The sequence below is a fragment of the Kryptolebias marmoratus genome, linkage group LG20 (assembly GCF_001649575.2).
Source record: "Kryptolebias marmoratus isolate JLee-2015 linkage group LG20, ASM164957v2, whole genome shotgun sequence".
Taxonomy (NCBI): domain Eukaryota; kingdom Metazoa; phylum Chordata; class Actinopteri; order Cyprinodontiformes; family Rivulidae; genus Kryptolebias; species Kryptolebias marmoratus.
The window spans coordinates 6204015-6272214 of record NC_051449.1 but is presented as its reverse complement, the minus strand read 5'-3'; the positions used below and the strand labels follow the sequence as shown (position 1 = coordinate 6272214).

At 39.2% G+C, this 68200-nt stretch overlaps 8 protein-coding genes across 13 annotated transcripts; 3 read left to right on the top strand and 5 right to left on the bottom strand.

Moving 5' to 3' along the window:
• Nucleotides 1-659: 659 nt before the first annotated feature.
• Nucleotides 660-11369, bottom strand: ap1m1 (adaptor related protein complex 1 subunit mu 1). Its single transcript, XM_017410786.3, has 12 exons — nt 11171-11369; nt 9754-9910; nt 9442-9509; nt 9217-9347; nt 8658-8805; nt 8331-8457; nt 8023-8165; nt 7483-7554; nt 6998-7156; nt 6626-6751; nt 1770-1845; nt 660-1380 (listed from the first exon to the last, which is right to left on the bottom strand). The coding sequence occupies exons 1-12, from the start codon at nt 11210-11212 to the stop codon at nt 1358-1360; spliced, it is 1272 nt and encodes a 423-aa protein (XP_017266275.1). The 5' UTR covers nt 11213-11369; the 3' UTR covers nt 660-1357.
• Nucleotides 11370-16599: 5230 nt separating this feature from the next.
• tpm4b (tropomyosin 4b) lies at nt 16600-28710 on the top strand. Of its 4 annotated transcripts, none has more exons than XM_017411063.3 (9): nt 16600-16944; nt 19050-19175; nt 25941-26074; nt 26415-26532; nt 26625-26695; nt 26790-26865; nt 27009-27071; nt 27154-27223; nt 27404-27635. In XM_017411063.3, the coding sequence occupies exons 1-9, from the start codon at nt 16831-16833 to the stop codon at nt 27484-27486; spliced, it is 855 nt and encodes a 284-aa protein (XP_017266552.1). In that variant the 5' UTR covers nt 16600-16830; the 3' UTR covers nt 27487-27635. The 4 variants fall into 4 exon arrangements, with proteins under 4 accessions (XP_017266552.1, XP_017266551.1, XP_017266554.1 ...); XM_017411062.3 differs by lacking the exon at nt 27404-27635 and adding an exon at nt 28363-28710 and having other exon boundaries at nt 16610-16944; XM_017411065.3 differs by lacking the exons at nt 16600-16944; nt 19050-19175 and adding an exon at nt 22798-23098.
• Nucleotides 28711-30695: 1985 nt separating this feature from the next.
• rab8a (RAB8A, member RAS oncogene family) lies at nt 30696-35522 on the top strand. Its single transcript, XM_017411137.3, has 8 exons — nt 30696-30874; nt 31171-31231; nt 31839-31899; nt 32000-32077; nt 32190-32279; nt 32386-32451; nt 32973-33023; nt 33179-35522. Exons 1-8 carry the CDS (start codon nt 30751-30753, stop codon nt 33266-33268), a joined length of 621 nt encoding a protein of 206 aa, XP_017266626.1. The 5' UTR covers nt 30696-30750; the 3' UTR covers nt 33269-35522.
• On the bottom strand, nt 35046-40298 carry cib3 (calcium and integrin binding family member 3). Its single transcript, XM_017410906.3, has 6 exons — nt 39931-40298; nt 38142-38176; nt 37677-37788; nt 37091-37238; nt 36183-36378; nt 35046-36097 (listed from the first exon to the last, which is right to left on the bottom strand). The coding sequence occupies exons 1-6, from the start codon at nt 39979-39981 to the stop codon at nt 36076-36078; spliced, it is 564 nt and encodes a 187-aa protein (XP_017266395.1). The 5' UTR covers nt 39982-40298; the 3' UTR covers nt 35046-36075.
• A 1671-nt stretch (nt 40299-41969) lies between these two features.
• On the bottom strand, nt 41970-43666 carry LOC108232862 (anti-dorsalizing morphogenic protein). The gene is made up of 5 exons (XM_017410908.2): nt 43372-43666; nt 43126-43262; nt 42919-43041; nt 42651-42840; nt 41970-42394 (listed from the first exon to the last, which is right to left on the bottom strand). The coding sequence occupies exons 1-5, from the start codon at nt 43664-43666 to the stop codon at nt 41970-41972; spliced, it is 1170 nt and encodes a 389-aa protein (XP_017266397.1).
• A 729-nt stretch (nt 43667-44395) lies between these two features.
• im:7138239 (uncharacterized protein LOC497366 homolog) lies at nt 44396-50186 on the bottom strand. The gene is made up of 7 exons (XM_017410794.3): nt 50053-50186; nt 49601-49696; nt 48714-48853; nt 48149-48428; nt 46978-47159; nt 45810-45868; nt 44396-45403 (listed from the first exon to the last, which is right to left on the bottom strand). The coding sequence occupies exons 1-7, from the start codon at nt 50111-50113 to the stop codon at nt 45253-45255; spliced, it is 969 nt and encodes a 322-aa protein (XP_017266283.1). The 5' UTR covers nt 50114-50186; the 3' UTR covers nt 44396-45252.
• LOC108232771 (serine/threonine-protein kinase NIM1) lies at nt 48302-55729 on the top strand. Of its 3 annotated transcripts, none has more exons than XM_017410791.3 (5): nt 48302-48433; nt 52271-52384; nt 52487-52750; nt 53062-53330; nt 54027-55729. In XM_017410791.3, exons 2-5 carry the CDS (start codon nt 52315-52317, stop codon nt 54780-54782), a joined length of 1359 nt encoding a protein of 452 aa, XP_017266280.1. In that variant the 5' UTR covers nt 48302-48433; nt 52271-52314; the 3' UTR covers nt 54783-55729. The 3 variants fall into 3 exon arrangements, with proteins under 3 accessions (XP_017266280.1, XP_037828926.1, XP_037828927.1); XM_037972998.1 differs by having other exon boundaries at nt 48312-48433; nt 51372-52384; XM_037972999.1 differs by lacking the exon at nt 48302-48433 and adding an exon at nt 50186-51573.
• A 4848-nt stretch (nt 55730-60577) lies between these two features.
• On the bottom strand, nt 60578-62482 carry ccl25a (chemokine (C-C motif) ligand 25a). Its single transcript, XM_017410895.3, has 5 exons — nt 62408-62482; nt 61814-61899; nt 61513-61630; nt 61300-61432; nt 60578-61208 (listed from the first exon to the last, which is right to left on the bottom strand). The coding sequence occupies exons 2-5, from the start codon at nt 61875-61877 to the stop codon at nt 61191-61193; spliced, it is 333 nt and encodes a 110-aa protein (XP_017266384.1). The 5' UTR covers nt 61878-61899; nt 62408-62482; the 3' UTR covers nt 60578-61190.
• Between the last annotated feature and the right edge of the window lie 5718 nt (nt 62483-68200).

The following is a 68200-nucleotide window of genomic DNA, read 5'->3' as shown; positions in this document are numbered from 1 at the left end:
AGTTACTTGCTTTATCCGGAGGCTGATCTTGAACATTGAAACCTGGATAACATGCCGTTCTGTCTTTAGAAAGTGAATCACAGCTTGTTTCCAAACTTGGCACACCTGCCATGTGAGCGTTCCAACAAAACCAGGTGACTCTGTCTCCAAACAGAAGGAAAACAAAGAACCAACTTTAATGATAGAATCAAGTCCAACATGTACCAAGGACAAATCTTGTCTTTCTTGTTATTACGAACACGATCTCATAAAACATAAACACCTGCTCGGTGACTGACATGAATCAGAGTATTACGGTCCCCCCCTGCACACACACATTTTACAGGACAAACTTAAGGAATGACCTCATGCCGGACCTCTGCAGTCTGGCTTGGCTTTGAACAATAACTGGTTTGTGCTGGGTCTTCTTTCGAACTGCGAATGTTGACCGCAGTTTAAGTCACTTCCTCCCCAGCTCTCCTCGCTTGTTTACGGAAAGCCTGCATGTATTTCGATAATTCTTTCCACCGGGATGACGCGGAACGAGCCGTCCAGGGTTAACGCCAACCGCACACCTGAAAGAGGACTAGTTCCTCCTCTGGAATGCTTCCATTCAGCCAGCCTCAAACGTAACGATCACAGTGACGTCACAAAAAAAATGACGCGGGCGAACGACGGAATAGTTTTCTCTAAATAAACATTTAATGACTGAAAATAGCACGGTTACAGACAGAGAAAAGGAAAGCAGGTGTCGGGATGATTTCTGTGCAGCTTCAACTGTTGGATATTTTTATGCACAGCTGAACATTAAGGGAGTCAAACAACGACCAAGCAGGAAGGCAATGCTTTGGCATGTCTCGGTGGCATCGTATAGAGGTAATGATACAAAAAGAAAATGTTTTAATTTACAGTTATTGAACTAATAACACTGTATTTAATTCAGTCAACAAATATATACAGATAATCAGCAAATAGGAATCGTGGCAACTTCATACAAAAAATATACTGTAACTGAATGAGTGTTGCTGACCTGTGTGCATGTGATTACAGTAACTGAAATGTAACAAACTCCATCCAAACGATCTTCACCCACTGATAGATTGTGAACACCTCTGCAGTGTGAAAGTGGTTGTAAACGTTACTCCCGCTTTTCTCGGCTGCCATCATTTCAGGAGTCACACATTCCTTTTCTCGACTTACTGAAGCCTCCGTCTAACACTTGAATTGATCATGAATGGAGAGAGCTTTAACAAATACAGAACTAAACGACTAAAGTAAATACTGACAGTCCTCCGCTCTCCGGACTGCCACCTGCCATTCGCAGCGCATTAGCGGCTTGACTCCACCCCGACTTGATGTCCACCTGCCGAGGCGCTGCCTACTGGGTCCGGAGCTGGTAATCTGGGGAGGAAATTGACAAAACTTAATCAAATGGACAAAGAAAAAGAGGGAATCTGAGAGAAATCTAGTGGAGGCGGCTGATGCTTTCCGCTCAGATCAAATGAAATGTAAAGGAAATGAGATGAGGATATTTGGCAATTAGCTGCAACATTAGCCAAAAGAGCAGCATGTGCAACCTTGGTAATCTCAATATGATGATTGGAGGAAGCGCGGAAAAAGAAACTTCACTTTCTCACATTTCACAGGACATTGCCACACTGCCTCGTGTGTCCCGTTTTCTTAAAACTGCATCTGTTCAAGGTTAGTTCCCATCGGTTTGCACCGAGTTGCCCAACTGTTGCCTAATACCTGCACATATGGGCACAGCTGCGGCTGAACTCCTGACCTACCTCCATTCTGGGTGATGTAGCGCACCCACGGCAGGGCCTGATAGCCACTCTTCTCAATGATCTTCAGATAACGCACCTGCCAGGGCACAAATGAGGAAAAAAAAAAAAAAAGCTGTTACAAACACGTTTGAAGTAAACAGAAACAGCGTCGAGCTGCAAATCTAGAGTAAAATGCATCGCTGTGATCTGTGAGTCATTTGCAGACATGAACTCGTTTCAGATGGTAGAAAAAAAAAGCCTGAAAATAAAAATTTTTCACACATAATCTAGACTGCTGAAGCTGCTGAAGATGACTGCAGAGTATCACAGCATGTATCTTAGATGGGAAACGGGTTTAAGATAAACATACCTGCAGGAAATTTAAAGCAAAAGAATTCACATAACCTGCTTGTCTTTAGACTTTGGACAGAAAGAGACAGAGAGCACTCAGGAGAAAAGACAAAAGACAAAGCAGCTCAAGAAGCCATATTTAGGTACACTGAATGCTTGTATTTTCTATTTTTTGTTGAAGAAGAGACCGTTTCTGGTGAAGAATGCACAAAGGAAAAGCTAAAAGATTTATGAAAACATGAAACTTAGTACTTAGAGTATATATTGTTTCATTAATTCCAGTAGGACAACTGCTAAACTGATGCTAATCTGAACCTGCAGCATTGTTCAAAATACACATTTTGAGTGGAGTGCACCTTTAAGCTTGCGGTGAGCAGTAGGTTGTAGTAGTAGTGGTGTTACTGATGAGGAAGCAGTAGTATGAGTCACACCAAGAAGAAGGAAGCAGCTACAGAGCAGCTTTCAAGGGACACACTATGTTCATTTACATAACTGTAGGGTTTTTTTTCAAGTACTGGGAGCAAGAAGAAAAAAAGTGCACATCAGCATAATTAAGATACAACTTTCACAAGGCATTAACTGATATTTCAGCTGCCTGGTGTTACCACAGAGCTGAATGTCGAGAAGAAACTCTAAAAATATCCTGCCAGCATAATAAGTGAGAAACATGATTGCACAATTTTTTTTTTCCATTCAAGTGAGGAAATAAAACGCAAGAAACTTATTGATTTTGTAGTATTTGTAAATGATGAAATGTTACTTTAGTTTCCTTCTTGTGGTAGAACATGCATGTTAAACAACTTAAAAATTCTCGCAGGAGACTAATTTGTACGTGACGTTAAGATTCAGCAGGTAAAACTTGAAGGAATGCATATCGCCCGCCGCCTTTCATGCCTGAATTTAAGACTAAAATCACCTTAGTCTAAAAAAAAAAACAAAATGAGAGCCTTATAGCTTTCTTGGTCAGTCCTTTAAAATAACAATATGCACAATCTGATGCGATATTTTATGATCTGTTAGTACTTGTTGTGAATGAACGTCAGCTACCACACCAAATTTTAGCTTAATATCTGTAAAATTCACTGAGGTATAGCCACTTGTTGTAGTCTGCTGTCAATTAGCTGAGGCGGCCAACTTGATTTTAGTTGACTCCAAAAGTTAATCAGTTGTAGATGTATACCTGATAATTACTTTCTGAAAGTTTCATTTAAATCCTTTAAGTTATTCATGATATATTTTGATAACGGTACAGACACACAACATCATTATCCTTCCACATTTTCCTTCGGGTGATAAATATTTTCAGCAGGGAGAATAAAAAAAAATCTAAAAGTTGCAATTTTCTGTGTGAAAATGCCAACATAACCCCGAGACGTTCCCATCTGAAAGCGGGACAGACAGCGCTGGAATTTCTTGATCAGGAGGCGGCAGCGCCCTGGCAGGGGGCCTCTGCACCAGCTGCCTTGTTATTACCTTCCACTCCTCGGTGAGGTCACAGCGAGAGCGAGAGAGAGCGAGAGAGAGCGCCGTGGTCACCAAAGACATGACGACAAACACGCAGACGCGGGATCACCGAGTCTGCCGGCGCAGCACTTCTCCTCGCGCCCTGCAGCCAAACATGCAGTCGGCCTGACCGTGGGTACGCAGTCAGCAAAACGGCATGAAAGGACAGCCTCCCGCAAAATATCATTATGGCTTGTAAGATGAGAAGGGAAAAGGAGGATGTTTGTAGTATCTCCTTTGGTAAGTACAGACTGCATGTGTGGTCTGGATTTATCAGGCTGTGGACCAAAATCCAGCTGCCAGCTTGTTTGGCTTCTCTCACCTACAGGGGCAACATTTGAAAATAAAAACAACATCTTCTTGCCACTCAGCCAGCATGTGGGCTTACGCAGTTTTCTAGTTAAGTTTATACGGTGGCGTTACGTGCATCACACACACTTCACATGAGCACTTCCCTACACTTAGTGGTGGAGTTAGGAGCAACTTTCTCATGCTTTGATATTTACATGCGTCTAATTAAACTTCACAGCCTCTTCTCATACGTAGAGAGTGGCGTTGCTGGCTGCATTAGAGTCTGAGACCCAGTCTGCTGGTGCCCTATAATAAGGGAGAGGTCGCACGCTTGACACAAAACTGTGATGGGAACACGGCTCTGAGTTGGTGGGAGCACCGTCGCTCCCGACATGGGAAAAAATGCCCGTTGGTCACTTAAACCGAGTCCCAGTTAGCTATCACAGCATCCCACTCGTCTAAAATTATCTTTTTCCAAACATACTGAAAAGCAAAAACTATACGTGAAGTTCTCACCGATTCGCAGAGCAAAGTGTGAGAAGTTCCGTCTCGTTAAATAAAAAGTTCAACCTGCCTGAGTGGTCGCCAGCGCTCTGCTGAGGTACGTTAGGTCCTAGAAACAAGAAATATATCTCCCGGGTGTCGTGTGGTTTTTCGAAACAGACCTTTACAGGTGGCTTCCTTTCAGGAAGTCATAAAGTTAGCAGATGAAAAATACACTCTTGATATTAGTGTATTAACAGAGTTTCAGAGGTGATCATATACTGAATATGTGATGGCTTTGTGAACAGAAAGATGGAATTGAACTCGTAAATTTATTGGCTTTAAACTTGCTTTTTAGTACTCACTTAAACAAAATGTTTAAAGGCTTATTTAGGGGGGGAAACAGGCTTTCTTACATTTTTATTACAAAACAAATACTGTTTGCTAAAACAACCTTTTCTATTCATCTCCTAAAGGGTTTTTCAGTTCATGCATAAGGCTAAAGCAAACAACCTAAACAGAACTGTTCATTTCAGTAGATTTAGGCAAATAGAGGAAACAAACTGCCTTATTCTCATCACTGCAGCAAAAACATTACAAGGGTGTGTCCAGATTGAAGAGAACAGGAAACCCGCTTGTGTTTGAAGACAAGTTATCAAGGTTTGTTGAAAAACCACAAAAAGAGGATCAATCACCCAAACACAGATGAGCATGAGAGAACTGTCTTCTGCAGAGAACACAGCGGCCATTACAGTGTATGACTCTGCATTCTTCTGCAAATAAAATAAGATAAGATAATTCTGAATGAGTGTGTGTTGTTGATATGTTGTCTTTGCATCATTTCTATGCATACACAGGTTTTGAAAGAGTTTTGACTCTGTTATTATTAACATAACCTTTTATAGTTTTAGGGTTTTAAAAAGATGCCGCATTTCAACGTAGAAAAATGCTCATCACAGGAATATGCACCTCATCCTTTTCAAACAAGTTCATTCAAGTTTTGACAATGAATTAAAAGGACAAAAAGGGGCTATTTCTTTCAACTGCCAGTTCAAAAGCTTAAAAATTCCCAAACTAGACCCCTGTTTTCCATTATTGTCCATTTCAGCCACTTTGGTCTGAGCTTCTTGTTTCCGAGTGGGCCGCGTCACGTCTGTGAAAACTTAATAAAGTTTTACTGATGATGATGATAGGAAATGCTTGGAAGCAGGAAAATGTGTCCTCTTTAACTCTTTTAATGACTCATCCAGAGACACTATTAAAGTTGAGACATAAATATGCGCGTTAGCAGGAGATCAGGGTTTATGAAATCAACTGCAAGTTTATCTCGGAGCTTACTGTCAAAGATATATCAGTCCTCTCATACAGAGTTACTGAGAAGTCAGAAAAACAGGACAAGTTCGACCATTCAACAACAATAAAACCTGATCTCGAAAAATATACTGGCAAATAGCTACAAAATCATTTCTCTGGATGAGATAGATGTTGAACATGGAATGATAGGAAACACACAAAGAACACTCTTTTATTTCTGGCCGAAATCTGATATTTGAAATGAAGCTAACCTTGTTTCCACTCACCAGGACATGGGAAAACTTAATTTTGTGTTGCGGCGCTACACATATAATCACAGGACAACTGTGATTATACGGTAAACGTAACACGTGTGTGTCAGTCTGCGGTCAGCATAAGGGAAACATGAAATATAAACATTAGTTTCTCTCTCTTTCTGCTGCATGGAAATTACAATCAAACTCCAATTAATCTACCAACCTGGTACTAGGAGTGACATTTAATATCACTGTGATTAAGATAAAAACGGAGGGCCAAGTTCAAGTTGATGAGCAGTTTGCATTTTCTGGTTGTTGCAACAACAGAGTTTTACTACAGAGGGAGTTTATTGGTGCTCCCATACTGCCCCCTCTGGCCAGAAAGAAGACAAAACAGTGGAAAGGAAAGACGGATACAGATGTGGCAATAAAACTAACATACAGAATAATAATCAAATCCTAAAACCGTCTTCTTTGTGAAAGCTTTTAGGTGTACAGTGAACATCCATCTGTCCCAACCTCTCTTTGTCCTCTTTGTCAAGCACTTTGTAACTTAGTTAAGAAAAGTGCTCCACAATACGTTATTATGACTATGACTGACTGAGCAGATTTATTGAATGCATTTTTGAACCTTTGTGTTTTGGTTTGACAGCCTTTCAAAGATTAGTGCCTGACAGAGGTCATGAGGGTCAAACCTACCTGGATCCCCGAGGTGGTGAAATACGGGATCTCAAACTTGACACTGATTGGCGGCTTCCCCTCTTTGTCCTCAGCCTCTACGCTCGGGAGACCAAAGTGAGCTCGCATCAAATACTCCTTTCCTCCCTGTGCGACAAGTTGCAACACATTTTTTTTTATTTATGATACCAAAAAATTGAACTTACTGTGTTATAATTGATAAAACTAAAACCATCTAGTCATTCTTTGTCGTTGTGGAAAGAAAGACTGACAAGCTAAGTTACAAACTAAAGAGTGAACTGTTGCTAGAAACAAATTAAACGGAAACAATGAAATGAGTACAGTCATTTGTATTTTTCAGTGTGAAACTCTTGAGTCACGTTTTGTGCTCACAGGGAAAGACTTGATCGACCAGACGATCTCACTGTTCTCGGGCACCCACTTCACGCTGCCTACTGTGGTCTTGAATTTGGGTGAGTCAGCGTCCGTTGGCACAGGAATGTGAATCTCCACGTTGTTGGCTGTGGAGCGCCTCTTGAACTGGCTCTTTGCCTACGAAACCAAAACAGGGAGGGCAGGTTTAACACGATGTGCTACCTAAACCAGGCATTGAGCTGGGACTTGAATTGTTGTTTTACATAAGCACTGTAAAGTCAGGACTGTCACTCTTGACAGGAAGACACATTAGAAAATAAGTCTCAAAATCAAAGCAGTACACTTTGTTGTGCAGGTGAACACACTTTAAGCCAGTCTGAATTGTACTAGAGCCAAATCCTTTGTTGTTTTTGTTTTTTTCATGAACCCTGGAGTCAAAGTGCAACAACCGTTTAGCTACAAAGGACAGAGCAGCTAATCCACCAACTGAAAAAGTAACAAACCTTAATCATGTACTCGATCCGACTGTGAGAGTGCTTCTCAATAACAGACTCGATCCAGATCAAGGGCTTCACCTGTGAGACAAATAAGACATTAGGTGCAATAAAGTTTAAAGATTTTGTTCATTTGTATCATTTGTGAAGGGCCTGCTAGTTTAAACAGCGTGTCACAGTCACCACCTAGTGGGCGGCCCCCGCTACTACATCAAAAGTAACCAAAGAATCAAAGAAAATGAGATAAATGAGTTTTTTAACTGCTACCAAAAAGAAACAAAATAGTGTAATATTCATATTTGAATTCAGAGAAATTGATCTTGGTGTAAAATCTGTTTTGCTGAGAAAATCTAAAAGACAAAACTAAATTTGCAAACAATATCATCAAATGTTTTTATTCCAACTACATTTGCAGTCTGTCCTTAATAATTGTTACTTTGGGATCTGTCTAAAATAAAACACAAGGTAGTGGAGTATAAGGCTCATTCAGACCTCCTTGTTTGGATCCGTTTCTGCCGACTACCCTGGAGGTTCAGGCACGTTACTCACATGAGTGTTTAAGCGGTAAGACATCAGCTCAAACTCCCCGTCTGGAGGAATGAAGGAAATGGTGCGGTCGTTCTCGAAGCGAGACAGACGGACACATTGATGAAACTTGACGTCCTCCAGCTCAACTGATTTACTCTTCCCTCCTATAATGAAAACATTTGTTATAATTGATAATAATATACAGTATGAAACGATACAAGCATGTGCAACGCAATTTTGTTTTGCATACTCTGTGAATTGGTTTCTTAATCAACAAGCTAAAGTAAGTTACTGCTGGACGAGATTTAAACAAAAAAAAAACAACTTACGTCCAGTGTTTTCAAACAGAACCTTGTCATTTAGACCCAGACGCAACTCGGGCATCCCAGACAGGAAAACACGCATCTTAATGGAGCCAACAATCTCACTACGCAGGACATTCCCATTGGCACTAACCTGAAAGATAAGGAGATTCAAAAAAATCAGGGGGTCAGAAGGAGTCAGAGAAACCCACCCAAAGGAGGGGTTATCCATTTAAAACAAAAAAAACCCCAGATCTGACACTGTTGTGACACACACACACAAAGAGGAAACAGGCAGCCACTGTTACTGACATTCCTTGTGCAACAGAGGCCTTTTAAACAAGAAGCTCCTACCAGAAGGTTGACTGACTCAATGACATCCAGGAAGACCTCATTCTTCCTGTACTTGATGCCCTCTGACCTCCAGGAGACGGCATTGGTGACTGTGGCGGGGGGTCGTGGGGCACCAGTGTCGAGCTTGTGCCCCTCCTGGGTAATGTATCTAAGAGGGGAAAAATGCAAACACAAAGGTAAAACAGAGAAAAGTGGAAATGAACTGTCTGTGGCAGTGCGTCCCCAGAAGAAATCTAAGAACAAAGACTCCTGTGGTTACAAGGGAGGATTAACTGATTTATTCATTTACTGGACTTAAAGAACTCTCGGGGGGAAAGGGTATCCAAAGTTAGCCCACTACATATTTGCTTCATCCACAGTTCTTTAAACAGTCATTTACAGCTCATAATGTCAGACAATAAACTCAGTTTCCCTTGAAGACACAGAAATGACAAGAAAATATCAAAAAAACAACTTGAAGGACCAATGTTTACATTTAGTGGTAAATTTGCACATATGCATTTAACAAAATTCCCATCTGCCTTCATTATGTAGGTAAACTATAGTAAAAAAGACTTACTCTTGCAGAATCTTGCTGTCGGTGGTTTGAGGGTAACCAAAGTCCATCAGCTCATCCATCAGCTCGTATATGATGACAAAGTTATCTCTAATGCTTTCTTCCTCCAGCTCTTTGAAATACTCTGAAAACACCTGAAGCACACAAATATAGCTTCACAAACCTGTTAAGACAGTGTAAATATATGGTTTAGTAAGTGCTAAGCTTAGTAAGAGCTCCTGTTCCTACCTGGACAATTTTGTACAAGAAGGAGAAAACCAGTGAGACGCTGGCATTTTTCTTGGATGTTGCAACCACTGATGTGATTGGGGTTAAGAATTTTAGCTATAAGAGAGAGAGACTTATACAAAAATAAATCACTGAAACGTTTTGTGTTAATAGTGTGTTTGTCTGTAAGATTTTACATGGCTTGGCTTCATTTCATCAAAAACAATCAGCATTAGGCTACTACAACCGGAGGAGACTGTAAAATACCACATAGAAAAGAATAAAGAATAAGTCTGGGCTTTAATACAACGCTGTATTAATAAGTAAGGATACAGTAAAGATTATTGTGTTTGATCCACATAAAACGGACTCCCCCATGAGCCAGGATTGGAGAGAGTGTCCCCTCCTCCTCTTTGTCCATCAGAAGGGTCATGAAGTGCTCAATCTCGGACATGTCAACATCTCCTCGGTAGTTTCGGCACACCAGGACCTAAAAGGGAGCAGTTAGGAGCAGAAATCTGTTACAAAGATGTAACAAAGATATCATACAACAGTCAGCTACCAACAGAAACAGACCCAAACGTGCAATGTTTGGTTAACTGTACTTTCCTAAGTCTTCTTTCCATCATCATGGCATCGGCTTAATATATTCTAGTTGCCAATGATTTCAGGGAGGCCTGTTCAACATCTTGTTCACTTTATAACAAATCCATTAATGCACACATAGGAACATAAATGAATACACATGAAGACTCTTGTTACTGGGAGGAAACATTATTAAACATTAACACGTTTAATAGTTAGTAAACGTAACTCTGTCAATTGCCAACAACCCAAGAGGCCACATCTCCTTTTTCAGTGCGGAACTAATGTTTAAAGTGCAATAACTCGTTTCCTTCCTCTACTTCTGCATCAGTCTTTTTCATTAGACAATATCTGTTTTTCTTGTTAATAACAGATTATTCGATTTTATTCTGTTCAAATCTACTTTGTTCCATATAACTGTAATTGTTTTTCTCTGTGGTTCTGCAGAAAGCACTTGTGAAATTAAAACAATGGTAGAAATTTAAAATTTTGTCTACAGGCTCTTTTAAAAGTGTATAATCTTGCATCAGTTTCACTTTTATTTGGAACCATGAGTGTTTTTAATCTAAATGCCACAATGCTGCCATATGTACCACTACAATGAGACTTTAGTTTTTCATTTTACTTTGAAGTAAAACAATACAACTCGTTTTTTTTCTTTATAGTTTGAGCATTTGTACAGAAAACAAGAATGCACTTCAGCAACCTGTTACAATAGATGAGTTCCGTAAAACTTTGAAATTATTTTTGACAACTTTTGCGCCGAATACAACAGATGACGGTCGTGGTTAAAGAAAAGTCTGTGCAAATACGGTGAAAACAATCTAGCTACTACTTTTTGGGTGCTAATCTTTAAACTGTAAATTTCCTACGGAGATTTGGAATGACTTGCCTCCCTCTGGCTAACAGCTGGTCACCTGATTGTTAAGTCAGCTGGAATTAAAATTTCTTTTGAAGCTATACCTTTTAGTTGTATGCATCATATGAATAAAGAATCCTTATTAATGTGTAAATTAGGGACTTATGTCAAAAGTCAAACCCTTAATACAGCAAAAGATTGCGTTATGTTCAGTCCTAGCTGCCACATCTTAATCTGTCAAAGAAAACTGTAGCAGGATGCAGGCTAGGCTAACGCTAGCTTAGCAGCGATGTTCCGTTATCTTACCTTTCCTTTTAGATCCAAGACGTACACGGCGCTCGCAGACATCTCGGACTAGTTTATACGAGCTTACCTTAGCTCGTTACAGAAGAACCTCACGGAAAATATTTTATAATCACAGGTTTACGTGACACATAAAATATCAGACTTTCCATTCATAATACTGGACATAAAACCATCGTTTCCGCTGTATCTCCAACGAGCGCCCTCTATGGAACAGGAGGACTAACCACAAGTGAAAGCGAGTACAGTATATATTTTATTTCTTTCTTTCAGTTGTTTATGTATTTATTTACTCCACCTTTCAGTGTCTGATTTTACATACAACACGGTCAAGTCAACATAATATGTACTTTAAAAAATACAAATAATCGGTTTTCATCATAGCGTTTCCAGAATTGTTTGATATTTAGATATAAAAACACAGGAAAATAACAAATTGAAGGCGTTTTTTGTATTATTTAAGGATTTGTCCAGCTCTGTTTAATAGTATTCACAGAATAAATGTATGACTGACTGAAACCCTGCCCAAGGATGTGACTGAGTGCATTACTTATTTTTATTATCATTTTTCCACCATCTCGGATAGAAATGCATTTTCTCATGTTGTGATCTTATCTCATGTTCGCTGAAATGGAACAGCATTCTTGGCAGACTTGAAACTGACATTTTCACTTTCACTTTTGCAATATTTAGTTAGATGTGTTTTAATTTTACTTTATTCAGTGACTTTGTTGTAAGAACAGACAACATGTCAAAATGAAATACTTCTCTTTATTTCCTCCAGTAAATTTTAGAAAACAAAAATAAGAATTTGTTGTTTATGAGTTTTGTTGACTTGTTGGTTTCAGTTTTAAATTTGTTGCCACATTGGATTATTGTTACCCTAAATCAGGGGTGGAAATTAAAAATTTCACCAGCCACTATGGCTGGTGGACAAAAAGAGAACAAAACGACATTTGTTCTTTTTTTGCAAAAGTTGCCAGGGGGAACCAAATATTTCAGCCGACTGAAATAATCGGTTCCCCCTCTAAAACATGGGACAAAAAAAATTTACCAAAAAGTCCTTAACTGTGTTTATTCCTCTCATCATGGACAACAAGTCCATGATTTGGAGACATTTGTTCTTTTTTTGCAAAAGTTACAAGGGGGGAACCAACTATTTCAGCCGTCTGAAATAATCGGTTTGCCCTCTAAAACACAGGACAAAAATAATTTACCAACAACTCCTTAACTGTGTTTATTCCTCTGTATTATAATATTATTAGCACATTTTTTAAATGATGCTTTTTGTTTTTTTAAATGAGAAATATTTGCCCCTCTAAACAATTCTGTTAATAGATAAGTCATTATTTACGGAGACGCAGGGGGAACCGTATCTGATGGGGGAACGGGGCTCGACGTAACAGCAGCAACTCGAGCACATTACTGCCCCCTATATGTCAAGAGGACAAATAACACATTTTCTGTTTAAATTGCCAATCCGCCACAGTGGCGTGTTTGTTGATCAAATTCACCCGCTACTTCAAATATTTACCCGCATTTGGCCAGTGGCGGGTGCTAATTTCCACCCCTGCCCTAAATGTTATAAAAAAGATTGCATTATAATCTATGACATAGTCTTTGCTGTAGCTGCAGATTGTATTATTTATATGTGCAACTGAAATGAATTCTGATGTGTTTCTGCCCAAATTCCCATCAGATCTGTAAACCCAAAGAAATTTATCATCCTGCTGTTTACTGTTGATGTGCAAAGCTCAAATGGCATCTAAGTAACAGACACTGAGATCATCGAAGAATATAAAGACCCCTGAAATATAAGTAGAACTGTTTTTGCTTCATGCATCTAAATATAGCCCTTATTAATATGTCAGCGTATTATAATACACTGGATTGCTTATTGTGGTGGCACAAGCTTAGCATTAAAATGTTTTTTAGATTAACCCAGTGGCACAGCTTGAGTACAAGATTTCCTTGTGTGATTTTTCTGATCCGATCTTCCTGCTTTTCTTTGCACAACTTAGTCATTTGTGGTTGTTCGTTGTGACGTCTTTATTTGCTTTTGTTTTATGTACGCTTGTTGTCTGATTCCTAATTGTTTCAGTTTCTTTTGCCCAGTCATCCCATCTGCATATCCCCCGTCAGTATTATTCTAGTATTTTGGTTTATTCTGTCTTTTGTCAGATCCTTGTCATCATCCTGGTTTGCCGTAAATCCATCCCTGTAAATTTGAAACCATCTGCGCTGTCTTTGTTTTCTGCTTGTCAAATAATAAAAAAAAATAATCTTTTATATTCTTGTTGATATGCTTCAATTCAGTTTTGTCTTTCAGTAACATGGCCTGCTTTTCCACTTTACAGCAAAAACAAAAAATAAAACAGAAAAGGAAACAAAACCAAAGAAAGGTTGTATTTTTATCATTGAAATAAAGCTCATCAGAAACCTGCTTGGCCTCAAATTATACTTTAATACACAAAGCAGCTGTAATAAAAGTAACATTAGACTCACACAAGTAAAACCAACAAATCCTCTCTGAGTGAAGCTAGTTACAGGTTTAACAGATTGTTATCTCCTTCAAATACCTCTGCTCAGCGTTTGGCTCCTGTTCCTGTGTTGTTCACAGACATGTTTGTACAGAGACCTTAGAGCTGAAAAGACTGAAAAGGTTTGCTCAGACAGACATGCTTCTCTTGGTGAGTCAGTGTATTACACAGGTGTTACAGTATTACTCTCACGTTTAAGTCTTTCTAATGCAAACCAGAACATTACCGGCCCGATTGCCTCCTGACTGTTTCTGTAAGCAAAACTGGATATTCTGGGACACTGCTGACATTCAGAACCCAATATTAGCTGTTTGTATTCTTCATGGAGGGGCTCATATAAAGTGTAGTCGGTTCCACCATTCCCATAGCTTTGTGATTTATACTTAGCAGAACTTTGACTCTACTCCCAAGGCGATGCTGTGGCGTTTGGGGGAGTTTTTACCATAGAAGGAGAAGAGGAGTTAAGCTTGGTTTCCTGTGGGAGGGTTCTGATTTCTCTCACTCCTCTTCTGATTCACTCTGTCTTTATTTGTTTCTCCCCACCGTCTCTTTCTTCCTCTCCTTGTTACACCCTCATCCCCTGTTCTCAAAGCTGAATAAGTTTCACCAAGTAAAAACTTTCACTAAATTAAGGGCCTAGAATTTCTTAAAGGAGCGCATGTTGTCCTGTTCCTTCCATGCTAGAGTTTTAGGCAAAAAAAAACATTTTATCGTGAGCAGTTTTTATCCAGATTTTCAAATGACACAAAACACAATCTTGTGCAAAAATGTAAGATGTGTTAGCACTAAGAGTATATATGACTATCTGCTACTACCACACTAAATTTAGCTGAATATCTGTAAACTTATAGCCTTTTTTGGGTTGCTAAGGTTGATTAACTGTGGCAAACTTTTAGAATTAGGTTGACTCAAATGTTAATCAGTTGTAGATGTAAAAATAGTGAATATTTTCTGGTAGTTTGATTAAAATCCATCCAGTGGTTCATGAAACATTTTGCTAGCAAAGTGAGTTGACTCCAATAGTTTAAAATGTATAAAAACAGATCTTACAGTATGTTTTGGGCATGACTCTCAGCTATAAGCATACCAAGTTTTAACTCATTATCTGTAAAAATGGCTGCGTTGTTGCCATTTTTGTGTTTTGCACACCCATGGCAGCCATTTTGAATTGGGTCAACTCCAAAAGTTAATCAGTTATAGATGCAGATTCGGTAGTTACTTTCTGAGAGTTTTGTTCAATTCTGTCTGGCAGTTCATGAGATATTTTGCTAACAATATGGACAAATGAACCCAGACATGTGCAAAAACATAATTGGCCTTTGGCCTTCTGTGGCAAGTGATAAATGTTGCATCAAATTGTGATCATTGAAAAGTGCAGACAGTACTCAGACAAGCCAAAAAAAAGTTCAAAGTCATTAAAGTAAAGTTCAATGTCATGATGTAAGCATGTAAGCTTTACAGCCATCAAACCGTTTTTACTTTCAGAAAAAACAAATTGGAAATTTCTTCTTCTACTGAAGAAAATTCTCACTTTCATCTTACACTAAAATCTGGCTCTTTAAAAGGAAAGGAAAGATTTGTGCGTCTAGAATTTCCTGCAGTACAACTTGATAGGTTTCTTCGGGGAGGCTTCTGGAAAGCCAAATATTTAAAACACACATACAGAGAATATTTCAGGAGTTTGTGTGACATGGTTAAAATAGTTCTTTAAGTATCTGTTGATGTGATATGGTGTTCAAACAAACGTCCTTCATCAACTTGTGCATTTACAAGTCAGACTAAACTAAGAAAATAACATTCCTTTTAGTTTCTTGAAGATGCATTTTCCAGATAAAGAAAGTGTTTTGTTTTTTTATAAGGAACATTTAGTTTTCAGAGCTTAAAATTCCTTATTCTCTTATCTTTTATTCAAATGTTCCTGAATGCCAAGCTAGTATATATGTAAAGAACTATACTAAGATTATATCCCGCAATAACATCAATGCAACATGAAAAAAAAAAATGATGCATTTGTTAGAGCTTATCTTTAACTGTCGCTTGAATATTTGCTACACAATCACTGTGCTGTTCTCTGCATTTCCTTATATTCTTTATTTTTAGCCTGGACAGCTGGCACAGAGGAGCTGGAGGCAAGCAGACAAGTTCACCAGAGCTGATGTCATCAACAAACACAAACAAACACATGAATGGCTCTGATTTTACGCTGAGAGCAAGCCTTCATTGCAAAATATGGACTGAAATGTCAATATGTGGTTTCTATGTCCTGCTTTTCATCTCATTTGTGTTTTTATCTCAATTTCCAACTCAAAAGGGAGCCGTCCTGTTTTCAAACACCTCATACCTGGATTCAGTCTGTGAAGTCTGGTAATTTTGTTTAATTGTTCACTTCACAAATCTCCGGAGAAACTGATCTAAATAAGTCTGTCAAACCAGCAGTAATTCAGAGGATCTTAATTTCAGTGGTCCTGTGGTTTGTCTCTGCAGCTCCGCCTGCCTGCTATAGATCACACGCAGACAACATTCTTCCCTCTAAATTTTCTTTGGCTGGAATATTTTCCATCCAGCCTTTTCTCTTTCAGTGCTAGAATGAAAGCTATGTCGTTTCTAACCAACTCTGGTATTAACATCAATTTGAAAATTCCTAAGTAAGAGCACAGACGTATAGATGGACCAAAAAGAAAAGAAGAAAAAACAAAAAGAAGGACCTCAATGATGACTGAATTCTGGATCTTTTTCTACCTTCTTCTTTGCATTTCTTCTCCAAACAAGGACATTGCTTAAATATCATTGAGTTTTTTTTACCAAGGAGCCTTTGAGAGGTGAAGTTTAGATTAGGAGAAGAGGAGCGGGGGGTGGGGGGCAGGAGTCAAGGCAGGGAGTGGCAGAAGGGGTGAACGGGTGAGAAAGGGCCGTCACTGGGGACGGGAGCTGCCTCCAAAACCTCCAGTCAAGTTTAAATCCCACAGACTCTCAGTTTGCATCCTCCTCTCGTCTCCTCTGCATCTGCTCATCGCGCTCCACCATCAACCTTCCGAGGGCTCCTCTGAGGCGTCTTCCTCCGAAGCAAAAAAAGAAAATAAAACTCTCCTTTTGCCCGCAGGACACTGAGCACCGACAGCCACCATGGAGGCCATCAAGAAGAAGATGCAGATGCTGAAGTTGGACAAGGAGAACGCCATCGACAGGGCGGAGCAGGCAGAGACAGACAAGAAGGGTGCGGAGGACAAATGCAAGCAGGTGAGACACTCACAAGATGGACAACATCCTTTAAACTTTAATAAACTAAATTTAGTTGCATTGTCTTAATATACATAATAAAACTTTTGGAAAAATGGTTGAATTCAAGACATTTTCACTATTCATTTTTAGTTTACTCCAATAAGAATAACAATTTTCAAGAAACTGTCTACTAATATGGGCAATCCCATATTTTTTGTCTAAATATTGGATATTTTGACATACAATTAAATAAATAAACCTTACAGAATGAAGTTATATGGATGTTATGAGGTCAAGAATATGTTCTTTTTATATATATTGTGATTTATTGTCTTTACAACAATAATATGAGGGTTTTTTTACATCTTTTGCTAACCTAAATATTATCATGATGCTCAGGTATCATAATATAAATACATATTTTTTTTAAATAGATCAATATTTTATGGAAAGAAAGAAATTTGTAAATTTAACATGTGAGCTCAAAATATCAGTGTTTAAATCAATTTAAATAATAATTTGGTCTAAAATACTGAAAAGAGCTCGATTAAAATTCATGTAAAAACTGTTTGGAGTCAACAAAAATGTCAAGCTTTTTTTTTTCTGAATTAAAGTGAGCAGCTGATTCTGAGTCCCATAGCAGAGAGAAAAAAGTGAAGGATGTCCACAGGGAACTGAAGCGGCCTCTCCATGACTGCTGAATCCAGAGTGAATTCACAGAATTATATGAAGTTAGAGAAGTGCTGCTGCAGAAAACAAAACACCTCATTTCTCCTTTTTTGTCTGTGTTGCTTAGCATCCTTATCTGAACTGAGGTCTGAAAAGAAAATGCCGCAGATCTCAAGAGTCCATATTTGGTGCTGCTCTGCTCGAGCCTCTGTGCGCTTGATATTTCCACGCCTGACTTAATGGCAACGTGCTTATCCCATTTGATACAAACAAAGTAGAATCTGGAGATTTGTGGTTTCCAAAAAGAGGCAATTATTACGGCACAGTTGGAGGTGGTACCGTCATTATGGTCGGGAGCTGAAGAGGCTCACAGAAAGCCAAGATCAACATTAAAGCAAGTGGAAAGAATCCTCCCTCTGGTGCTGTAATCGTGTCCTCACAGAGCTCAAGCGGTGACACTTGTCACTGGCACTGCGCATATGGACCCTCATCATGTCTTGTGCATTGGTGAGAAGTCAGCATGAAATCCAAGAAGATTATGCAGAGCTCTTCAATTCATTAACATAGCCAAGATGCAAGAGGAGCAAAGAGGCCCTTTCTTTGCTATTTTTGGCAAAATGAGTCGAACACCAGGGTGCAGTCGGGCTGACAGGAAACACTGAAAATATACAAAGACGAATGTGTAATATAAGCATCTTATTACACAGAATGTCAGACTCTGACTCCAGCAATAATTAGAGGAGTGGGTCACCCAAATTGCAAAAGAATTCAAAAAATTTAGGGGATGTGCATGTTTTCAGAAAGAATGCCCCAGTTAGTCTTGATAAACCACAGACAGTGTGGTAAATGGTTCCCATTCACTGAACTGTTGACAGCATGATAAATTACAGAGAGCAGTGGTAAAACTTTGCTTTTTATCCATGAAATATCACAGCTATATCCAGATGGATTGTCCTACATTATTGTACTGGCATTCTTGTTTTGTTGAAGTTTGAGTTTTAATTAAATCCAGACCTTTCACATTTAGTCTTAACACGATTTCTGCTGGACTTTTAACTGGAAGCATCACAAATTAAAGTTTATTTTGCTTATTTTGGAAATCAATCCAAAATTACAAAACAAAATCAGCAGCAGCCACACCATATTTTAGATCAGTATCTGTAAAATTGACTGAGTTATCGCCATTTTTGTGACTCTGAAGGTCAGTTGGCCGTGGCAGCCATCTTGACCCATGTTGACATGTTAATCAGTTATTCGTGTACACCTAATGATTCCTTTTTGCAAGTTTCATTAAAATTTGTCCAGGGATTCATGAGATAATGTGGTAGCAAACAAACACATGCACGCACAGACACGAGAAAAAAAACATTTTCATCTGCCTCTCTCTTTTAGCGCCAGGTGATAATAACTTGTTGGGTTTCTGAATTAAAATCGCTTTTTTTTTCTCCTCTCAGCTGGAGGATGAGCTGCTTGCTCTGCAGAAAAAGCTGAAGGGAACGGAGGACGAGCTGGACAAGTTCTCCGAGGCCTTGAAGGATGCGCAGGAGAAACTGGAACTGTCTGAGAAGAAGGCCACAGATGTGAGTTAACCACAGTTAAGAAACCATCTGAAAGGCATTATTCACATTACACTGCCACCGCAACCTTCTAGGTTTCTCTCCAACGCAGCATCGATATCCGCTCTCGCAGATGGACTTAACTAAATATCAGTCCATGACTGCAAAGAAAGGAGCAACAGAGACGAGAAGTTGTTCGCTGGTGAAATTTTATTTAAATAATTAAACTATCATCTTGCTCAGACTTGAATCTGCTGCTTTCACAATTGAGGTTTGTTTGGTTAATGTGACAAAAAAATAGTAAAAGCAAGATTAAGCCATTCCATTTTGTTTCATAGCAATACATGGTATAATAAAATCAGAAAATACAGTTAATAAGTGGCCACTAGAATCTAAAACTCATTCCTTTGTTCTGTAATTCAGCTTTGTTGACCTAGAAAAGCCCAAATGAGTCATCAAATGGCGGAGCTGTATCTTTCAACCCAGACAGAGCTGAGGAACAGTAAGTTAGTTGTTGCTCACTGAGCTCCGTAACCGAACTATTTCTCAGGCACAGACAAAACTTGGCCAGCCTGTAGTCGACCAGGAATCCCAGGAATGCAGCTTGAGCAAACAGAGAACCCCACGCTGCAGTGTCTAATGAAATCAATGCTTTGGCCTTTTTTGGGGTGGAGATATTAGTCTTACACCACACACAATGATTAAAGGTCTTTAGCATAGACGTTTCTGTTGTGTGTTTACTACTCAGACATTGTTTTCTATGAAATATCAATCAGTTAAATCAGAAGCTAATTTAAATAAATGCAAGGATTAAAAGAAAAAATAACTGGACTTGGTTCAATCTGTTGTAGCAAAGTCATAGCACGGAGATAAATCTTAAAAACTTGGGTCTGATTACCTTGAACTCAAAGGATGAACTAATCTTGTGTCGACATTTAAGAAACTTAGCAAAAAAACGATGTTAAACTGGATCTAAGCTCCTTGTCACAAATACAGTTTGTTCCCATTTCTTTAGTTGGCTCCATGAATAATAACAAAAATAACACAGTTTGAAAGATTTAGCACCAACATTATGAATCCCTAAAGAGCTATGAGCTGAAAACCTGGCCTACTGTAGATAATCAAATGGAAATTCAGGCATCTCAGGTCCTGTTTCAGGTCTTCTCATTTCTCAAAAAACACGACTTTCAGATTCTGTTCATTTGCCTCAGATGGTTTTATTTTTTAGGCCAAACACTTTTGTCCTCCACTTAACCAGAAGCAGGTGAGATTTTTTTTTAAAGTTAAACCATTTAAGGAGGTCTGCGGGGTTAAAAGGGTTAACAGATGACATCAGGTGCTTTTTTTTCTTCTTCTTCTTCAGGCTGAGCCACTTTTTCTTTCTCTCCTGTTGTTGTGGGGAGCTGATGCATGAAAGGTCAGGAAGGGGGAATAAATCCAGGCTTTGCTTTGAAGAAAAGAGGAGGAGGAGGCAGAAGGGGGCGCTGAAGGAATGTTTTGCGACCCTTATGGCTGCGGGTCATGTCTCCAAACAAATCAATTTACATTCCAAGCCAGTGTGCAGGTCAACAACCCCTGTTGAATGGGATTACTGCAGCCCCACCTCATTCCCTGACCCCTCCCAACTCTTCAGTCAAATCTCTGAGCCTTTATTACGTGTTACAGTGTTCCTCCTTGCTTAACTCGAACAGCCTTTCCTCTTTGTTGCAATCAGACCTGATCAGAAATGATTCACGTTGCATGAATTACTCATACAGGGCTTCACTTCCGGTCTGAATTCCTACAATCCAAGCAGGAAAAAGGCAGCATGTGCAGCACTTTCCCATATAAGTCCAGCAGCCTTCCTCTCACACATAAAACAGCAAAAAGTCATGGGTTATTTTGATAACTCAGTTGCTGGGTTGGTTTTACAAAATACTGGGTCAAAAGGTTTGACCAAGTGTTTAGGAAATAAGGACATAACAATGACTGGACAGGGTGGTGCAGATGAAGAAGGTACTTTTTTGTCTTGAGAATAAACCGCACAAAAAGTAAGAAAATGTGTGTTTGTTTCATTATTTCTTTACTGTAACAATGCTTCTTGGCAATAATCTTTTACTGTTATACAACCTGTTTATTTCCCCTAAATGGTGCCACATTTGTTTGGAAAATACATTTGTAGGTTGAGCAGCAGAGTTGAGTATGTGGATAGTGACCATGAAAAATTTGGCAAATCTTCTCTGCCAGTGCCAAAGAACTTATTCTGCTATTGACTTTTGTTTGGAGCTTCTGGTGCCCCAGGTGCTGACAATCAGGTGCATGACTGGTGCACATGTAAGCAAACAGTGGCAACCCCACATCTCCACACAGTCTGGGACCAAACTCTATCCTCCAAGAGGATGACATTCGCCCCCACAGAGAGGGAATTTGGGAGTACAGAGGATGGAATGGCCTGTCTGCAGTCTTGACCTCGACCCCACTGAACACCTGTGGATGTGCTGTTTGCTCAGAGTGACCAACACAACAACATTGGCTGTCTAATGACAAATGCTGGTTAGAGGCCGTCCCACAGAAGTGACCAAGCCGGTGAGCAGCATGTAAAGGAGGTGCCCGGCTGCCAGGCAGGCATGCTATGGAGGACCCTGTTTGTTAAGTGAATAAAATTGTTAAATGGCAGATATGTTTGGTTTCTCTAGTCTTCAGTCCTCCAATCCAAAACTCAACTCTGCTGCTCAGCCCACAAATGCATTTTCCCTAACAAATATGGCGCCAGTTAAAGGGGAAATCAACAGGCTTTCCAGAAATAACATTTATGGACAAGACATTTTGTTGCAACAAAGAAAAAATAAACTAAACACAAATTTCCTTACTTTTTGCACTAAGTATATTCATTTGTAAGATGCCATTTCTACTAAGAATAATGTTGTCAAGGAAAACGAATAACTGCATTAAAAAAAATAAGAGTATGTCAGTTTTGCTACTTTTAACTTTTAGCTAATGTTTTGCACCTTTGAGCAAGCCTTTTGCTACTTTTAGCTTTTAGCTAGGCATTTTTCTACTTCTACCTACTATTTTGCTAATTCTAGGTAGCATTTGGCTAGCATTTTGCTCCTTTTTTCATAATAAGTAAAGGTAAGATGGTAAAACCAACTTGTAAGATATTTAACCTGGGTTGGCTATGTAAATAACTTTGATTTGCACAAGTCAGTTAGGTTGTTTTCCTAAAACAACATAGTTAGCTGATGCTAATAGCGGTTAGCACCAACTAACAAGCATCAACCCAATTATATACTAACCTACATTTTGGATTTTTCTTTGTTATTGAACTTTTACTAGCTCTAATTCAACAAATGAGTTATTTTAACTCAGTTTTAAGGTAGAAAACTGTGCTCTGTGTGTAACTGATGAGTTTAAACTACCCGGGGTTGGCTCGGTCCAAATTTGGGTTATAAATTGGGTTGGTTTGAACCCAGCAGTTTTTAGTGTGGCGACATTACGCACCTTCCTTTGTGTGGAGGAGGAAAACCTCAGTTCCTTCCCCTCCTGAACGCCGTGACGTCACCTCACCCAGGCGTCTTCACGGGATTGGAGGATCTCGTCATAAATTTCCTGAAAACTCCCAGCCCTTTTTTTTTCTTGCCCCAACCCATCCCATCCCAGCTCTGCACATTTCCTGCCAGAGGAAAAGGAAGGAGAAAAAAACTTTTTTTCTCAGAGCTTGAAAGTTCAGCCCAAACCACCATCTAAGCCGATCCTTCTTGGGGCTCTTCTCTTTTTGTTTCCTTTATTATTATCATTTTGTCGTTGGTTTTGTAAAAAAAAAACAAAAAAAAAAACCCGAAATAATCGAAACCATGGAGATGGTAAAGAAGAAAATCCAAACTCTGCAGCTGCAAGTTGATGAGGCTGAAGAACGCGCACTGGGGATACAAAGGGATCTGGACGGAGAACGGGAACTGCGCGAAAAAGTGAGATTATTTATAATTTCATCCAGATTTGACCGCATCTTTTTACTGAGAACTAAAGGATCTACATTCAGGACCACAGTTACGGATAATGATGCGCAGAAAACACTCGTATTAAGGCGTTTAAAGCTGTTCTAAAGGGTCGCAGTTAATTTTAGCTGCTTTTAGTTGCGTTATTATCGACATTTCTTTGGTTTTGTTCAGCTGTTATCTAACTTTCAGCCCGCCCCAAAACCCACTGAAACACCCTGAAATGCAACGAGCCTCCTTTAGGATTTTCAACTGCCTAAACATACAGAAAATGCACGTTTATAACCAAAGCAATGCTGCGATTTATTATCGCCCGCCGCCTGACTTGAAGGCGCGACGATAATGTTGTGTCTCTGTGTTCACAGTTAGCAAAATATCTCACGATCCAGTCGACGGATTTGAACGAAACTCTCAGAAAGTAATGGCTGGATGAGCATCTAGACTTGAGGGACTTTTGGAGTCAATCCCATTCAAGATGGCCGCCACAGCTAAGCGACCTTAGCAAACGCATAAATGGCTGTGGCTCAGTCAGTTTTACAGATATTGAGCCCAAATTCGGTGTGGTGGTAGCTGAGAGTCATCCCCAAACCATACTCTGAGCTCTACACTTTACGCTAGATATTTAGCTAAAACTTTTGTTTTAAATGTTGATGTCCACTTTGTCAAATACCTCATGAACCACTGGGCCTATTTTAATGAAACTCTCAGAAAGCAATCATCGGATGGACATCTACAGCTCATTATAATTTGGAGTCACCCCAATTCAAGATGGCCACCGCAGCTAATCACTATTAGCTCAAAAATGGCTAGAATTTGGTCCATTTTACACACACTGAGCTAAAATTCAGAGTTGTTGTAGTTGAGAGTCATCCTCAACTCATACTCAACATTAACGTGTCTCGTGAGATGTCATGGAAGTCGGCGGCGATATGCATTCATTCTAGGAATGCTAGGCCTTTAATTTTCCACAGCAACAGTTTCAAACACCCAGAAGTCTTTGTTCCGCTTTGACTCTTTTATACCATTTGACTCGAAGCCTGTCTGAATTAAGGAGCTCTAATCCTTCCTCGTCCTCTTCCTCCTCTTCAGCACACAGGAAGAAGAGAACAGACATGGTTATCTGAGATATCGGCCCGCCAGGAAACAGGAGCCAGCTGTGACATTTCAGAGTTTTCAGGGTTAAATCGTCTCTCCTGTTTTCTCCCGCTGTCAGCACGTTTTCAAAGTGTCTGCTCAGGCTGCAAAGTCCACAGCTTGTTATAGCTGCTAAAGGTGAACCTGGCTGCTCCCAGGAGAAACGCAGAACAGGGATCAGTCGTGATCGATCAGGGACAGCTCAGTCAGTCCTCTGTTTGTTCTTGAGCAACAAACTGAACTCCACGTCGCCTCCCAGTTTGTTTCTCAGTGGGAAATTTCTTCAGACCAAAATGCATGTAATGAAAGCTTGAAGCAGGGCAGATCAGGCCTCTTTCTGCAAGTTGGGACAAATCAGAGTCAGGGTTTGAACATTGGCATGAACATGCCTTCAGATCTGGAATCTTATCAAAAGTTGCACAAATAAGGAGCATATTACTTCCTGACTCCACACTTCGTATGTTTCTGTACATAATGTATACAATGCACTGTCTTGTAAATTAGACAATTTGTGTTCATTATAGTTGTAATATCAATGTGCACAATATTAACATCACAAAGGACTATTTAGACCACAGTAAATCATAGGCTATTACGATTGTAACAGTATATTTACCAAACCAGTGGAGTCTCAAAGGTCTTGAAGCCCACACTTAGTTTAGATGGTAGTGCTTGAGATGCTAAAGTGCATGTAAAGTGTTATGATTACTTTTATAATAGAACAGAAAAAGAAGAGTAAAGAAAGTATGATTTTATCACAACTGATGTTGTCATTTCAATAATATCCCATGTTTTCTAGTATTGTGCAGCCTTAGTTCTTTGACTCAGTATGTCCGTCCGTCCATCCATCCTTTCGCCTGCTGTGGTCGGGTTGTGGAGGCAACAGGTTTTTTCACTCTCCAGCTCCTCCTGGACGATCCCAAAGTGTTTGTTCCCAGACCTGAGAGGATACATAATCCCTCCAACCAGTTCTAGACCTCCAGGGGGAGGAGCCCAGGAGGCATCCTAATCAAAAGACCCTACGAAAGAAGCTCATTTTAGGTGGTGTATCCACATTACACTGGCAGCCTTACCCTGGAGAGGGAAACTGGGGCACCTTCCTGGAGCCAGACTTGTGGGACTTGTGTGTGTGTGTGTGTGTGTGTGTGTGTGTGGGGGGGGGGTTCTATCTAGTGAGCACCTGGCGGTCGAGCCTTGGCTCCTGGGGCTCCACAGGGCCAAGCTCTGAAAAACTACAAGGAGCCGTCAAGGCTGGGTGTGATGCAAGCCGAGTGGCAGGCAAGGGCGTGGCCCTGGGCTTGCTGATTCCTGGCAATTCTTGTTCTTAAAAGTCTTACAGTGTAGTATTTTAAAACTTAAATGGTAAAAAAGAATTTGCTAAATTACATCCTAAAATTGATTTTTTTCCCCGCACTTTTCTGGTGTCAAAACTGAGCTATGTTGTCACAGTAATACACAAAACCCTCCGAGCATCATGATGTTTCACTAATTCTTATCTCCATACAAAGTTTTATGAGTTTTAAGGCATATTTGTCTTTTAAACATGGAATTTTATCACAAAAATCATAAGAAAACAGCTTATATATCACTATATGTTAAACATATATCCTGTAGTTGAAGTTATGTCCTTCCTGTCTGACCTCTGACCTCTCTCTGTCTCTCTTCCTCTGTGTGGCTAAAGGCTGAAGGTGAAGTGGCATCTCTGAACCGACGCATCCAGCTGGTGGAGGAGGAATTGGACCGAGCTCAGGAGAGACTGGCCACAGCCCTGCAGAAACTGGAGGAGGCTGAGAAGGCGGCAGATGAGAGTGAAAGGTGACGATCTGCAGGGAGCTGAACTTTTAAAGGCTGTACTACACAGCCTCACATCCTTAACTAGTACTATTTTGATGTTAACCAGACTGAATTGCAAAGAGCATCAGAACCAAAACAAGCAAACACTCGTATTAAGAAACTACTTGAATGTTTCACATTTTCACTGAAATTGGTGAGGAAAAGCTAATGAGCTGAAGTAGGTTATCTTAGCAGCAAAATCACACATTCCTAACTTAATTTTATCAAAAGTTTAGACTGAAAGACAAGTCTACCACAAGTTTCATTGCTTTATTAAGTTGAGGCTGTTGAACTAAAGGCTGTGTATCTTTCTCACCTTCAGAGGCATGAAGGTAATTGAGAACAGAGCCATGAAAGACGAGGAGAAGATGGAGATTCAGGAAATGCAACTCAAAGAGGCCAAACACATCGCTGAGGAGGCCGACCGCAAATACGAGGAGGTACAGAACTGGACATTTGGTTATTTTAAACAGCTCTGACGTTATTTTATGTTTTTTTGCTTTTCTGTAATTCTGCGTCTTTTTGACAACAGGTTGCTCGCAAGCTGGTGATCCTGGAGGGGGACCTGGAGAGGGCAGAAGAGAGGGCAGAAATCGCTGAAGCGTAAGCACAATCTCAATGAAAAAATAAAATCACAGGCAGGCTTTATTCAGCTATAACAAATGCATAATGTTTATTTCTTTCTCTGCTCCTGCAGTAAGTGCAACGACTTGGAGGAAGAGCTCAAAAACGTCACCAACAACCTGAAGTCTCTAGAGGCTCAGTCTGATAAGGTGAAGCTTCTCTCAGCTTCACACATTTACACTCATACCATCACTTATCAGTTTTTAAAAAAGACTAATAAACACTAATGATAATATAACAGATATTCAATCGAAGTAAAATAATTAAACTATTCATTTTTTGTTTTGTTTAGTACTCTGAGAAGGAAGATAAGTACGAAGAGGAGATTAAAGTCCTGAATGACAGACTTAAGGAGGTAAATTTACATTTTTTGAGTCGTTTTTGTTCTTATGGTTTGTATCTGGATGATTAACATGTATTGTTTTTGTTTTACAAAGGCAGAAACTCGTGCAGAATTTGCAGAAAGGACAGTGGCGAAGCTTGAAAAGACCATAGATGACTTAGAAGGTACACTTTCCTTCAAATATTTTTATTTCCAATCCAATATGCTTCCTTCTTTACTGGCCATTTGCTTTAATAATTTCTATAATAAGGATCTGATCTGATTTCCATTCCTTTTTCTTTTCTCCTTTTCCTTGGTCCTCTGAACCTCTTCATGCTGCTTTCTGTGTGACCTCTGACCTGCAGACGAGTTGTACACTCAGAAGCTGAAATACAAGGCTATCAGCGAGGAGCTGGATCATGCCCTCAATGATATGAATACCTTGTGAAGCTTTCATTTGGCTTTTCATGTCTTTACTCTCTGTTTGCTTCCCTTTGCTTTCTTAGAAAAACTTGGTCTCTTCTCCCTTTACTCTCACTGCTGTTTGCTTGTTTTGCGCTAAACTGAAGCACAATAAAAACATTTTTTCCTCTTTTATTCCTCCATCTTCTGTTTCCTGTCCACCATAAAAACTAGACTTATTGGTTTATATATTTAACTGTATTATATTTATTGAAAGAATGAGTAAGATCTTTTGAAGTGGGGTTTTGCAGGAAGGTTATGAACGAATAATACTTAAGCTGTTGTAGATTTGAAGAAACTCAACAAGCTAATGGTGGCTTGGAGACCAAAGACTAAAGACATTCAAAGTGGACTGCTGCCATCTTAAAACTACTCCAATCTCAAAACATTCATAATAGTTAATGCAAAAATTATTTTATAAACTTTTACATTATTGTCAGTTTTGCATTACACATTTATTCCAGCAGAAATCTATATAATATTCCTACAGGAAGTGACCCAGGTTTCACAGATAGTGCTTTAAAAAAAATAAAAACATAATTCTGTGTAAATCACCATGTAATGTGAAAGTGACAGGGGTGTAATAGTTTATAAAATAGTGTTCATGAAACCTTTGAGACTGGACTAGCTGTTAGCTCATCAGTCTGGTCAAAATGAAACTTTCTCCAAACTGAGGCTGTTCAAAGAGCTGTCTACAAGAGGTAAGATATTAATTGTTCATAACCTTTTCACAGAACCCCCCCCCCCTTTAGAAGCTCTGAACTGTTTATTTAATGTCTCGCATGGCTTAACACATATGAGATAATTTATTGGCTCTGACAAGTTGTTATAGTTTCCATCTGCTGCTCCTTTTTTATTGCAGAGAACCTTTCACAAGCTAAAGAGGAAAACGTAGGAATGCACCAAGTCCTGGACCAAACTCTGCTGGAGCTCAATAACTTGTAAAACATCAAACAGAACATCCAGTAAAAAGAGAAACAAACTTTGTTTTTTGTAAGAGAAATTTTCTACATCATGCCATTTGTTCTTGTAATTTCACTCCTTCCTTTGACTGTTAAACACATGTAGCCCATTTATGTATTTATGGTTCTTTTGTTTCTTTTTCTTTTTTTTAAGATTTTGGGTCCAAACAGTTTCAGTATTGGTGCTAGAAATTGTGTTTTAGACCAAAACTCCAAGCACAAATAAAGCTCACGATGATGTCAGTCAACGTTGTCCTTGCTGATGATGATGATGAGTGTTTGTGGCCTTTCTGTGAGTGCTGTTCTGCACATTTTGTTTCTGTGACCCTGAGGCAATTTCAACACTTAACTATGAAGTGTAGCAGAAAAACAGAAAGAGCTCATAGGGAACTTGCGTGTATCAACATGCAACATGTTTTCTGTAAGAGACTGAAAATGCTGTTAAAAGTTACGTAATCTTATGGCACTGATTTCTGATTTTGTCATGAGATATACATCATTTATCGTCAGTTCAAACCAGAAAAACTTAAAATAGCATAAACCATTAAAACCAAACCCCTTAAATTACTGCATTAGTGTAGTCTAGTTCAGCTACAGCATTTAAACTAGTTTTTCACAGCACCACACTTCAAAGATAATCACAAAGTAATCATTATTAAACTCTGACATGAAAGATTTTCTGATGATATGTGTGAACGGTTTGGGAAACAAGCGTTGAAATGTAAAAACAAAGAGTAGCAGTGTTGGCAGCAAATATAGGCACACAAATGCTCCCTGGTGGCAAAATTAGGGCTGGACCACGCTGCAGATATGTATCAGTGCAGTCACAAAATGTAAAATATCATTGGCAGTAATTACAAATACTACTGTTGCTTTAAAAAGATTGATATAGTTCTACAGAAAAATTTAAACAAAAGCTCCTCACTTGTGCTCGTGTGTATCCTCATGACCTGAATGATTAAAAGAATGATGGGGCTGATGTTTTCTCTTTTTTTCTCCACACAACTCCAACATTGAACAGAATCATCCAAGTGCTTCAGATAAGTTATCAATAAACCTAACAACTTTGAAGGCAATTCATAGATATTTTATTTGTAACTGCAATAAATAATTTGACAGTTGGGGTATTAAAAATGGATGTCAATAAGAAAGTCTTGTAAATGCTGGTTTGAATGCCTTGTACCAGACATTTAAAGGCCTAAAAGTTTTTGTGGAATGGTGCATAATGTAGTCAGAGGACAACCTCTCCTTGAAATCTCTACAGGGGACAGAACATCCCTATCTACAGTTAAACACAGTGAAGGCTCTTTTGTACTTAGTCACTAAATACAATATGAAAAATACATTAAAAAGGATTACAGATCAGGTTTAGAGGACAATGTGTTACCCAGTGTCAGAAAAAACACTGGAAGTGTGGAATGAATGTCACAAAAGAAAGGTTGAAAGGTAAAGCATGGAGTTATGAAATCTTGATTATAATCTGTCTCTTTGGACAGACCACTTGGAGTCTTACATTGAAAAAACTACCTATTCAAATGTCCATTATTGATTCAATTATTATATTACTTAAACGTGGGCATTTCCGTATTGCGAAAACTAGGAAGTGTACTTCCGGTGTTAGTCACTTATTTTCTTTAGATCAGTTAGATTTGTCGCTTATATATTTGGCAAAAATAGGTTTCAGATAAAGTTACAACAATCATGATGTGTACAACATTCTGAAGAAGAATGCAGCAGTAACCGGTGGGAGAGAAAAAAGCCTCATACATTATACAGTATTTTTTAATAGTGTTTTTGCAAGTGAAACCAATTTGTGTTGTGATGTTATTTCAGTATTAGGAGTAGGTTAAAAAGTCTTTGTAGATTCACAAAATATAACGTTTAAGACTGTAAAAGATAACTACTTTACTAAAGTTTAAAACTTGACGCTCCTTGTTTCTTCAGTAAAATACGGAGCCCTGTAAGGGTCATGTCGGAAAATAAATATTTCTGCGTTATTTCGCAATAACCACGTTTTTGATAGGTTTCGTGCCAAGATAGTTATCCCCTGAAATAATCTGTTCCCCCGCCAACGGGTCGCCCGCCAGACAAATCTGTATTACAAAAATATCTTAAACGATCGCAGGGAACGCAATTACGTTTATTTTCCTTACATGACCCTTACGGGGTGCCGTAGTAGAAGCCCTCTGTTGCTGAGTTGCATGTTAATTCCGGGCCAGCAGGGGGCGCCCAACTTGTAGTTGCACATCCTTTCTTCGCCGGGCGGGATTTCCGCAATAATATCAAGTATGGCGAAAACGTACGATTATTTGTTCAAATTACTGTTAATCGGGGATTCTGGTGTCGGGAAGACCTGTGTCCTCTTCAGGTTTTCAGAAGACGCATTCAACTCGACGTTTATTTCGACAATAGGTAGGTTTTTTTAGGGGGATGTTATAAACTGCCGTTTTGTGTGTTTACAGCAGATGGGCTGCCTCTGCGGATACGTCTACTTGCTGGAAAGGCACCGGGGGGGGAAAACCCACTTTATAGTTGCCTAATCCTATCAGTAAACGCGTTGTTTTTCTTTTATGCTAGTCTTACTGCCATTTCCTGTTAAGTAGCTATCTGTAGGTGTAATTTCTTTTTTTTATTGCTGAATCGTTTTTTGTATTTGACAGTTGTATGTACCGCTAGCGGTGTAACAAGCATAACCCTATTTCCTGCAGGCATTGACTTCAAGATTAGGACGATAGAGCTCGACGGCAAGAAGATAAAGTTACAGATATGGTAAGAGTTTTTTATATTAAAGGCTTCACAAATAAATGACATCAGGCCAGTTCTTATTAAATCATTTCCCAGTACAGTGGAGGTGGTACACACCCTTCCTAACACGAGGCGCTTCAGAACCTGAATAAAGAGAAAATAAGAGCCCACAAATGTAGGGAAATAAAGTTTCAACAATTGATTTTGTTATATACATACCTGAACCTTTCGCTTTCTGCAAAAAAAAGTAAATGAAGCCCAAGAATTTATTTAATTGTGACTTAGACCTAAATTGGAGTATATTTATGCTGTTTGATTGTGTAGAAATAATGAGAAAGATTCATATATGTATGAAATTAAACTATTTAACAAATGTAATTATTAATGCCTTGTGAAGCCTATTAGGTTTTTGTCGTGTCGGTTAAAGTAATGTTAAGGTTTTAGAAAACTTACTCAAGATGTAGTGTAAATACAGCACTTTAATAAGGAGACACTGCGAGCATAATGTTAGGAAGGCAAAAATAAATCATGCAGGTCTTAAACTTTCATCACATAATTACAAGTTTTATATAATTTATATAATTTGGTTTCCACAAACTGGTTTTCATACATATTTGCTGGACTCTTTCAGGGACACAGCCGGTCAGGAGCGCTTCAGAACAATCACAACAGCATACTACAGAGGAGCAATGGTGATTATTTATCTAAACCAACATTATTTACAACTTTCCTTTAAAGCTATTCTCTTTAGCTGTATTTCTTGTAAAACGCATGATTGTCTGTTCTTCGCAGGGCATCATGCTTGTCTACGACATCACAAACGAGAAGTCTTTTGAAAATATCAAGAACTGGATCAGAAACATAGAGGAAGTATGTACTGATACAAATGCACCCTCCTTTGCATGCTTGCTACGGTACATTAAAAGTTTCTGTTGCTCTGTGCAACATTTTTAAGTTTGAATTTCTTTTTTTGTTAACTTAGCATGCATCGGCGGACGTTGAGAAGATGGTCCTTGGCAATAAATGTGACATCAATGAAAAGAGGCAGGTGTCCAAAGAGAGGGGAGAGAAGGTGAGAACCTGATTTAACATTTCATAAAAAAATGACTCAACTTGGTAATAATATAACTTTAATATAAGTACAATTTAATTTAATTAACGCCCTTCTTTGTTTTCAGCTTGCACTAGAGTATGGAATCAAGTTCATGGAGACCAGTGCAAAGTCCAACATCAATGTGGAAAATGTAAGCTACTCCTTAAAAAGAACATTTACTTATCTTTTTTATTTAGTCGTTTAGATTGCATTATGTGCAATTAAAACATCACGTTATCTTTAATTTAGAGCCCTCTTCAGACATGTACTGTGTTGTATTAATCTGACAGCAACCTGCCTTCTTGTCGGAATGATAATACATTCAAATCTGAATCTTGCAAGAATGCATAAAAGGGCAACCTTGCAAACATAAAGGGAGACTTTGCAAATAACTAAACAGTCTCCTGATTATGGTCAGGTACTAGAGCTGAACAGAAAACTAATGCTCAAGACTACTTGGGAAAAATCACAAGAAAGTCTCTTTTTTTTTTTTTTTTGGAAAAAATAACAACAAAGGATTTGCTCCTGATTTAGAAAAATGTAAGAAAAATGACAAAGGAAATCCTATCCTAACCATCCTCATTCCTGTTACTCTTGTGCCTCCAATATGTAATAATTTCAAACTGCTACTATTAGGAAAAACTGACAACCTTTTCATTTATTTTGTTTCAGTCATTTTTGACTCTTGCCAGAGACATCAAGTCAAAAATGGACTCCAAAATGGTGAGAAAAGACATTTTGTGCTACAATTTCTTTGGCTTGAGTTGTATTTGATTGTGAACAACTAGCAGCTCTTTCATTCGTTGTATGACAGTTTTCCCCTGTTATGGACAATTGTAAAATAATCTGTCTTTCGTGGCGTGTTTGATTTGCTGCAGGAAGCCAACGCGCCTCAGAGCAGCAGTCACGGAGTCAAAATCTCCGAGCCTCAGAAAAAGTCCAGCTTCTTCCGCTGCAGCTTGCTCTGAGGAGCCAAACGTCTGTGGCCAGCCAGAAATAGACTGTGCTTTCTTACAGCACTTCCTCGTCCTTTCCTTTTGCTTCCCAACACATGGCCTGTCCTCCCAGTCTGCAAAAACCACTATTGTCCGTAAGCGGAGGACTTCCCCCTCCTCTCTTCCTCTTCTGAAGCTTCCAGGGCTGCATCTCTTCCATTTTAAGGGGATCAGTTGTCTTCAACAGTCCAAGTGCTTAGCTGGCAAAAGAATCAGCACAAAGCATGATCCAGATGTTCCATTTCACACAAAAAACAATCTTATATTTTCTAAAGTTAGTGTCTTTGTTCTGTACGCTCATATTTTACACAAATGGTAGCACAGCAGTGATGTAAAAAAGTGTTTATTATAGTATTTTTTTGGAAGTGTGATGCTTAGATCTATTTTTAATAGAGCTCCTTCCCTTTTTGTGTTACAAAAGTCAACCAGAGGCTGACAAGCTTGAACTGCAGTGAAGCAGAGTTGCACTTTTATTCATCGTCATCTCGGCAGCTGAGAACCATATTAACAAATATTTAGTCCAATCATAATTAGTTTTTGAGTTTATCCTTTTAGTTTGTAGTTGTCGACAATCTTTCGATGTGATTGAAAAGTCCTTCCTGCCCCGATCACTGCCTCTCAAGTCTTTTTGCACAAGCCTTATAGTGTTAAAAAGCAGTGCATTATGGTCCATGTTTTGTCCACTCTGCTGTCTCGCGGTCAGCTGAACATTTTATGGTCTCTGAAGTAGTAAACTTTGTAATACCGCTGTTTATTAACTTCAGAGTACTTTGTGTTAAAGTTGGGGATTTTTCACTGCGTTGTAAGCGCGTTGTTTAGGATCATTTCTTTTAAAAAAAGTACAAATTACTTCTGCGAGGAAGTCAAAGAATCCAATTGATGCAAATGCGAAGCCCTCAAGGACGAAACTATTTAATTAATGTGACTCAGTAGTAAATGAATCCGAACCTTTAGTGCTGTCAGCTTCAAGGAAAATCCAGTAAAAGTGTTTGGGTGATGGTGTTTTCTGTTGCTCCTCTTTGAGGTCTGACCGTAATGCCCTGCATCACACCACTGACTGGTTATTTCTATTAACTGCAGCAGTTAGAGCCTCAGTGTTTGAGCAGATATTTTGCGGTGCAACAGCATAGAAAGTCAGGATGTCACGCATTTTCACTGTGGAACATTTGCATGTTTGCACTCAGCTGACACAACCAACCGTAAAACGCTGAAATCTAAATTTAGAAACGTCACATTCACAAAGTAGGTAAATAGGAGCCCTGTTTTAGGCTTCTTTTTTTATCAGCTTTGGTTCAAGCTAAATGACGTCTCTGGTTGAAACGATTCAAATCTCTTGAAGGTTCACACTGTATTCTCAGCTCTCCAAGCACTTTACCCAGAAATCCTCATGTCTGTGGTGAGAGGTGACAGGTTCACAGTTTCAGTCTTCACTCTGTACACCACCTCCGGCTGAATGAGCCCACCTTCCCTGCAGTGGTTTTATACTGTATGTGTTCACTTCGAAGTATTACTTCCATTATTTATGTAAACTGATATTACCAGAGTATATAAGTATAGAATATAAAAGTTTTAAGCGTCAGTGTCTAAGCTACAGCCTGCCAAATTGTAGTGTAAGATATAAGATTTTGTTCATGTAAAGTACTCTAGTTTCCAATATTATTTGTAGCCCTGGTGGTGGTGTCAGAAGTCCTATAAGCCTCTTGGGTAACCATCCGAACTTAAATTTGAGTCTGTATTTTTGTCTTGAGAACTTAAACCAGGGTGGGGTTAAATCTGGGATGTGCTCTCGGGTCTCGTTAGCTTATCCCACGTTTGCGGCTTTGTCTGAGAATCAAGTCTTCAGTATGAAACAATCTTGGACCTCATCGCCGCCGTGACCATTTTTGTCTTAAAGAGCCGTTCAGTTGTGTCATAGGTGAGCTATGCATCGTGAGTCTTGGACCTGTCGTATTTGTGCAATTTCACGCGCGACCTTGTCGGCCCGTGCAGGTGAACGTGCTGTGTGTCACTGAGCCAGAATTCAGCAGAGGACACAGTTTATTTTAGCATCTGAAAGGCTCAGAAACTGTTCTTCTCTTCTTTAAGATGCAGTCAGAAATATAGGAAGCAGAACTCTGTCTGTATCATTATCTCCTGGAAGAATGCATCTTCTTTATTTTATTTTATTTTTTTTACATATCTCCTAAGATTCCTGTCACGTTTTAATAAACAAACCTTTTAACAGCCATATTTACATTCCATCTGTTGTGAAGTTCAAGTGGAGATTAATTGGGGGGGGGAAAAAAGATTAGATGGGGAAAAAATGAATCTACCTAAACTGTACTGTACTTTCTAAACCCATACAAGACGTATCCACAGTTTGTAAATACGTGTACTTTTGGTTTAATAAAAACATAATAAAAATTGAGCCTTTTGTTTCGGTGTTTTTATTGACTGCGTGACAAAGGAAACGGCTTTCATTTGACCCCACGCCGCAGCTTGACAGGACAAACCGCTTCCCTGTCGTCGGCCCACTGTGAGCCACCGCAATATTCGGCCATGTGTTTCCTTTATAGTTCAGTGTAACCAAATCCCATTAGATACAAAACAAATCTCCCGCTGATGGTCATAATTAATGAACCCTGTCTTGATGGATTAGTCGGGCCTCCGCCTGCTGATGGACTGCTTTTCTGTCTGCTCCAGTTTGAGTTTAAATCAAGATGCAAAGATATCTGTGTGAAGACATCAGGATTTTCAGTCCATCCATTTGGGCTTTTATTGTAAGCAGTCACATGAATTCTTTAAATCCTTATGTGGAAGGTGCTGTGAAGAAAAGCAGATGCATAGAATTGGTTTTAACCTCTGATGGATCACTTTTAATCACCTGCCAGCTGGTTTGCTGGTTCACCTGAGGAAGTCTGGAGCTCTGACGATCATGTGCTGGAAATCCTCCAGGGAAAGTCGCCCGTCATTGTCCAGGTCGGCCTCGTCGATCACCTTCTCACACACCATCCTCACCTCCTCCTCCGTCAGCTCGTTACGGGTCAGCTTGTTCAGCGTCTTCTCCAGGTCCGACTTGCAGAGGAAGTCATCGTTGTTGAAATCTTAAAATGAGAAAAGCTGTTTTTTTTCCTCCCAGCTGCAGAGTAAATGTGACTGCTGGTTTTCAGCCGAGGTGCCACTCTGCTGCTTATATGTTGTAGTTTTTATATAAAATTCTTAAATACCTGTTATTATTGACTGAATGCTTTCATGAAACACCCAGTTTTTTTGCTGAAATCATCAGTTCTTTGCATCATTGTGCAATAATTTTGTAATCTCGGTTAAAGTTTTAATTTTTTTTAAGTCTTATTTCTCATTTACATCAAAATTACAGCTGATTACAAATTCTAATAAAGCTTATGTTCTAAAAGAAAAGCAGTATGCTTGTAATAAAATTGTATTTTAAAGTAAAAATACTTTTAAAGGATCATGATCTTGATTTAAAAGCTTACATGTTAAAAGTATTCATTACACCACATTATTAGAGTCTACATTTAAAATACAAATATTTAGGTGTTTTATTTTGATATGTATCTGGCAACATTTATGTAAGTCAGTGCAAATTTGATCAATATTATTTTCATTTTAAACAAAGTTCTTGCCTCAGCTGTGACCTGATGAATGAGCTTTATAGCATTTTATTCCTTCTTTTTCCTCAAAATAGACACTTTTAAAAAAAGCCTTTTTCTTTTCTTTTGCCTCTAATTTACCCAAAATAAACCTTTAAATTCCTGATTATGACTTGTGATGAAAAACAATGAATATATGATCTACCGTAGATTTTGAAGGCGTAGTAGGCCTTGAGGTCACGAGGAGCCATCTCACTGAGAACTGAAAACATGTCCAGGAAGTCGTCCAGTGTCATGTTTCCCTGTCCGTCCTCAGAGAAAACCTCAGCGATCCTCTGGCGAAATGGGTTGTCCTGATCAGAAAACACACCAGAACCTTTATAAGGATCTGATAAAATGTGAAAATGTGAACACAGTAACCCATAAACTCGCTGGAATCCTTTAAACTTGTGACTTAGGCCCAAATTCTATGACCCTGCTTGATTTTAGGTTTAATATAGTACCAAAAATAGCCATGAGTGACACAAATTAGTTTTGAGCAGCATCCTGTCCCACTCCCAGCTGCTGTCGGTAAACATTACATATATTTACCTTGCTTCCTTTGCATAAAGAGAGATATAGTTGTTTTACTGCCCTCTGGGACCCACCTGCATTCTTCAAGTTTAAAAGAGTCGGGTAACGTATAACCTTTCAAAGAATTCTGTCGATTAGTTGGCCATTAATTATGGATCAGGAACAAAAGCGGGGGGGAGAGTGGGCCTGCGGGGTTTGTGTTGTTCCGCCGGGTCTACCTTCAGCTCTGGCATGCTGCCGATCAGCTCGTATGGTAACTTCACATCTGGGTGGTTGGTGTAGTCAAGAGGAACGAGCTGCGGTGCCAAATCCCGATAGCGGTAGAAGAGTCTGGAAAGGTTTCAGAAATTCACTTTCAGTGTTGAATTACAAAATGTGTATTTTGCTATGTAGATTTGCACCAAGAAGGAGCAGCTTTTGAAAGATGTTTTCATGAAAAATGCAGCTTTTCAGCTGTAATTATTGAAAACGTATGATGAATTTGTGAACATTAAAGTTCTTCAAGGACAAGTGATCTCAGCCGTCCTGCCTCCTCTGATGCTTAGTTTAGAGTTACAGCTTGTTATTGTGCAGAACAGCTGCATTTAATTGGAGGAAGCTCAGAAATAAGGAGATTCAATAGCGTGGTGTTGGGTGGATCAGTGGGACACAAAGAATGAGCAAAAAAAAACCTACATGCTCACCTGAGAATTTCTTTTCTTGTGAAATATGTGGAGTCCTGCAAATACAAACACATCGTGGCAGAAAATTCAATTTATTAAATGAACACTCTTTGTTTATGCATCAATGAAGAGCTATTCAGGCCAGTTTCTTGGGTAAAAATAGAAATATTACACTGTTAAAACACTAATGTGGAAAGTGACAGCTGTGTTTGTTAAACTGAGAAAAAAGGGACGAACAAGTCGCTCAAAGTAAATCAACCCTACAGGACTTTTGTCTGCTCTGTTCGTATTTCATTTTCAGTTGGGCACAATTAGTGTCTTATAGTCAGTCAGGGCAAAGAGTCTATTTTAATCACTATTATACCCTTGAGAATATCTGTAATAATTTTCTAAAATCTCTATAATAAACTTATATTACATTATAATGTAATTAAATCAGGGACTTGTGTTTTTATTGCCATATTATTTGCACAAGTCAAAGTTATAAGAATTCTTTAAAAACATATTATGGCATCCACATTTCTAAATGTTTTTGGCACCGTGTATTATACTTTACTGAAGCAAAGACTTATCAGTTCTGGACTGTCAGGACAGATTTCTGTGTATTTATAAGGTATCATGTCTAGCTTCCTTTGTGCAGCCAAAGTTCTGGGGTCACTTTTATTTATTTTATATATCAGCAATCCTAATCGAGACATATCAATCCATAATAATTTTAATGTTGGCAATACTGTGACGTAATTTGCTCGACCCACAGTTTATCAGACGCTGTTTCGGCTCCAGCAATCTTATGATCCTGTTTGAGCGACTCCAGGTTAGTTCTGGATGTTAAAAAAGACACCATTCGTGTTGTTCTTCAACTCAGAATCAAAGTCCTTGAGTTTTTCCATCTGTCAGTGTTCTTCGTGGTTCAGAGACTGAGTTGGTGTCTGAATAAAAATCCTCAGAAATTCTGACTGGTGACTTTAAGTTTCACATCCAACAGATGGCAGAATTAAAAACTGACATCTTCAGGATCTCCACAGTGCCTACATCCTGATGATACCGTGCAGCTTTGAGATTCAAACCTTGAAAGTCTGACTCATCTTTGTACGTCGTATTCTTGTGCTGGCAGCTTTGTCCTTTTGCAGATTAAACCACTGATATATTTTTATTTGCAAAGCTATTCTTGGCCTTCTTCCTTCATATCTACATCCTTCAAAAAAAGCACAGTAGGCTTCTGTCTTTGTTCATATGACTTATTCCTTTTTTATTACACCAAGGACTTGTAGTGTGTTAGGTAAAAAAACAAAAAGAAACATTTAAATATTTGCTGCCCCAAATTCTTAGAATAAGCTCCAATACCACCTAAATTTGAACAAATTGTAAAGAAATATCTGCAAAAACATCTGGATAAAAAAAGGTTTTGATTGAGGACTTCTGTTACTGATCCTGAGGTCTGCTGTTCAAATTTACAGACTTTATTTTAAGTTTTTATGATCTATTTGCACTTTTTTCGATGTATGTGTTGCATTTGAGCTGCTACCTGTATTGGCCAGGAGATTCTTGTATGTGAAATTTTTTAATCTCATCAGTTTCTTTGGGTAAATAAAAAATAAATACGAAAAGTTTTGAAAAAGTCCTTTTATGAGCACGAGGCAAAATGAAATAAACAGACACTCGGGCTCACATTTAGCTCCACACATGAAAGCTGCACCACACCATGGTCTATTTTTAGCAAATAAACAATGAATATAAATGAACCTTTACCAGCTATGTCAGAAACGGTGGCACACCAGAGCTGAGTGATCTATTTCAGACAGACACCAACCTGATAGGCATCCAGCTGCTGTGCTGTAAAGATGGTTTGTTTATTCCCCATGTCTGAGCATACAGACGCCGAGCCTCAGATCCATCGCTGCTCCGGCACTGAGTGAACTTTCTTTTTTTTTTTTTATGGTGGCTAAGACAGATATGAAATACCAGGACAAAAGGAAGCCAGAGCCAAAGTGGAGATCAGGTTTCGAGCCTCAGCGGGGCCCTTTGGTTGCCACTATAATGGCAGCATTTCATCGTTTTCTCCATTGTGAATAGCAGCCCCTCTGACGATGAATAAGGGCTGTCGTCCAGCATCATGCCAGGTGGTTTCAACCCCCTTTAGTGCCACTCTATGGCCAACGCCTCGCTCTCTGCTCAGGTTACAGTCTTTAGAGACGGGGTTTTGTTATGTGCAAAAAAGGTTTTAATGGGAGACAAGTTTGGTTTGTTTGGTCATGTAGAAATGAACTATGCTATCATGCTCAGTTCTGGGCCAGGCATCACATTTTGTATCCAGGGCTTTAATGTTGAACTTTGCAGATTGTTGTTTGGCAAACTGCTCTCTTTTGCAGATGTAAAACGGCAACAAGCCTGTTTATTGCACTTATATCATGTTGTTGCACTTAAAGGTACTCACTGCAAACATAAAAAAGGTGATCTGGAACTACAACAAATGGTGCAGTTTATGAAGACTTTACTTCAGCAAATTTCCAGATATATTGAATGCAATTCTGAAATACGGGTAAGTACTCAACATAAACACAACACTGAACTGAATCAGACGACTGTCCTACTGTAGGCTGGCTGCAGTCTGTGTAGGTAAACAAATACTGTTTCCCTGGGTAAACAAATGCATGTGGTAATTGGCATAGTCACAAATTTTGCTTACAGTTTTTTAATTTAAAGTCAAAGTCAAATTTATTTATATAGCACTTTTCAGCAACAGGGCAGTACAAAGTGCTGTACAACATGTGAACATAAAAATAAAGTCATAAATTTAAGAATTAACTATTGATATGAGAAATAAATACTGTGCTGATTATGTTTCTCACTTTATGAATTGTTTTTTCTGGCCTCTATGATTTGCAATGGGTACCTTTAAAATAGGCATTTAGAAAGATCTCAAAAAATGCGCAATACAAAATGCAGCATGGGGCTATTTATTAAACAAAACATATTTATGAACTGATTTTCTAATCTAGTTGAAAGTGCAGCACAAACAAATTGTTGTTTACACTGTAAAAAACATAATTTTATAGAAGTTAATGAAGCTGCGGAACATGATTTTGTTTTTCTCAAATCTTGAATAAAAGTTTTCATTTTCTTATGACTTTTTCTACTTTTAAATGAGCAAAAAGAAACACTAAAAGTGATACTTTTAGGCTTTTTGGCAAAGACAATGCTTCTGATTCAGTTTGTTCTTTTCCAGAAATGATGCAGGAGTGCAACAGCACAAGCTGGTGGTGACGTGAAAGCTGTGCAGAGCAGACTGTACTTTCAGCCCGGCTGATGTAAACCATCACTACTTACTAAAAATTCAACTTAGTTTGAATTTGTGAGAGAAATTCTGTGATTTTTCAAATGTGAAGTGTTTTGAGATTTCATGGAGTCACATTAATGCAGGAATACTTCAAAAATAGAGCAAAATATTTAAGTAAAATTCGGTTAATTCTTGCATTTAAATGGTTTTAATTTACTGGAAGTCTACAGTTTAGTGTATTTGCAATGATTTTCAGATAACATTACATTTTTTAGAGAAACTTTCAAAGAAACTCACGAGTCACCTTTTTTATATATCATTTATTATTTTTGCTTAATCATTAAAAACAGAAAAAAATACACATTTACATATTTTACTTGACATCACTTCCATTACAGTCATATATTATAATTTATCAATATTTACATATGCTACAATGTCACACAAAATACTTTACACCTTACTTATTATTTAGGGGTCAAAGGGCAAAAGGTTGGCTACAAATAAAAAAACTTACTTTACATTATTTTTGGTTTGTTAGTATCTGTGAGGACAACCAGAAGAAAGTGGGATCAGTGGCAGCCGCAGCTTCCAGCCACCATGTCGTTGTACTGTTTCAGAACAACATTCTCGTCGTCGTCAAAGTAGAGCAAGTTGATGGAAAACAGCTTGTCGGGCACGCAGCACGGCGTCTGGATGCCTCTGATCAGCTTCAGGGCGTTGATGATGGACTGGACGGTGGCGTGGTTGGTCGGTCTCATGTTCTGACCCAGAGGGAAGGAGCAGGAGCCCTTGCAGTGATAAGCGTTGTAGCCCCTGGGAGACACGATCCAGCCCGACCAGCCGATCTCCTCGAAGTCGACGTACAGAGGCAGGCGCTGGCAGGGCTTCAGTCTGCCTTCCTCATCGATGTGGTCCAGAGAGCGAGCACTCCGGGACGGTGAGGCCGACATGGGAATCTGGGGAAGGATGGAGGTGCTAATGGCCTCATGTGAATCTGAAAGAGGAAACAGGAGGTTTTATGAGTTAGAAGTGATACATTTTCTTCTCTGAATGAACAGGAAGCAGTGAATTAGAAGGTTTTTTTCCCCTAAAGTTTGATGTCACTTATTACAAACTATTTTCCTTGGAAAATGTGTTTAATATATTAGTAGAATGTACATAAATCTGTTGTAGCAAGTTGACCACCAAAAACAATCACTGGGTTTAGTCTGATCCATCAAACAGAACAATAAAACTGACACAAATCTTACTTGGACTCTGAAGTTTAGCAGAGCGGCGGCCGTCATCAGTGAACAGAACCAGCATGGGCTGCTTGCTCTGATGGTGGTGGCGGCCTGAAGCGAAGCGGATCAGCTTCAGGTCCACCTGGCTTCCTCCCAGAGTCCGAACCACCACATGGAGCCCCAGGTTACTGCCTTCATCCTGCATCCAGGAGCGGACCTGCAGGAAACCCAACACAAAGTTAAAGCACACGTTCTTTTTAAAATGCTGGCTCGGAAAATGGGTTGTGATACTTACAGCTTGTGTGATTGTGAACACTTCCCAGCCGGTGGAGTGGACGGGGACGAGCCGAGAGGACAGCAGCTTCTTCCCCTGTGTGCCGTTGGTCCTGCTGCTGTCCAGGAGCTGATAGACGCTGACCTGCAGGATACAGCAGCCGGTGTGTCAGAAATGAAATAAAGATGCATTTTATCTTAAAGGTCAGTTCACGTGGACGAACATTACCTGACAGAAGTGATGCCTGCTGGATGTCAGGGTTACCTGAGGGCGCAGCTTGAACAGATGGAGCTCTGCAGTGAGAACCTTCTCTGTTCGTGCAACTGTTGACAAATTGAACCTGAACTCCACCTGTTCACTGTGCACTGCAAAGGAAAAAAAAAACCTCACCATTAGAAACTAGAACAGCTAACAGATCTATGTTATCATCCTTCCTGGTTCATTAAAAACATGCAGAATTAAATCAGATCTCACATTTGTCAAAGAAACTGCGCACAGTATTCCCCTCCAGCAGATACGGGTCCTTGGTCACACCGTCCACGTCAGCCACCGTGTTGTACAGATCCAGCATGTACTGAGGTGGCTGCTTATGTCCGTGGACCGCAGGGGGGTCCTCCATTCCAAAAACCTCCAAAAGCCTCTTGATGGCCGCGGAGCGGACCTCCTCTGGCTCTTCCTCGGAGGTGAAATGATTCTCCCGGTGGCCCGGAGAAGGCCAAGCTGAGGTGATGCGCAGGAAAATGGCGAATCTGACCACAAACACCAACATCTTTGAAGTATGAGAGGATTCACCAGTCAGTCTCTTGTTCTTGGAGATGGAGTGGCTGTAAAGCCCTGGAGGCTCGACTTTTTATATCAAATCCCTCCCGGTTCTCTCATCTTTGCCCCCCAAGCCTCGGTAAACAGCAGTAAAGATGCTATTTGGCCACAAATGTAAATCACCAATCAGCAAATGTAAAGGGAGACTAATGGCGGTGTTAACAAGGTGTGAACCCGATCGGAGATTTAATTCAAAACCTTTGTCTTCATGTCTGGCAAAGAGAGAGCTCAAATAACCCTCAGTCAGATTTGAAGAAACTGGATTTTTAAATATCAGCGAATGTGCTCTTTTAAATTATTAGTTTTGTTTGATTTACGAGATTATAAAGGGCAGAAAACGCGAAACCTTGAACGGAACGGAAAAGGCTCCCATCTTCAGGACGCGCACTCTCAGTGGGAGGTCAGCTGCGCGTAAACGAATCCATTTATTTAGAATAATGGGCCACATTGTTTTAGGTGGAAACCAATTACTTCTGTAAAGTCCCGGGTGTCAGCGGCTACACTTGCTGCGATTTACATAACTGTTTATCCAGTTCCAGCTGAATAATCATCAGGTTCGTAGCTTCATTTTAAAACGCCTTTTATTTTGCAGAACCATTTCCTTAGCTCAGTGAACCCCACCCCCTTTCTGTATACACCCATAAATATTAGTCCAAAGTCTCCAGTGTAAGTCCTAGTTTGTCCCGAACATAAATAAATTCTTTTAATTCTGTGCTTCAGGTGCGTTCAGCTCTGTGCCATTTGCGTCCTTTGATCTTTACGCACAATTACGCACGAGCAAATGGAGCACAGAGGCTGGAAAAAAAGCTGTTTTCTTCACTGTAATAAACTTTAAGATAAAAGTATTTTCTCTCTCTTCGTGACACCTTGTCGGCAAGCAATAAAACGTTTCTCATTTGAGGAGTGAAGTGAAACATAAAACTGCGTAAAACTGTGACAGGAGAGTGTTGTTTCACACCGCAATATCAAAACAAGGAGGACTCATTTCAAACCCACAGTTGTCTGTTTTTTTTCTCTTCAAGGCTTCATTCTATATATAAATACAGGAAGTTATTGCAGAATTGAAATTACTCTCAATATGGAATAAAAGCAGCACTGATGAGCCTGAAAGCTGCAGGCATTGATTTATAGATTGTCATTATATTTTAGAACCTGACTGGATTTCATTTAAAATATATACATTTTTTATCTGAAACAATAAGTTGATGCACTTTTAAATTCAAGTAATTAGAGCTATATATACATAAAAACGTATAAAAAGAAAGCACACAGAAATCATCACATATTTTAACATCCAAAGCACATTGGAAACTCATTTTTTTATATTTCATTTGATGTCAGTTCAAAGTTTCTCTAATAACATAATTACAAATCATTAAATTTACAACATTATCATCTGTGCTTATAATACATAATATACAATAGTACCTAATATTATTAAGTAAGCAAGTTGTAGACTGTTTTTTGATGTTTTGCCTCTTGGTCCAATTTTTGAACGTCACAGAAGAAGCTGTTCTCCAGTAGGGGGCGCTGTGTTTAGTTCTGGCACCGACAGGAAGTAATGGAGAGGATGGTATGAATCTGCTCCTGCTGGCTGATGAAGCTGTGACTTTCATATCCCTGAGGAACACAGGAGCTGGGCTGACTTTCGGACCACAGGTGGCAGATTTCAGGATCATTTGGGCTCCTGCAGTAAATAAAAAAGAACATTTTTCTAAGATGTTTTTGTCTCAACAGGGGACGGCTCTTTTAAAATGTCAATAAAACTCAAAGTATGTTACACACAACTAACTCAGATAAGACATATTTATAAAAAGTTATTAAATACTGCTCTTTCTCTTTTAGTGCAACATTTTTTCTCCTTTCCTAATCATGAAATCAAGCTCAACAATCAGAAAACTTTTTATTTTTAAAACAGTTAAGTTGAACAGAAAATATTTTAGCTGCAGCAGTCCTAAAGTAAGATTTGGTGTGTTGTAATTCTAATTAGGGCAACATGCTGAGTGCAGAAGGTGTCGGAGTTCGCAGGCTGTTGTTATAAGAGACGGCGGAGGAGGTGTGTGTGAGGTGGGAGCAGCTGAGTTCATACTTACCTGAGAAGGCACCGGTTTCCTGTTGTGCAACCTCCCAAACATCTGCCGACGTCTATTTCCTGGAGACAATTAGCAACACAGAGGAGAGAGGAATCAGCTCCTGGCTGGTCACAAATATTGACCCAGTTGTGTCGAGGCCCAGCTGCTGTTTAACACGTGTGTGTGTGTGTTTGGCTTTGATTCAACACCTGCAGGAACCACTGCTGCTCCACTCACACGTTTGGTGCAACCAAAACAGAGGATTTCTACTTAAACTCTTTTCTTTAAGCCTTCAGTCTATGTTAGACTTTTTTGTGTTAGTTTGTTTTAGGAAAAAGAAATCCCTCTTTTTTTCCACATATGGCCAACAATCTACTTCTGTTGCACAAGTTAAGATCTGATGACACTTTCTTTTTCATTTTTTTGTAGAGCATGTTTAATCAAGTTTTTTTTCTACCTGTTTTTGATACAATTATCTGCATGTTTCGTGCTCTAACCGGTTCTCTGGGCTGCTGCTTATCACTCTTAAACAGAAAATCATGGTAATTACTTTGGTAATTTGAACAAATATTATGCTTAGCGATAACCTTTTGATGTTTCTGCTGTCAAACTCTGCTGGTAAGAACACACCCTCATGACATATAATAGAAATAAACACAAAAATTCAAGCTGGGTTATCCAGTTTCCCATCTTTCTTTCTCACCACATTTTAATTGCTGTTGCTCTTCAAAAACATACAGTTTGAAATAAAATATTTGGTTAAACAAAACTGAAAGACAGGTTGATCCTACAATAAAGCTGAGCTTTGCAGAACCTTTGAGCTCTTTGGGGTATTTTCCACTTTTATGCATCTTGGAAGTACATAATGTTCTTACTATTAAAAAACCCCACAGTAATTGAACTAGTAGGAGCTTAAATACGAATGCAGTGCATCCTGTTGTCCTTCACACTTTTGTGCTGTGCCAGCCAGAGGATTAGCTTGACTGAGTGCCGACTTCCACAAGTCTGTATGATGAATAAAGACAATTCATTATTGTCTGGCACCCAGCTGAAGCCCCATTTCCTCTACGCTCAAAAGAGTGTGAAACTGAATCATAAGTAAATTGTTCTGCAAATTCTAGACGAAATAATGCTAATAATAATAATTTTATTACATAAGGTTGTGTCTGAAAATTCCTTTCTCACTTACTTTGAGCCTCTCTTCTTTGACTCCATCTGCACGGAAGACTATTTCATAATAATACTCCACGAACGGAACCCTGTAGCAACTTTCCTTCAGCTCGCAGGCCGCCACAGTCTGGATCAGATCCACTTTGTTTGGGGTTTCCAGCAACGCTGAGTCAAACTTAATGGGAACACAGGAGAATCCCTCTGTGAACGATTTGAAAAATGGGAAAGTTTTACGGGAAAGAACTGCAGCTCAGTTATAAAATAAGATTTAAAAATATCCAGTCAGCGTTGGAGACAGCTGTGGGGGGTGGTGTAAGCAAGAGCCAAGTACTTACATGAAGAATATTATAATACCAAATATATTCAGTAAAAAGAATATATAAATATGCTGTATATTTTGGGCAACCACTACATATAAAACTGCAATTATGACCTAATATTATCCACTTTTTTAGGGTTTTAATTAGTTGTAATCTTGTGCATACCTATATGCAGTAACATATATGTTAACATAAAGGGTTTACATATAACACGTTTAAAAGCCAGATTTACTAAACTTGACAATATTAATATTATTTAAAGTTAATCAAATGCATCATCATTCTTTGTATTTGGCCCTGCAAGTACTCCGGCATCCACCAGGGGGTGCTGCAGTACCCTTCACACACACACCCCTTTTTTAACCCTCTCAGGCTCAAATTAAGTTTAAGTAACAGGAAAAATCAGATATTTGGGGAAATTATCATCTGAGTAAAATAAGGCTCATAAAATATGAATGTGGAGTAATTAGGTATATGCAATTCGCTGTTGCAATTCTGCAACGTCTGCCTTGAGAGGGTTAATTTAATAGCAAATTATTAAAAACAAAAGTAACCACCATCTTCAACAATAAATCATTAATAATTGAAGGGATGGTGACAATGAATCACCTGCAGTGGGAAAAAAAGCCTGGAGATGAAATTACTACATTCTTGTCAAAGCCCCATACACACCACCATATGGACCCCAGCAGAACCAAAACACAGAATCATTACAATATATACACTAAATAAGAAAAAGGGCAACTTTGTAATAAAACCAAAACTTGTCTAAGCCAAATATAAAAGTTTTAGATTAAATCGGCTGCCTCAGATTAGTAGCTGTACGCAGAAGCCTACATCTCCCACAAACCCTTGCTCCCAAACGCTCACCTGGGGATCCTTTGGACCGGGAGCATCCGCCCACATCCAGCACCGCCTCGTGCGGTGTTCCGGAGTAGTACGTCTTCAGTGCGGGGACCCGGATGCACTGGGGCGGCCTCGTCTCGCAGTGACACTCCTGGATGACCTCCACCTCCCGGGGCCCCTCGAACAGCAGCACCCGGTCCACGCGCACCCCGGCCGGCTCGCACGCCTGGCTGGACCCGCACGACGGCAGCTGCCGGTTCAGAGGCTCCGAGCTCTCCGATGGATCCGGTCTGTGGGGCCTCGTCTGTGGTAAACCGAGGGGAACATGTTGGTCGAACATGTCAGAACTTGTCCTGTGCTTTAAACTAATTATTTTATCGTTTAAGCAGCTTATGCAACATAAAGTCACACAGCTCCCAGAATAGTATTTCAACTCACAAAAAAAGTAATTTTTCTTATCAGAATTGACATAAATCATCAGTAGCTGGTGTTTTTCTGACTGTCCAAAAGCAATATTTTAGGTCACAGCACTAAAGCGCCCTCTTGTGGCGGGACAGAAAACTGTCGCATCTTTATTTTTTTATCCCACCTTTTTGCTCCTGAGAAATTCCAGCATTGAGGAATGTTTTCTGTATTCCTGCTGTCCTGCTTCGTGTGATGGTCTCATTGTCATCCCACAGTGGGACCTGCACAATCCCACATCTACACTCACAGGACTCCCAGAAATGTCTGAGCAGAGCGAGACAGAAAAATACAAATTTAATTTAAACAAGACAAACACTGACAGTTTGTGTTTTTATGATAACTAGAAAAAGAGCATATTTCTGCAAAATGCAGGGTGAATGACCGGGCTGAAGAAGCTGAAACTGGGTTGTTAAAGCTAAAAGAAGCAGAACATTAGCTAAAAGCTAAAATGGCAAAAGGCTAACTAAAATCTGAATGTAGCAAAGGGCTAGTTAAAAGCTAAAGTAATGAAACACTAGCTAAAAGATGGAAAAATTAGCTAAAAGTAGTAAAATGCGAAATGTATCAGCTAAAAGGTAAAGTAGCAAAAACAGAATGCTATCTAAAAGCTAAAATTTGCAGAATGTTATCTAAAAGTAGCATAAGGAGACAAAAACAGAGCAAGTCTGCTGAAGCTGATTTAAAAAAAAGCAATGATTTAGAATGAATTAAAGAGATCTAAAATTGTACTTCTGTGGGGAAAAGGTTTGTAAAAAATGTTTTGAAAAGTGTAAAAGTTACAAAAACAGAGGCCAAACCACCCGTCTCCTGAATGAGCTGAACATTTTACATTCTGAGTGGCTAAAATAGCACAAAGTCTGCAGAAATACTCTGTGAATTCTCTGTCAGCGGTCCTAAAATAAGCTTGTTTGTCTTTATTTTAATTTAGATGTGAAAGTTAGGCTATAAGCACAAAAATAAACCATTACTTAGCCTAGTTTTCCTGAAATACTCAAACATATGTTTCCTTACCTTGGCCAATGTACACAAAGTGACTCTGTCTCTTGCAGCACAGTCGTCGTGCGAACAGGTTTTTCCGATCAATATGTCTGCATAAGACTCCACTCACTAAAAAACCCAAAACGAACATGTCTCAGTCGTGCCGTCGGTGACTCTCAAACGATTTAGGAATTAAAATCATTTACTTGACAATCCCCGACAGGTGCAACAATTTTCTGGAAAGGCTACCGTTTAGAAACTTTTATGTACAACATCTAACACACTTGAGATAATTCTAAAGCCTATCTGGTTGTTTTTAAGCTGAGTTTGCTAGAAAAAAGTCCTTAAATGGGAAGGGAATTAACTCCAATTTAAAGTGAAATACAACGAGAGCACACACGTTAACCAGTTTAACACCAGTTTGTAAACTTGTGCAGGTTAGTGACAGTCTACGTGATGAAAAGCCGTGGTAGATCTGTACTTACAGATAAGTTGGAGTACGCAGAGGAAGAGAAGGAAACGTTGGAGGACGTTCATGACTTTCATCTGAATCTGCTCCTCAGCTGCCAGAACCCGAGTGCTGCTGTGGCCCCTGCTGCCTCAGATATTTATACAGGATCAAGTTTCTGCCCCAAAATAAGTAAAAAAAAAACCAAAAAAACAGCAACAAACAAGCTGGGAGCTAATCACATTTCCATGCTGAAAGCCTGACAGGGTTGGGGGGGGGGCACTTCAAAGGGAATCTCCGCGTCTCTCCTCTGGCTGCAAAGGGACCCAGTGGCTCCGAGCGAGCTGACCGGACCCGAGCCCGCACTAATGAGGAGCTTATAAAGGCCGGGAGCCATTAAAGGTGTCGCTCAGTCGAGGGTATTAATCATCTTTTATCTCTGGGGGGGTGTTTAGCACCTCAGAGTTAAAACAAAACCCAGCCTGAACACATAAACAGGATCAGCAGGAGGGGAACCCTGATCCCCCCCCCCCCCAATCTGAGAACTCCACCACCTTTGTGTTTATTCAACATGACAGCAAATGGCCGGTCATCCTTTCAAACCTCTGCTCCTTTTTCTTCTCAGCAAAATGGTGGATGTTTTAGGTCTTTCTGTCAGATTTACCAGCATGGGAAGCTAACCAAGAGCCAGTTCAGCTGTATTAACAGAAAGGCTTGTTGCAGCGCTGTGTTCTGGACGCGTTACAGAGGAATCATTCGTGCAGAGACTTGTAATTCCGGATTTATCATTAACAAGGTGACCTGCTTTGATGTGCTGATGTGACCCCCTGATTGACGGATCATTGTCCACGCAGCCATCAGACTGTGATTAATTAAAGTGATGCTCGTATGTCCTGCAGCAGGGTGTTTTTATTGTTGCTTCTTTTCACGAATTACAACTAACGTCACAAAAATCTGAAAATTCAGGTAAAACCTACAGTTAAAACCAGATATTCCCCAAAATGATTACTATTTGCTAAATGCCCCTATAATGAGAGAGAGACTTTTATTATTATTTTGTCAGCTGCTGCTTCTAAAGTTAAAGATCCCCATTTTTAAATTCACTTTTTTGTATTTTTGCTGTCTAAAGACATCTCCCATTTTCAGAGAGACATTAACTCACATCATAGTTCTCGTTTTCTTTGTTGAATTTGTACTCATTTTTGCTGTTTTAGCTTCATGACAATGATCACCACTAAAAAAGTTTTTTATCTTTAATTCGGTGTTATGACATTTAGGCTTACTAAATTCACAAAGTGAGTTTGGAAATGGTATTTTATAAGGGCCACTTGTGTAAAAAAAAAAATGTCTCCACAGCGTTTCTTTCCTCATGAGAGCCTTTCACTTTGTCACCACACGTGTTGAGGATCGGGTTATGAGTCACCTGCGACATGAGCAAGCAGCTTATGCGTGATGACTGCTGGGGACAATCCCTGTGTCCAGTCTGGGTGAAGCGGAGGATGGCTAGACTGTCGGGGAACGGACGCCGGAGCGTTCGCGCGGCCTGTCTGGTGTCATGGTCAGTGTCTGGGTCACTGTGCCGCTGTGTCACCCAGATACAAACACAGCAGCTCGTACTCATAACCTCACTTCCTTTAGCTTTTGTCTGAGCGACGGTGAGACTATCATAAGGTTTTTTTCTTTTGAACAAAAACCTCATGTTGCCATTCAGATTTAATGTTCAGGTTAATGTGTTAATTTTATAAATGGAACATGCAACCATTATTTTTCTTAATAAAAAAATCTCAGCCGCTGGAAACGTTATTCCTTCAGCTGTATTTGTAGATACAGTGGTGACCTCACTCCTCCTTAAATAATATTGACTGAGGCGCAGAACACAGTGAAGGTAATCTCATCAATGTTCAAGGACTTGCTGTAGATCATGTGGCGTGTTCGTATGTAAGTGTTAAAGGAGCCTCTAAAGCCGGTCTATTGTCTGTCTGCACGGGAGGAGGCCATCACTCAGGGATTACAGAGCGTTACGTAGAACTTCGGGATTATACGCCATGAGACAACTTCGCTGCATATAGGAGGAGGGCTGGAGAAAAGGAGCATCTGTCCCGAAGCCGTGTCTGGACAAGCAGTTTAAGAAGCAACTTTTTTTAAAGGATTTTCTCCCCCGATGGATAGTTTTTTTTCTCTTCTTTAAGCTTTTATTTAGTGACATTCGGACCTTTTGGTAATTTGTCACACTTTTACTTTCTGAAACCTGCAAGGAGTCAGAGAAACGGAGTGACCACTGCCGCGCTGGACAGGAATCATGTATTCAAACAACAGGAAAAACATCTTCAACACAGAAAGGAGCAAGAAGAACATAAAAGGGAAAACATGTGAGTGCAGACACGCAGCTGATGATAAACCGTCTTGATTAGACTCAACATCATTCTAAAAGTGTTTTAAATTTGTAATTTTGATGCCTCTCTCCGTCTCAGGGGCTCACTTTAAGACAACTCCCCATCAGGAAGAACCTGTCACCTCGACATCACAGAAGGTGGAAACCATCAAAAAGTTGGCAGAGGATGAGGAGGTGATGCAGCGGACGGTCTTCGGAAAGGCCCTGTATGACCTGAGCCACTCAGAAAGGGTGATGGACGATCTGACATGCGGGCGGCGAGTGGGGTTTTACGAGCTGAGGGGGGAAATCGGTTCCGGCAACTTCTCCCAGGTTAGATTGGGAATACATGACCTGACCAAAGGTGAGATTTTTGGACGCTTTGCTTTGCTTTCCTTTGCATACATCAGATTCAGCTCATGTGACACACTTCATTCAGTCTGGGTCGTTCCACGTGTAATCTTATCAACCGGCCCCCAACGATCCATAAAGTTTTCGTTCTTCTTTGCTTTTGCGTAACATGACAACAATGCTGAGACGTGCAGTCATTAAAAAGCTAGATTAACTCATACAGGAAGGTTAAGATAAGTAAATAACAGGGTTACAAATCTTAGGGGGATAACAGCGTGTGTTTTTTTTTTAATCTCACCGACTTTATCTGTGTTCATCTGATAGAAAGAGTGGCAGTAAAAGTCCTGGATAAGGAGCGTCTGAGCAAACACTCTCAAGCTCTGTTCGCCTCCGAAATCACCTGCATGGAGAGGCTTTCCCACCCCAACGTGGTGCGCCTGTACGAGGTGGTGGAGACGCTGAGGCGGCTCTACCTGGTGATGGAGTACGCCAGCGGAGGGGAGCTGTTCTCCAGAATCACCGTCAGAGGGCGCCTGTCGGACCTGGAGAGCAAGCTTGTGTTTTCACAGGTCCTGTCCGCAGTCAAGCACATGGTGAGGAAGCTCGAAACGTTTCGGAAAAAAAAGCGTGGGCGTTGTATTTAGCTGGAAAACGAAAGTAGAGGAACTCAAAGCAAGGGATCCAAACAGTTTGTCGTGTAAACACTTAAAGATTCAGTGTGAAACATGTAGGTAGGAGGTAGTTTTAAAGCTTATAAAATAGCTCTTTCCTAAAAAGGGCTTATCAGTGTGAAAGAACTGCATTAGCTAATTTTAACCCTCTGATACATTCAGCAGCCTCAGCTCTGTCGGCATATAACGCTGTCATTCATGCATATATTCAAGCAGTAACATCTGTGTCAGGCTGAGAAAATGGCGACAGACTAATCTAAGGGTGTCATGCAGTGTAGAGGTTTATTATTAGCGAATGTCGTGTTCTTTCACACTGGTATGTCGTTGAATAAGAGTTGTTTTTTAAATCCAAAATATCATACCATCGAGCTCGCTCTTTTAGCTGGCCATTAGCCTAGCCTGGACAAAGACTTTTGCCTTTTTCTCCATACTCGGTGCTCTAAGACTGATGGTAAGGTACTAAGTGCTGGTCACGGTTTGACAGAACTTCACTTCTAAAATGACCAGACTTTTTTTAGAATATATTTTTATTTTACAGTGTCAATAAGAAATTAAATTTTTGTGTTTGACTCACGTTGACAGTAACTTTCTCTAACATGTATTTTTCTCCTTTTTCAGCATGATAATAACATTGTCCACAGGGATCTAAAGGCCGAGAATGTGTTTTACACCAGCACATACTGCATTAAAGTGGGGGATTTTGGCTTTAGCACATGTTGCTGCCCCACAGATGTTCTTTACACGTTCTGTGGCTCCCCGCCTTACGCTGCCCCTGAGCTTTTCAAAGAGCGAGGCTACGTTGGACAATTTGCAGATATCTGGGCATTGGGTATTTTGCTGTATTTTATGGTGACCGCCACAATGCCTTTTAAAGCTGCCACCACCAACAGGCTGAAGGCTTGTATCCTGCAGGGCTCCTACGCCGTTCCTTCCTATGTGCCCCAGTCCTGCCAGGAGATCATTAAGGGCCTCCTGAGGCCAGTTCCTGTGGACCGCCTCACTTTGGCACAAACCATGACAAGCAACTGGATGAGAGGCATTGAACACCCTCAGGCCTACTCATCTTCAAAATCTACGCCATTCCACCTGACTGAAGCTGAATACATTCTCACCTCAGATGAACTCAACGTGAAGGCTGCCCTCAAGGATCTTGGCATCACCAGCGTTCATCTTCTCAACAACAGGCTAGACTTGAGGAGCCCCATCACTGGGGCCTACAGGATTTTGGTGCATCGAGTCCAGAAAAAGAGATCTGTAGAGGCAATGGGTTATAGTTGGCCGTGTATCAGAGAATCCCAGAACAGACTCCGACAGAGGACAGGTTCAGATAGTCTGCTGCACAAGCGCCACTCTGTAGTCTGCGCAGTTATGTAGATTCATTTATCCAAAAAAAAGATTAAAAGTTTTAAAAATATGCATGTTTGAACCTCCAGTCTGAGAGCTGTACAGGAGGGATAGTTAACTTCATCTTCCTGAAGTTTGATTTACCTTAAAGGCACGTTTTAGCTGCATTTTCTTGCTTATCTTAAACAAAACCAGAATTATGAAAATTGTGATTCCAGTGGGACGTTTCTTGTAATAGTTGTCCTGCCGTCACATGAGGTTTCTTTTATAGCACAGCAAGGTTAGAGGTGAATTCAAGTATACAGCGGCAAACTCCATGAACATGTTTGGCACTGATTTGTCTACTAAAATAACACCCGATGTTTCTGCAATCTGAGCTGCTCTTAAACCACCCGAGCATGAAAGAAACTCATTCAGGGCTGTCCGCTTTAGAGCGATGACAGGAATTTAAGAAATTGCAAAACAACATGGGAGATTTTTACTCGGGGATTAAAAGGAGTGTCATTCAGAAAATTAGCATGTTTTAGCCTGAAGGCTTCGAAATATATTTTGTTTGTAGCTGATTTTGTGCAACTTCTTTTTCTATATGTGACTAAATCTACATATAATATTCCAAATTGCACGTTTTAGTTTAATAATTTTCTGACAATAAAAATTCATCTACAGAAGCAATCATTTGTAGAAAGGAAACAGGAGATTTTGAGTCATTTGTGACAAATATCAAGTTTGCAAGTTTGTAATATTGTATCCTGTGTACTCACCAGCATTTTAAGTATAGATTAAAAACAAGTTAATAAAGTATGAAAACATAGTAAAATCTGGTAAGATATTTAAAACAACAAAATGGGATTTTTATGCCGTAAAATAAAACAACACAAAGACAAAACTTAAACTTTTTTACCTCTTTATGTGCACTGATTCTGTAAGACTGACAAAACCAGTGAATATTGGTGAAATAAACCACAAATTAAGTCCTACAATGTTTCAGATTCTTTTTTTTATCTTGTCACGATTTATCCTCTTCATGCTCCCACACTGTTTTTGTTCTGTGTGTCTTGTTACAATTTCTGTATTAATTTCCATGACCTGAATTAAACTGAGTGTTTTATTAGTCGTCATAAAAAGGGCCGATTGGTTCCAGTTTCTGAGTCACACAGTAGCTCAGCTCCAGAGTCAAAAATCATCAAATTATAGTTTTATCAATATATAACACGCACCGTGTTAAATCTGTGAAAATGGAGTAAATGTTGGGAAAAATACGCACCTTGTAAGATATCGAAACAGGCTTTCAGGCTGACTTGGATCACTCTGGTAAGGTTCATGTAAACAGAAACCAATAATAAAAGAACCTCAGAGAAGTTTGCTAGAACCAGCAGAATCTAAAGAGACGTTCCTGTTCATGTTTTAATGCTTTAAACCAGGTGTTTATAGACAAACTGTAGCCAATAAGGAAGAAAATACCATAAAGTCAGTTAAACACTATGGAGGTTTTATCACACTGTGGTGCAGCTTTATTGCGTTTAGTACATAAAGCACAGAATATATGAAAGAAATGAAGACATCAGATAAATCTGGAATCACTGAAGAATGTGTTTAAAAAAACGTGGACCACTGCATAAAAGGACTCTGGAAAGTTTAAAGAGCTTAAATCTGTTCCAAAGAAAATGGGGCAGAAACTACCAGCAGACGCTGAACTGTTACAAGAAATGGAGGCCATTACTTTGATCCATTCCTCAAATAAACTCAAAGGTAAAAGTAGAACTGTATCTTTATTTCTTTTAAAAACTAATCGGTTTAGTTTCCACAGTGTGATTCAAAGAAGGTGAGCGAACCGATGTCAGAGTTGGCTGAAGGGTTGATGATAAATCATATGGTTGTGACAGATCGGGTTTATGGGAAGAAAATCTGAGGATATAAACCAAACGTATGAAGAAATAAATGACGAGACAGCTTCGGGAATTTGTTTAAATGTTGCGCATTCTGACTATTGGCTAATTTTGTTGCTCATTCTGAACATGATCAGTCATTTGAGTTGCGTGTCTCAAACCAGGTGGACGCTTGGCTTTTCCATCCGCTCCAATCGATGTGAAAAACAAAAATCAAATGATATATAAATGGCTAAACTTGGGACATCCTTTTACGTTTGAGCAGCATTTTTTAATTAGCAAATATAGCATTTCCATCAAAGATGCTTATGAAATTACAACTATTGTTAACAAACAAACCTTGGAGGGTGTGAAGTCTGTTTTTTAACTCTAATTTTGAAGAGTTATGGCCATTATATTTTCGATATAAAAAAAGATTGATTTGCTTTTGTTTAGGGATGCTGTAAATTATGGGCTTGAAATTTATGAATGCCAATATCCAGGCAATATGTTTATGTTTATATGTTATTCTCAAAAGACTTCCTGAAGCTGACATTTACGTGAATTATCTTCACAAATTATAGACCATCTTAAAAAAATCTTTTTTTTTTTTTAAATCCAGCACATAATTCTGTCAAATATTAGCAGAGCGCATCAGATGTGCTGTTTTCGGAGTTCAGAGTGAAAGTGTTTTGACAGACTATAAATCAAGGGAATTAAGTGTCATTTTCAAATAACACTGAAGTGTGAAAAGTTTTACAGCTGCTTTCATCTTTTTTATTCATTTTCGTTTTTGCTCATGAATCATGATTCATAGCTCTGTCATTGGTGATATTTGGCCACAAACTAACAAAGAATTTTAGATGATAAATGTGTCAAAGTACGAGCTTTGACCTCATTATTTATGTTTTAAGCCTGCTGTAAATATTCATTACATCGTTTTTCGCACCTCTTGTGTTTATGTTTTCAAACATCTTAAATAACCACGTTTGTTTTAGAGTAAACTGAGATTTTATGCTCTCGTTTTCACACTTTCCTTTCATGGATTCCCCCCCCCCTTCATAGAAAAAGGCTCGAGTTTCTTCTCGTGAAGCCAGTCGCCTATATTATCTGCCCCAGCATGTTGAAGCAAAGTTTTTGTAAGTATTGTTTTGATATAAACAAGAAATAGAGCACATAGGCTTTGTCAAGTCCCAACACAATGTTGACCTCTGAGGGTGGCATTTTGGTTACTCATACTCAATGCAATAGGCTATTGGATGTCCACCAATCCTCCATATGCAGCTAATGTCTCGATAATTACCTTGTATTCATCAGGCGATCAATCACCAGTGCCTCTAAGCTAAGTTGGCCACATATTCAAACAGACTCTTCAGCTGTATATCGAGGACTTTTAAAGCTTGATTGCACTACATTAAATTAGTTTTAACAATGCCTCCCCCCCTTACCTGTTTCTTATGTGTGTGTTAGCAGAGAAGATCTGACAGGAGCTTAAAGGTGTTCATGCCTTTTCTTTAATCAACACTGATCACATATTTATCACGTTGCAGCACAGGCCTGTACGGGCTAACAATTTTCCTATTGAGACAGACTGTGTCTATCTTCGTGTTGCTATTTGCAAAACAAAACGCTCGCAGAGGCACCTGTGTGGAAGTCATCAATCTCCAAAGGCAGCGAAGTCAAACAGACAGTGAGATTTTATCAACTGCAAGCCCCAGCAGTTCTTGTAAATGCCCACGGAGATGAGAGGGAAACAGAAATCAGCCATTAAATCCAGCTCCGTGACAGATCAGATAGTCCTGTTACTCATCGCTTTTGCACACGCTTTTCATCAAAATGGTCTTGTGTCTGCCTTTTTTTCTACATTACCTTTTCAATTCAATAACTAAGTGTTTGGGCTTAATTTCTTCTTTGTGCGTCCATCTTTAAAGTCTCCTGATCACTCAGTCTTGATAGCTGGTGCCACTTAAAGTTGCATTTCATTGCAGTGAAGAAAGAAGAAAAGGCGATCACGTTTCAGAGGCGGCAAGCGAAGCCACTGCTGTCAGTAAAGGAGTGTGGGTCACTTCAACACATACTTTACCACTATTTGACTCCTTTTTTTGTTTTTGGTGCCCCTGTTAAGGGTCACAGGGGATGGGGGCTGGTGCCAGTCAGTGAGAAGCATGGTAGGTTGCCAGGTCATCACAAGACCAACACTGTAACAAACCTCCTAAATCAGTGGTGTCAAACTCCAGCCCTCGGGGGCCGCTGTCCTGGAGGTTTTTGGTTTTTCTGCTCCAACACACCTGATTCAAATGGTTTGATTAGCTCCTCACCAAATCACCAAGTTCTCCAGGAGCGTGGCAACAAGTCATCCATTTAAAGCAGGTGTTTTAAAGCAAGAACACATCTAAAACATGCAGGAGAGCGGCCCCCGAGGAATGGAGTTTGACACCTGTGTCCTAAATGGAATGATTTTGTTTTTGTTGTTGTTTTTTTTAAAACTGGTGTTAAATTAAGTGGGCTTCTCAGTGGAGCCGTTGGTTAGCGCTGTTGTCTTACAGCAGAACTCCCGACTGCAGCCTTTCTGCGTGGAGTCTGCATATTCTCTCTGTGCATGTGTCCGTTTTCCCCCACAGTGTAAAAACATGTATGTACGGTTAATCAGCTCCTCTAAAATGCTCATTAGGTGTGAGTGCGAATGGCTGTCTTGTTGTCTCGTCTCTGTGTGGACCTGTGGTGGACCTGTCCTGGCAGGGTGTCCCCCTCGTTTTATCCACTGACTGCTGGAGATCGGCACCGACTCCCTTTGATCCTAAATAGGAACAAGCGGGTAAAGAGGATGGAAGGATGAATGGATAAAGGAATGTTTGTGCAGTCATTGTCATTAATCAGTATCATATCTGGTGTAAGCAAGGCTCAGAGCAAAATTAGTTGGAAATACGAGGCAGATGTTCTCTTGGGGAGATGAGCTAATGTAGTCAAAGCGGTGCCAGTTCCAAAGCAAATTTCTGCCATCTTTAAAGTCTCCAGTCTCAAATATGTCATAACAATTCATGCAAACCCCTTTATTAAACGTTACACTTTTATCTCTGTTATGTTAGATGGTTATTTACACAGAGGTTTGTAGTTAATTACGCTGAAGACCAAATCCGTCTGAGGTCTATTACCAGTGATGGCTCATGGAAAACTTGTGTAGTAAAACGGAACGTGAGGGAAAAGAAGTCAGAGAAAGTGTCTGATGAGTACCGCAGTGTGAAAACAAAGAAAATTATAGCACTTTAGGTGAATACGGTTTTACTGAGTTTCATACTGCCTCACATTCCTGCCAAGTTACACTTAAAATGTAAGTTTTTCGAGGACCATTACTGGTCCTAGACTGCAGACGGACTCGGTCTTCAGTGTAAATAACCATAGACCTCAATGTAAATAACTGCAACGATGGTGCGAAGGCTCATAAAATAGGCGTTATTTAAACAGCTAGGAATGTTCTCGAGGTTAGAGTTGTTTTAACCCATCAGAAATCGGATTTTGAGTAGCCTTCAAATCGATTCCCCCAAGAGAGCTTCTGCCTGATCTTCCAAACGCTCTGAGCGATTTCTACTCCAAGTGAGATATTGATTGCAGATAAAAACTTCACAAAACACCCCTTTAAGAACTCTGAACTATACCTTGGGGTCCGTTTAGAATCACCATTTACCTTAAATGCATGTCGGTACTTCTTGCTGTGAGGCATCAGTGCTATTCCTTAAACATGTGCAACCTACTGCTTCCCCCAATCTGTTGTGTTTTAGTTAAACCAGTTGAATATCTGCTGTTTGCCTAAAATTAAGCCTTGTGTCTTGTAAAATCTTTATATAACTAACAATGGTGACTTACAAAGAGGGAGCATTATACACACTTGTATGTATTTCTCTTATCTACACATCTGTTTTTATAAAAAAAAACAAATAGATGAACAACACTAAGCAGAACTTGACAAGTTCATTAGTGTTTTTATTTCCTTAAAACATATAAAAAACATAAATTGCAATGCAAGTTGTATACAAAATCTATGAAATGTTAGACACTTGAAAAAAGAATTTTTGAAATCAAAACAGAGCTTCTTCTGTTCTATGACACAAATTTTAAAAAGCAAAGTATAACCTGAAATTTCACTAATAAAAAGTACTTAACAAAGATATGAACACATATAATACCTAATATGAACTGAAATGTTACATATATTAATTAATGCTTGTCGTTTTTTATAATCAAACAGCTTTAGTATTAAATGTCTTTAAATGCATGAAAACTATCACAAGTCTCTGAAGCAGCCATGCAATGAAATGTATTTTATATATTGTTGGTCTGTCAGCTTCAAGACTCCAACCGTCGAGAACAAAAGGCTGCTTCTTTAGGCCAGCTTCTGACCTTTAGCTTAATGCTGAGTGAAAGCAAAAGCAGTGCTACAACATTTTCTTGGCCAGCGTCCTCAATTGTCTTCCAGTAAGACACCATAAACCCACCATAAAACCGCTTTTTTTTGCTCAATAATAGGATTGCAGACAGTGGGAAGATGAAGGAGATCCATTTTGTACAGCGGTCACTTTCAGCCTCTGTTTGTTTGCTGTTATGAAGAAAAAGACATTCTTTTAAACATCATTCCACGATTTCTGCCTCTGTCAGAGTTCGCTTAACAGACCATCTGTAGTCCTTACCTTTCTGGGTTTCCTCACGCCTTTACCAGCATTGTTGTTTTTCGGAAATTTCTGATCAATTTTCTTCATCAGTTCCTTGACCCAGTTCTCATTTGGGTCCGTGCAGTACTTGCGCCCCCTCCTCATAATGAAGCTACGAGAACATAACATTTCAGCGGGTTAATGAGTTCTGCTTTAAAGTGAACATTTTAATTTTTGTGCATGTGAACTTACATTACAGCAGGGATGTTGCAGCTACCATCGGTCCTTTGATATTTGTACTTGACTGCATGCCTCTGGATATTTCTTGACATACTTTTCAAGTACTTCAGGCAGCAGTCATCGTAGGACCCTGAAAAAGCAGAAAACCAGTTCAGTTTAGAGAATGATACATTCTGTTATGCACAAGTTATGTAAATCTAGTCAATCAGCAAAATTTATTGTGGAGGAGTATGGAAAAACAAAGCAAAAAGCATACCCAATATGTAACTTTGTTTTCAGAAACATTTATACTTTCATTTTTGTAAATTCTTACCTTGCCCCAGTGTGAAACAGAGACAAGAAAGGATCGTCAGGAAGAACAGTGTGTAGAACCGCATGGTTAAGTCTGTGGTGGCGACTCTGGAAAAAGCCAGGAAGATTTACAAATTATGCCTGCGATAACGCTTATCACTGTGAATATTGCACCTTGGTTTCCCCCACACCCTGTCCTTAACAGGAAACCTTGAACAAATATGCAATATTGTCTGTTTGTTTCCTGCACAATACTACATACACGACAAATTTACCAAGCTTAACTGACTGAAAAAAGAAAAGAAAATCATTTATGATGAATAAATTCACTGTGGCTAAAAAAAATCAGCATATTTTTCTGAGTTTGTTTTTATTGCTTGTGCAAAAAGATTGAGAAAAGCCGAGTGCTCATTCTGAAACGCTATTGAGTACTTAGGATTCACATTGTTGACATAAAGCTGAACTGCACATTAAAATATTGCACTTTAACATCACATAAATGGCAGTTATTGCATATTATAAATAACTAATTTAACAGAATAAACATCACAACAAGCACTAATAGTTTTTCAGTGAAGTAAAGTTAGCCCTGTCCTTACAATTTTGGGTTACTCACCTGTGATTCTCTGATCATGGGATGAGCTTTCTGTTCTTGTGTCTACAAACCTGTACAGGCAGCGCTCTTTTATAAGGCGCTCAAGCGCTCGCTGCTGGCGTTTAGCCATATTATATTACCGTGGAAGAACCTTTGAACATAGCTTATCTTTCTCTTGTCCTTTCTGTTTTAAAAAAATGGCTTAAGCGTTATATTGCTGTGCAATTTTAAATTTCACCCACAATGTTTATGATGTACATAAAAGGATTTTTGTTTTACTGAATTCAGAAAATTGTCTTAGTCTGTGTCCACACCCTTTTTTTTAATAGGTTTCACAGAGTGGGGTCAAATGATTTTAAACAATAAAACAAAACAAAACTTGGAGATAGCTAACTCTAAATTTTGTGCAAGAACCAAATATTCCACTAATGTAGGATGTGCACTGCAGGACTGAGGTTTTTGTAGATGTATAATTTGAATCCATAACTGGAAATAGAGGACTTTCTGTGTGGAGTCTGCATGGTTCTTCTTGTAAATGCATGAAATAGTTTCTCTCTCTGCTCATTGCTACAGGTTTGTGTTGTGTGTGAAAGGTTAAAAAGTCAAAATATGCTCAACAGAAGCATTTATTCATTTATTTACATTAACATTTACAGATACTGTACAGTTATGTAATGGATATAAAAACTGTTTAGAATAAAATTACAGAATGTGTTTTTCTTAAGCTTAAAACTAATGCTATATTGAATTTGCAAAACAAAGTTCTAATTTAATTAAACTTGATTCAAAGTATTTATGTAGGAAAAATCAATCCAAAAACAGTCTCGAGTCACTGACTCTTACAGAACAAGTTCCTGTGATTCCTGTGATCAAAATGTTCCTCCTAATTTCAGTTTTGTCTGAGTTTATGAGCAATTATTGCAAAGTCAATCAGGCGTTTATAGCTTTAAGAGATGCTTGTTGTCTTAAATGATCCTTTTCATGGGCTTTTTTTTGATGAATATAATTCAGTGGCAGCTGCATAGCAATGAAAGTGCATCCTGTGCTGTCTAACAAATATATTTCATAACAAAAGCAGCTATAAAGTGAAAAAGTATTGATCCAAATGAAGAACAGCCAAAGTTCCTGGCTAAATCTGGTGTGAGAGGATGGCTAATTTGTATAAACTAACTAATTCACCACATCAATCAGCCCAGAGCTGTCCGTTTAACCCTAATATGTTTGAACATCTGTAATAGCGTGTTGTGATCAATCGTATCCAATGCAGCCCTGAGATATTAAATAGATACACAAATGCAAAGTCTGAGCCTAAAAGAAGATCGTTCATTTTCATCTATGTTGTTTCTGTGTAATGATGAATGCCAAATATTGACTAAAACTCTTCCCAAAGAATGGACCACAAATGGTCACATAGTTTAATAGTAATGATTTTTTTAATGAAAGAGGAACTAGATATTGGGCTCAAATTAACAATCCTGGATTGGAAGTTGGATGGTGGCACATTCAAAGAGGAAAAAAATCTGCTTTCAGATGAGAGCTATTTCATTTAAAGTGGGTGCTTTAATCAGAACTTTTCCCCCAAAATGTTTTCCAGTAATTCATGCAGGCTGAAGTTTAACATCTATATGTCATGATTATATTTAATATTTTAGACCAGAGTTTAGTGTACAGAAGGCAGACAGATTTATAGACACAAGTAAGTAAAATAAGTTGTTTGTTGCCCAGGGGAAGAACCAGTTGGAGATCAGGGAAGCTGCGGAGGAAGAATATGGGTGAGTGGAGTTCTTGCTGATTGGAATTTCTTGAAATGTTCTGAGAGGCTCTATCTTACTGTAGGATGTTTTATTCGTAGATCTGAGGAGGGTTCAGAATCCAGATCTGGATGGGGAATGAGATTCTCTAGTGTGGTGAGCAGCATTGGAGGAGGACAGGATGGAACCATAGGAGTAAGGTTGAGCCAGTGAAGATCCAGAGAGGTTATTTCTGCAAGATGGAGATGGCTTCCAAGTTTGGATCACGGTTTGCAAGACTCCAACATGATCAGGTGGAAACATAAAGTAAGTCTCAAGCTTAGGATATATTAACTTCTTAGTGGCTTCGATTGATCTACCAAGAGGTATACAACATCCCAGCACTGGGTTCTTGTTTTTCTCAGCTTTAAATACCTGCTAGGTGGTAATCAGCTGTCATCACCGACAGCTGATGGCATTTAGGCTCCGCCTGCCACTCAGGTACTGCGAGAAATGGGTTAACATCCACTGGAATCCTGATATTATTACTGGTCCAATTAAACAGGTGTCTATAGAAAAGTACTTATATATAATATTTAGTTTAAGTAAACTCCGTAATGATTTTTTAGTTCTTTTTTTCCCCCACTGACTTCACTTAAAGAGCTCAGGCACACCACAATCAATTGGAAATGTTCCAAATAAACAACTGACATTCTGACAAACCAGAAAGTTTCGTAGTTATTCATTTACTCTGCTTGTGTGCAAGTTCCCATCAGCCAGTACAGTTTTATTGGCCCATAAAGCTTGTAGTCAGAACAGCTCAGATGGCCTGATAATATGTCACAACAATTATGACCATTAGAGGTGATTAGAAATAGGAAATAAGAAGCTAATAAACTCTGGGTTAATTTTTAAGTTAACCCATTTATGCCACCTGTGTCATCTTTGGCATGTATTTAGACCTACATGTGGCACAAACATGTGTCTGTTTACATCAGTCTTCCTTTCAAACTTCAATTAAATGTAGAGTTGGTTTTATAAACAAGCTAATAAATGTTCAGGATTACTTTGTTTTAGTGAATTTAATTGAACCCAAAAAAGCAAAGTGAAGGGTGGAAGAGAGAGTTTGTGTATTAACTAACGAAGTGACTGATGCTCATGTGCATCTGATCTTTGTTGGGCTTTTGCAGAACTTTGCTAAAACCTATAATGGTTTTCTGCTACAACTTGGAGATGAGTATATCCTGCTGTAAATCCTGCGTAAGCCTCCACATGAAGCTTTGAAAAGACAAATAAATAAAAAATATGGATGCAGAAAGCCAGTTATTGTGGAACATTGTGAACTGACTTAGTACTTAGCATTAAAGAAAGAGTCTAGTCATGTTTGAAGTGATGTTCTGTCAAATAGTTATCAATAGTTAGTATCTTATCAATGGTGATATCAGTATCGAAGCACAGAGTATGGAACAAAAAGGCAAAAGTCTTGGTCCAGGCTAGGCTAATTGGCTAACCAAACAAAGGCCCATTTTCCATCTTTTTTCAGGCTTCTAAAACAATTTTTTCTCAAAAGAGTCATCCCAGGGTGACAGAATGCTACATTAGCTGATCCATTCAGCAGCCTTAGAACCAACACGTGGTTTATACTCAGCACACACACATATTCAAACAAAATGGTGTCATGCAAAAGTGTAAAGGTTTGTAATTAGAAAATGTAGTTCTTTTACACTGAAACGCTGTTTTTGAGAAAGAATTGTTTTACAAGCATGAAAAACAATTAACAAGGCCTTTGTTTGGCTAGCCTTGAGCTTTCTGCCCTTTTCTCCTTACTCTGTGCTCCGTGACTGATGTCAAGGTACAACTTGACAGTACAGCAGGCCAAAAATGACCAGACTGTCCCTTTACAAAGTGGATCAATCAGTGTTCTGTTTTAAATGTTCTGAGAAGGTTCTGCAGGTAAACTTTGGTGTGATGCAACACAGACTGTGTGTGGATCTGATGCTGAAGTTTAAGTTGCCTTTAATGGTTCTCAGTATTTGTAGAAGAAGCTGAAAGTGATGCTGTGACACGTCTTGAAAGGTCAACGCATGGCCTGAGATGCCATGCAATACGTCAGCCCCGTGGCGCCATTCCTGTAAACTCGTGGACATTTTCAAAGGGGGTTTCGTTCGAGGTGGTGTGACAGGCGCTGATGTGCTTCCAGAGCCTGAGTGGACATCTGATACCGCTGCTCACTCTTTATGTTTCTTGCTTGTGGGATCATCGGCTGCTAAAATCCGGTGAAGCAACGCACTAGTTTTCGCTTTTCACTTTTTATTTTTCACTTTTTTTGCCCACAGGATACAGTTCAGCACTCCAAAAAGCACAAAATGTCAGAGAAACATTTATTTTCCTCCTGATGCCACCCAGGCTTTAAAGCTCTTTAAATATATTATTTCTTTGCTTGTGATTTATTCACAAATGTCTTCAGTCTTGTGCAATTTCTGTTTTGCTGTGAGTGTTTCTTGCTATCTCTGTACTTCTGATCACAGTCACAGTGAACTAAATCTTCATTGGCAAGACAGCTTAACTTCTTCAGAAAACAATATTGACACTGATGATCTCCATTCTCAGCTTACATATTTGAAAAAGCCCCAATGAATTAATGGCTCTGAAATGATGGTCCACTGCCAGGGGGACTTGGACTTGATCCGTGTAATGATTCATTCTGTTGTCTTCAGCATTCCTTCCAGACAATATGATATGTTTTTTTATCCCTTCATCTCTTCTGTCATTTAACATGCATTTGAAAGAAGACATCCATTTATCAGAATGTGCAAGTCTTTACTTTGGCACCGAATAAAAAAGCTTCAGCACTGCCGAGGACACGGCTGTTTCAAGTGCTGCGGACTGAGTATCGATGCAGATTGAGCACTTGCTTCTGTTGCAGCCATCCAGTCGTGAACTGCAATGTACCTGAAAATGAACAAGCAAGCGTTCAGGGAAACAGATGATTGCTTTGACTGAATGTCATGTGATTTTTAGATTTTTTATGCTGAATTTGAAACATTTAACAATGATCTTTTTTTTTCTGAGCGTGATGATTGTGCAGACACAAAGGTCATCGTGTTTTCTGTTTCTTTTAATGAAAAAATTCAACCTAAAAAAGGGTTTTGATAGTTAAAACGTTACTTGTCCCTTCATGTGCATGCTTGCAAACCCTTCTGTTCTGCATGTCATAAGGATTCATATATATTTGTTAAAAAGCGTGTACTCCTCTGATGTTTAAAAAGTAAAATTTGTCATTCTTTGAAGTGTCCCAAACTAAATATTTGGTGAGTTTTACTCTAATGTGTTACTAGATGATGTCGACGATGGGAGAAAGAAAAATATGAAGCAAAAGTGTGAAGTTTTATGAAGATCGTATCAAGTTTAGTCAAACGCAACTTGACTTTTTTGTTGTTTTTTTTTTTTTTCAACATTAGGGTTCTTATCCAAAAATCTTTCGTAATTCTAAAGTACTTTAAAATGTTTAAAACTGAGTCCAGCTTCATTTGATTCAACTAACTAGTATTTTTATGTCCTGAAAAAAACGAGAATCTACACCATCATACTTCAATTTAAGAGTGTCTTCTATGATGTTAACTTCTGGTTTCTTTTTTAGACAATAAATTTATGATTTCCTTGAAATATAATCACAAAAGTCTATTTAGTTTTTTAGACAGTCCCAAAATAGGAAATATGGTTAGCTGATGGGTTGATTTGAACATAAGTCTGTGTGTTTTCTATTATTTGTTCTGAAAATATAACATTTTATTGTTAAAAAGGAGTACGGTCGCTTTTAAGGGTTATTCCTGTCCAACAATTATGAAGGATTTTAATTGATATGCAGTCATACAGGTTAAAAACTACATTTGCTCCAGTCTTTTGTGTAGCTTCAAACTGATGTTTGAGTAATATTTCTTACAGGAATGTATTTCTTTAAACAAACGGGTTGCTTGTGCATTGTTGCTGCACTGAAAATATCCTCTTTTTCAGATCCTAAGAAGGGCAAAACTCCATATGAGAAATGAGTAGTATAAGCTGTGATCATTTCCCAAATTGAAAT

What these genes read in the sequence shown, in the direction of transcription:
- ap1m1 (XM_017410786.3), bottom strand. Translation starts at nt 11,212, where the DNA reads ATGTCTGCGAGCGCCGTGTACGTCTTGGATCTAAAAGGAAAG. An exon ending in GGATCGAGTACATGATTAAG is followed by an intron (nt 7,157 to 7,482) that starts GTTTGTTACTTT and finishes TTGGTTTCGTAG; the next exon opens with GCAAAGAGCCAGTTCAAGAG. An exon ending in CTACATCACCCAGAATGGAG is followed by an intron (nt 1,381 to 1,769) that starts GTAGGTCAGGAG and finishes TTTCCTCCCCAG; the next exon opens with ATTACCAGCTCCGGACCCAG.
- tpm4b (XM_017411062.3), top strand. Translation starts at nt 16,831, where the DNA reads ATGGAGGCCATCAAGAAGAAGATGCAGATGCTGAAGTTGGACAAGGAG. An exon ending in AGGGCAGAAATCGCTGAAGC is followed by an intron (nt 26,696 to 26,789) that starts GTAAGCACAATC and finishes CTGCTCCTGCAG; the next exon opens with TAAGTGCAACGACTTGGAGG. An exon ending in GACCATAGATGACTTAGAAG is followed by an intron (nt 27,224 to 28,362) that starts GTACACTTTCCT and finishes TTTTTATTGCAG; the next exon opens with AGAACCTTTCACAAGCTAAA.
- rab8a (XM_017411137.3), top strand. Translation starts at nt 30,751, where the DNA reads ATGGCGAAAACGTACGATTATTTGTTCAAATTACTGTTAATCGGGGAT. An exon ending in CATACTACAGAGGAGCAATG is followed by an intron (nt 31,900 to 31,999) that starts GTGATTATTTAT and finishes TGTTCTTCGCAG; the next exon opens with GGCATCATGCTTGTCTACGA. An exon ending in GGATCAGAAACATAGAGGAA is followed by an intron (nt 32,078 to 32,189) that starts GTATGTACTGAT and finishes TTGTTAACTTAG; the next exon opens with CATGCATCGGCGGACGTTGA.
- cib3 (XM_017410906.3), bottom strand. Translation starts at nt 39,981, where the DNA reads ATGGGGAATAAACAAACCATCTTTACAGCACAGCAGCTGGATGCCTAT. An exon ending in AGCAGCTGGATGCCTATCAG is followed by an intron (nt 38,177 to 39,930) that starts GTTGGTGTCTGT and finishes TTGTATTTGCAG; the next exon opens with GACTCCACATATTTCACAAG. An exon ending in ACAAGAAAAGAAATTCTCAG is followed by an intron (nt 37,789 to 38,141) that starts GTGAGCATGTAG and finishes AAACCTTTCCAG; the next exon opens with ACTCTTCTACCGCTATCGGG.
- LOC108232862 (XM_017410908.2), bottom strand. Translation starts at nt 43,666, where the DNA reads ATGTTGGTGTTTGTGGTCAGATTCGCCATTTTCCTGCGCATCACCTCA. An exon ending in GCGCAGTTTCTTTGACAAAT is followed by an intron (nt 43,263 to 43,371) that starts GTGAGATCTGAT and finishes TTTCCTTTGCAG; the next exon opens with TGCACAGTGAACAGGTGGAG. An exon ending in TGTTCACAATCACACAAGCT is followed by an intron (nt 42,841 to 42,918) that starts GTAAGTATCACA and finishes GGTTTCCTGCAG; the next exon opens with GTCCGCTCCTGGATGCAGGA.
- im:7138239 (XM_017410794.3), bottom strand. Translation starts at nt 50,113, where the DNA reads ATGAAAGTCATGAACGTCCTCCAACGTTTCCTTCTCTTCCTCTGCGTA. An exon ending in CTTTGTGTACATTGGCCAAG is followed by an intron (nt 48,854 to 49,600) that starts GTAAGGAAACAT and finishes CGCTCTGCTCAG; the next exon opens with ACATTTCTGGGAGTCCTGTG. An exon ending in TCAAAGAAGAGAGGCTCAAA is followed by an intron (nt 45,869 to 46,977) that starts GTAAGTGAGAAA and finishes AATTGTCTCCAG; the next exon opens with GAAATAGACGTCGGCAGATG.
- LOC108232771 (XM_017410791.3), top strand. Translation starts at nt 52,315, where the DNA reads ATGTATTCAAACAACAGGAAAAACATCTTCAACACAGAAAGGAGCAAG. An exon ending in AATACATGACCTGACCAAAG is followed by an intron (nt 52,751 to 53,061) that starts GTGAGATTTTTG and finishes TTCATCTGATAG; the next exon opens with AAAGAGTGGCAGTAAAAGTC. An exon ending in TGTCCGCAGTCAAGCACATG is followed by an intron (nt 53,331 to 54,026) that starts GTGAGGAAGCTC and finishes CTCCTTTTTCAG; the next exon opens with CATGATAATAACATTGTCCA.
- ccl25a (XM_017410895.3), bottom strand. Translation starts at nt 61,877, where the DNA reads ATGCGGTTCTACACACTGTTCTTCCTGACGATCCTTTCTTGTCTCTGT. An exon ending in CTGTTTCACACTGGGGCAAG is followed by an intron (nt 61,631 to 61,813) that starts GTAAGAATTTAC and finishes CTGCTTTTTCAG; the next exon opens with GGTCCTACGATGACTGCTGC. An exon ending in TGCAACATCCCTGCTGTAAT is followed by an intron (nt 61,433 to 61,512) that starts GTAAGTTCACAT and finishes ATGTTCTCGTAG; the next exon opens with CTTCATTATGAGGAGGGGGC.